At 36.8% G+C, this 64255-nt stretch overlaps 1 pseudogene; it reads right to left on the reverse strand.

The window, feature by feature from the left end:
- Positions 1 to 20305: 20305 nt before the first annotated feature.
- On the reverse strand, positions 20306 to 51211 carry LOC124895410 (annotated as a pseudogene).
- Positions 51212 to 64255: the final 13044 nt, after the last annotated feature.

Here is a 64255-nt window from a genome sequence, read left to right on the forward strand (position 1 = left end):
AATGGGCTTAGTATTTTTTGGGGGGATTTTCAATTTTGACACTTCTTTTTTGTTGGGATTTTCAATTTCTAGACTCTAACAGTGTTATGGAACAAAGATCTAACACTATTAATACACAAAAATCAAGTCTCAAAAATTAAAAAACCCTAAAAATGTGAACAGTAACTTTTTTCTTTTTTTATTCTTTTTTACTTTTTTTTTTTAATTTTCAAGATAGCAATCCCAAGATTGATTTTGTTGAAACAAAATAAAACCTTGCTTTGATACCAAATGATATAAAAGAGACCAAGAAGACACGAAAAATACACCAAAACAGTCAACAAGTTTGAAGAACCGAGGACTCCATTGGTGACCACTCTCGGATTCACTACCAACAATAAGAATACAAGATATAATGGTGTATTTGACACCAAAACAACCAACCTAAACTAATGTAATAATAATAAGAATATGAAAAACACAATAATATTTCAAAAATAGAACGATTACAAGGTTAAACAACAAGAACACTACCAACGGTTACAACAAAATAAAGATAGAAAGATAGACAAATGGAGGTATAATCTTAAGAACCCAGGAATATTTGACACTCTTGGACCCTTAACACTACACACTACAATCACCTATCTCTTACAACTGACACAAGAGAGGCGTCCACCACCCAAGCACCAATGTATCAAGAAATGCAACCCATAAGTGATTCCACATTTGTATATGGCCCTAGTTACGATTTTGGGACTCTCTCTCTCTCTCTAAGAGGAGTGTTCTCTCAATATCATTAAAAAACTAAAGAAATAAACGCTACAATGTTCAATTTATACTACATTACAGTAATAGACAAAATAACAAAAGGGCCCTTTAGTAATTAGTCTACAAAAATACTCAAAAAGTGTCATGATCATACTTGTATTAATTATACTGAACATCCTAATGAGATAATTGTTGCTTTCTATGGTTACCCAGAGCAGGAAAGACCCCAGTTAACGACACAAAGATTGTTGAATCAGAGTTCTTGAGGTTAGATTAGTGTCATCTATGTTTTTCATGTCTGGCTCTCAACCTGCCCTATCATGTGACAATGAAAAACAACCAAAATCGGGGATCAATCTTACCAGAATGCTCCAATTGAAGTAGATCTCTATCTTTCAGCAACTAAATAGGAAGTGATTTGTGTGACCCACAATTTGGGCTACAATATAGACTATGATTTTGATGCGTTGTTAATCCCGAAGTCATAAAATCCTATGCCAATATAGCATATTAATTATTGTAGCAAGTGAATCCACTCAAGCTTAAATTAGACCATAGAGGTCCTTCAACTCAAGGACGAGTTGAAACTATTTTGATCGACTAAGTTTAGTGGGCGTTGTAAAGTGTGTCAGATTTCATCGATCATAACTCTCTGTATATGTTGAATTAGGAAGGCTACTATGTGTCAAATGATAGGTATTCGAGTTAGCTTTCCAACGATACAAATTTGGCTAAAATCCGACACCTGAGCAAGAAGTTATGACCCTTCAAAGTGATAAGCGTCGCCTAACCAATCACCCATGGCCAATGGAAAGCATAGGCAATAGCTTAGGCGGCACAATGTAAACATAGGTGATAGACTAGGCGGTGCCTATGTAAACATAGGCGATAGCCTAGGTGGCGCCTATGTGAACATAGGCAATGGGATGGGCGGTGCCTATGTAAAGAAATCTAGTGACTTAAACACTTCGTGTTGGGGACAAAGTGGTCCTTTTCGACCCTTACTTAGCCCTAAAACACGAGATTTAGTTCCAAGGACCCCAAAATACATATTCATTCATCAAAAGTGCTCAAAGATTCTCCTTAGTGTTTCAAAATAAAAACCCAAATAGTTCAAGATTTGACCGTAGGTTTTCAAAGATAATTACATAGTCGGAATTACTAATCTGCAAGATTCAAGAAAAATCTATTATCCTTGGAAATAGAGGTACGTGGGGTTATCCAAAAATCTTATGGGTGTAGTTTTTATGAACATGCATGCTTTTAAATGGGGGTTTTCAATCAAATGCTAATAACTTGCTTTCAATGTGATTTCTAAGTCATTTTCTTTATGTCGTAGGAATTGTTTGCCTATATACTTCAATGGTTGAAACCATGCATATGTGATTTGAGATTTTCCATGGAAGTTTGATAAATATGAATGATAAATTGCTTTCAAATTCCCATGATAATGTCTTGATACCCCATATTATATTGTGATCAACAAAAGAGAACATGAATTTGAAATAAATATTATTCACCACTTGTAAATGATGAAGCACCTTGGTTTTTACATGATTATGCATATGTGGGTGTCATATTGATGACTTGCAAGTTGGGTATGATGATACCCTATAGAATACGATATGTGATTGAATAAGATAAAATTTAAATGCATTGATTTTACATGAGAAAAGTGGATTCCCGAAGAAGGCATTTGAGATATAAGGGCTCATCGCTGGAAAACGTGTTTGTCGGCACGGAATATTGGTACCAAGCTAAGTGATCTTATGTACTTTACTTTATGTCATTCCTAAATTGGGACTATTGGTAGGAGCCCGGGCTAAGTGATCTTGGGCACTACCATTGGATCGAGACACCATGCTATGCGATCTTGTATGTCTCTTTCTCACTTATACTCAAATCTCAAAGGCAACCGAGGTTAGACAGTTGGTGTAAATTATGTAGAGTATTCCATCTAGATCAGTTGTATTTCATTGATTGTTGAGAAAATTGCTTTACACCCATGTGTTTTCAAATGATTTGATACAAAATTGCTTTATAATGGCTCTCGACTATATATTTGTAAAAATATTATGTTTTGTTTTGATATATCTGTGTGCCAGTACTATTGTGCTGACCCTCTCCTCTCTCCAACCTCTCAGGTTCTGAGGTCCAGTCTAGGGGTCAAGAGAATCAGTAGATCATCCAGATAGAATTGCAGAGACAACTGGTGAGCCTTCTATGTTTTGGAAGGTCTTGTGTCCTGTAGTCCCCTTTTCTAATATTCAATTTTGGGGTCTACTAGGGGCCTTGTCCCATTTTATATACGGTTACTTGACTCAGTCATTTTTTAGAGATTTTCGCAGACAGTTGTTTAAAGTTTAATTGATGTTGAGGGAACCTTATCTCCCCATTATTGTTTCTTTTATATTTATGACCATGTTTCCAAATTATTGTGTTTTTCCGCATTACTTTGATCATATGAATTAGGTGCATGATTACCAGACAAATAAGGGTGTTTCGGGCCTCCTTGGTTTGAAATGGTCATCACGTCCAGGCCCTGGTTCAGGTCATGACAAACTTTGTATCAAATTACGATTCATGGTCCCAGGGTGTCTGCAAAATTGCATCAGGTAGAGTCTTATTTATGGGTGTGTAGCGTGCCACACTTATAACCAAGAGGCTGCTAGGCGTTTAGGAAATATTTCCCCTTTTTATGATTTAGTTCGTGCTTTAGAGTCTGAACTGTCCCCTAATCAATGATCACTTGTGTTTCAGAAACACAGTTATGCCTCCACGTCGTATCATCGATCAGAATGCTCAGGCAGATGAGGTCCATCCCACCCATGGGATGCGGACCCGTAACAGGGCTTACACTCCAGAATTTGTCTCTACTCTGGGAGTCCCTCCAGTCCCGACTAGTCCACCTCGAGCTCTGCAGAATAATGCCAACCGTCCCCCAACTGCTCAGGGAGATATTTCAAATGCAGAATTCAGACGGTCCATTCATATGCTGACACAGTTGGTAGCTAACCAGGATCAACGATCGAAAGGTGTTGGGTCTGCATCTGTTACATCTGAGGCTACTAGAGTCAAACATTTCATGAAGATGAACCCACCTAAATTCACTGGAACCAAGGTGGAGGAAGATCCACAAGTGTTTGCGGATGAGATGAAAAAAATCTTTAAGGTGATGCATGTGGATGAGGTTGAATGGGTGGAGCTAGCAACCTATCAGCTCAAGGACATTGTGAATCAGTGGTATGCCGACTAGGAAGATGAAAAAGGTAAAAGTGCTGAGCCCACAGTTTGGGGCTAATTTGTGGAAGCTTTCATTGATCGATTCTTTCCTCTGGAGTTGAGGGAGACCAAAGCGGAAGAGTTTATGAATATGAAGCAGGGTAGTTTAAGTGTCCAGGAGTACACTTTGAAGTTTAATAAACTAGCCCGCTATGCACCAGAGTTGACTAGGAATATGAGAGCCCGGATGAGAAAGTTTGCATCGGCCCTTGCTGATAACCTGGTACTTGAGTGTCAGGGGGCTATGTTTAATAAGGAGTTAGACTTTGCTCGACTGACTGCTCATATGCAGCAGGTGAAATAGAAGAAGAAAAAGATTGCTGAATCTAGAGAGAAAGACAGACAGGCTAAGAGAGCTAGATCTGTGAACCAGCACCAGAGTCAGCCACAGAGTGGTAACTGGGGTAATAAGTGGCCAAAGAAGAAAAAGTTGTGAAATAATGCACAGTCAGCAGCCAGCGCCCCAGTATCCAGACCACCGACAGACAAACAAACTCAGAGTTTTCAGACTCCTCATGGGTCCAAAGCTTTAGGTACACAGTCTTAGGGTAGTTTGGCCCAGCAGTATCGTACTTATTTATGGTGTAAGGTTTGCGGAAGGAATCATCTAGGGAAGTGCTGGTTTGAGGGGAGAAACTGTTATACTTATGGCAAAGTGGGTCACCTTCAGAGAGATTGTCCTTCTGCTGGAGTAAATGTAGGGGTGGGGGGGCTAAGTCCCAAGTCGCCTCCACAACTCTTTTCCTAAGGGTGCCCCTTCAGCCGTCGAAAGCGGTCGCAATCGGTTATATTCTTTGACTAATGCCAGGAGGCGGAAGCTTTACCATATGTTGTCACCGGTATGTTACGAATCTTTTCTCGTGATGTTTATGTATTGATTGATCTCGGGTCTACTTTATCTTATGTGACCCCTTATGTGGCTGTTGGTTTCGAGTTTGAGCCTGAAGTTATTGTAGAACCCTTCTCTGTTTCTACTCCTGTAGGTGTTTCTGTTGTTTCTAGAAAGATGTATAGAAATTGTGTCGTGTCTATTCATAGTAGGGAAACTGTGGCAGACCTTATAGAACTGGATACGATAGATTTCGATGCCGTCCTTGGGATGGACTGGCTCCATTCGTGTTATGCCACCCTTGATTGTAGAACCCGAAAGGTCACTTTTTCTTTCCCAAATGAGACACCAATTGTATGGGAAGGGAGTTTTGTGGAACCTAGAGGTCACTTTATCTCTTATCTTAGAGCCCGAAAGCTTATCTCCAAAGGTTGTATGTATCATCTAATCCGAGTAAAAGATTCAAAAGTTGGAAACCTTCCTCTGCAGTCAGTCCTTATAGTGAATGAATTCCCAGAAGTCTTTTTCGAAGATCTCCTAGGGATACCCCTGATAGGGAGATAGATTTTGGCATTGATGTGTTGCCAGACACTCGTCCTCTTTCTATTCTGCCATATAGAATGGCTCCCGCAGAACTAAAGGAGTTAAAAGAATAGCTTGCAGACCTCCTAGACAAAGGTTTTATTCGTCCTAGTGTTTCCCTATAGGGTGTACCTGTGCTGTTTGTGCGAAAGAAGGATGGGTCTCTTCGGATGTGCATAGACTACCGTCGATTGAATAAGGTCATGATTAAAAATACATATCCTCTTTCTAGGATTGATGACCTTTTTGACCAGCTTCAGGGTGCTAAGTGTTTTTCAAAAATAGACCTTCATTTGGGTTATCATCAGTTGAAAGTTAGGGAGTCAGACATACCCAAGACAGCCTTCCGAACCCGATATAGTCACTACAAATTTTTAGTCATGTCCTTTGGGTTGACTAACGCCCCTGCAGCCTTCATGGATCTTATGAATAGAGTGTTTCGTCAGTTTCTTGACTTGTTCATCATTGTATTTATTGATGATATTCTGATTTATTCTAAGAGAAAAGAGGATCACGCCAATCACCTTCGAATTATCCTTCAGACCCTTAGGGATCACCAGTTGTATGCTAAATTTTCTAAGTGTGAATTCTGGTTAGATGCTATTGCCTTCCTAGGGCATATTGTGTCCAGTGAGGGATAAGAGTGGATCCCCAGAAAGTTGAATCAGTGAAAAAATGGCTCAGATCCACGACTCCAACCGATATTTGGAGCTTCTTGGGTTTGGTGGGGTATACAGAAGGTTCGTAGAGAGTTTTTCTTCCATAGCTGCTCCGCTTACTAAACTAACTCAGAAAAATATGAAGTTTGTGTGGTTTGACTTGTGTGAAAATAGTTTTGAGAAATTGAAGGACAAGCTGACTACTGCTTCTGTTTTGACCCTTCCCGAGGGTGTAGATGATTTTGTGGTTTATTGTGATGCATCCCGTGTGGGACTTGGTTGTGTATTGATGCAGCGTGGTAAGGTGATAGCTTATTCATCTAGGTAGTTAAAGGTGCATGAATGCAATTACCCCACTCATGACTTAGAGCTAGCAGCCGTGGTGTTTGCACTTAGAATCTGGAGGCACTATCTCTATGGAGTGCATATTGATATTTATACTAACCATAAGAGTTTGCAGTATATTTTCTCACAGAAAGAATTGAACCTCAGGCAGAGGCGTTGGATGGAGCTTTTGAAAGACTACGATATGAGTCTGCATTACCATCCGGGCAAGGCAAATATTGTAGCTGATGCCCTTAGCAGGTTGTCTCTAGGCAGCCTTTCTCATGTAGAAGAAGGAAAGAAAGAGATGGAGAAAGATATTCACCGCCTTGCAAATCTGGGAGTGCGACTCTTAGATTCTGAAGATGGAGGAGTGATTGTTCATGAGTTAGCTAAGTCATCTCTTTGTACTGAAGTTAAGGAGAAGTAGGTTGAAGATCCCATCTTGGTGCAAATTAAGAAAGATGTGGGTCAACAAAAGGTTATGTCGTTTGAAATTGGTGGTGATGGTATTCTGAGATTTCAAGGTAGGTTGTGCGTTCTAAATGTCGATGGGCTATGGGAAAGAATCCTTAATGAGGCGCACACTTTGAGGTATATCATTCACCCAGGCTCTACTAAGATGTACCATGATTTGAAAACCTTGTATTAGTGGAATAACATAAAACATGATGTAGCAAATTTTGTGTCCAAGTGTTTGAACTATCAACAAGTGAAGGTAGAACACATGAGGCCAGGTGGTACTTCTCAAGAGATTGCCCTGCCTTTAGGGAAGTGGGAGATGATAAACATGGACTTCATTACAGGACTTCTGAGATCCCAAAACCAGTATGATTCTATATGGGTGATTGTAGACCGGTTGACCAAGTCAACCAACTTTTTGCCTGTGAGGACTAACTCTTCGGGAGAGGTTTATGCTAAGATTTAAATTGAGGATATAGTTCGATTGCATGGGGCACCAGTGTCCATTATATCCGATAGAGGTACGCAATTTTCATCTCAGTTTTAGAGATCCTTTCAGAAGGGTTTAGGTACACAAGTGAATTTGAGCACAACTTTCCACCCTCAGACGGATGGGCAAGCTGAGCATACCATTCAGACCCTCAAAGATATGTTCAGGGCATGCGTTATTGATTTCAAAGGTAGTTGGGTAGATCACCTTCCACTATTTGAATTCGCTTACAATAATAGCTACCATGCCAGCATCAAGATGGCTCCTTTTGAGGATTTGTATGGGAGGATATATAGGTCTCCGATAGGATGGTATGAAGTGGGTGAGACTCAGTTGTATGGGCCTGATTTTGTTCATCAGGCGATGGAGAAAGTGAAGATCATTAGAGAATGACTCAAGACTGCTCAGAGTCGTCAGAAGTCCTATGCCGATGTTCGGAGAAGAGAACTAGAGTTTGAAATTGGTGATTGGGTGTTTCTCAAGGTTTTTCCTATGAAAGGAGTTATGCGGTTTGGAAAAAGGGGTAAATTGAGCCCTCGTTCTGTAGGGCCATATCAGATTTTTAAAAAGATTGGTACAGTTGCATATGAGTTAGAATTGCCTGCAAGTTTAGGTTCCGTTCATCCAGTATTCCATGTATCCATGTTGAAGAAATGCATAGGAGATCATTCTATGATATTGCCAGTAGAGGTTATCAAAGTGACAAACTCCTTGTCTTACGAAAAAGAGCCCGTTGAAATTTTAGATTGCCAAGTTCGAAAGCTGAGGAGCAAAGAGATAGCCTCAGTAAAGGTACTGTGGAGGAATCAAAAAGTCGAAGAAGCAACTTGGGAGACAGAAGATGACATGAGAATTAGATATCCCAATTTGTTTGCTTTGATGGAGGAGGAGACAGAAGGTACTATTCTTATTTTATCTTTCCTAGTCCTTTATTATGCTTGAAATCGTGTCTGTCTGTGTCCCGCATCATCATTCGGGGATGAATGATCCTAAGGGGGGATAATGTAACACCCCGCAATTCAGGCTATAATATAGACCATGATTTCGATGCGTTGTTAATCCCGAAGCCATAAAATCCTATGCTAATATGGCATGTTAATTATTGTGTAGCATGTGAATCCACTCAAGGTTGAATTTAGACCATAGAGGTCCGTCAACTCAAGGACGAGTTGAAACTATTTCAATCGACTAAGTTTAGTGGGCGTTGTAAAGTGTGTCATCTTCCATCGACCATAACTCTCTATATATGTCGAATTAAGAAGCCTACTATGTGTCAAATGATAGGTATTCGAGTTAGCTTTCCAACAATACAAATTTGGCTAAAATCCGACACCCGAGCAAGAATTTATGGCCCTTCAAAGTGATAAATGTCGCCTAACCAATCGCCCATGGCCACTGGAAAACATAGGCAATAGCCTAGGCGGCGCAATGTAAACATAGGCGATAGCCTAGGCGGCGCCTATGTAAACATAGGAGATAGCCTAGGCGGCGCCTATGTGAATATAGGCAATGGGATGGGCGGAGCCTATGTAAAGAAATCTAGTGACTTAAACACTCCGTATTGGGGACAAAGTGGTCCTTTTCCACCCTTACTTAGCCCTAAAACACGAGATTCAGTTCCAAGGACCCCAAAATACATATTCATTCATCAAAAGTTCTCAAAGATTCTCCTTAGGGTTTCAAAATAAAAACCCAAATAGTTCAAGATTTGACCGTAGGTTTTCAAAGATAATTACATATTCGGAATCACCAATCCGCAAGCTTCAAGAAACATCTATTATCCTTGGAAATAGAGGTACGTGGGGTTATCCAAAAAATCTCATGGGTGTAGTTTTTATGAACATGCATGCTTTTAAATGGGAGTTTTCAATCAAATGCTAATAGCTTGCTTTCAATATGATTTCTAAGTCATTTTCTTTATGTCGTGGGAATTGTTTGCCTATATACTTCAATGGTCGAAACCATGCATAAGTGATTTGAGATTTTCCATGGAAATTTGATAAATATGAATGATAAATTGCTTTCAAATTCCCATGATAATGTCTTGATACCTCATATTATATTGTGATCAACAAAAGAGAGCATGAATTTGAAATAAATATTGTTCACCACTTGTAAATGATGAAGCACCTTGATTTTTACGTGATTATGCATATGTGGGTGCGATATTGATGACTTGCAAGTCAGGTATGACGATACCTTACAGAATACGGTATGTTATTGAATAAGATAAAATTTGAATGCATTAATTTTACAAGAGAAAGGTCGATGCCTGAAGAAGACATTTGAGATATAAGGGCTCATCGCTGGAAAACGTGTTTGCCGACACGGAATATTGGTACCAGGCTAAGTGATCTTGTGCACTTGACTTCATGTCATTCCTAAATTGGGACTATAGGTAGGAGCCCAGGCTAAGTGATCTTGGGCACTACCATTAGGTTGAGACACCATGCTATGTGATCTTGTGTGTCTCTCCCTCACTTATACTCAAATCTCGGCGGCAACCGAGGTTAGACAGTTGGTGTATATTATGTAGGGTATTCCACCTAGCTTAGTTGCATTTCATTGATTGTTGAGAAAACTATTGCATTAAACCCATGTGTTTTCAAATGATTTGATACAAAATTGCTTTATAATGACTCTCAACTATATGTTTGTAAAAATATTATGTTTTGTTTTGATATCTCTGCGTGCCAGTACTTTTGTGCTGACCCTCTCCTCTCTCCAACCTCTCAGGTTCTGAGGCCCAGTCTAGGGGTCAAGAGAATCAGTAGGTCATCGAGACAGAATTGTAGAGACAAGTGGTGAGCCTTCTATGTTTCGGAAGGTCTTATGTCCTGTAGTCTCTTTTTTCTAATATTCAGTTTTGGGGTCTACTGGGGGCCTTGTCCCAGTTTATATACGATTACTTGACTCAGTCATTTGTTAGAGATTTTTGCAGACTGTTGTTTAGAGGTTAATTGATGTTGAGGGAACCTTATTTCCCCATTATTGTTTCTTTCATATTTATGACCATGTTTCTGAATTATTGTGTTTTGCTACATTACTTTGATCATATGAATTAGGTGCATGATTACCAGACAGATAGGGGTGTTTTGGGCCTCCATGGTTTGAAATGCTCGTCACGGCCAGGCCCTGGTTCGGGTCGTGACATGATTTAAGAATAAGAAACAACTTTAGAATTAGATATTAGCTATAAAGGGAAAGGTTTTAACCCTGCCAACCATGTATTAATAAGAAGGAAGAGAAAGATAGGTTGCAAATATGTGTGCTTATAGTAGCTCAAACTGTACCTTGCTTAATTTTCTGATAGGTTTATTTGTTCAATTATAGATATATGACATTATGAAATAATAGAATGGGATACAAATTATTCATTAAAATAATGCAGTATGATATAATATAATATAATATAATATAATAAGATAGATAATTAATATAGCTTGTGTCCAGGAGATCAAAAGGGTAGGTGATAAGGTGCGGGAAGTGGATGAGTATAAGTTGTGGTACTTAGGAATAAAAATGGAGTAGGAATCCTTGTAGATGAAGAACTTAGAGCAAGTGGTAGAGGTTAAGAGAGTCAATGATACGATGATGTCGATTATGTAAATGCACCAGCGGGCTTGGATGAGGCGGAGAAGGAGAGCTTTAGGGAGGTTTTGGATGAGGTGGTGAGAGGTGTTCCAAATACCAAAAAGTTTTCATCAGAGGAGATTTGAATGGGCACATCCGGTCATCCTCGAGGAGTTATAACAATGTGTATGGTGGCTTTGATTCCTGGGAAAGGAACAAAAGAGGAGCTCACATTTGGATTTCGCTAGAGCCTTTGGGTTGATGGTTGTGAATTTGTTTTCCCAAAAAGAAGGAACACTTAGTTACCTTTCGTAGTTTGGTGGCCAAGACTCCGATAGACTTTGCAGTTACCTTCCTAATTTGGTGGCCAAGACTCTGATAGACATTGCCCTTAGAAAGGGTGATAGTGGTCTTTGTAAAGACTGTAAGGTTATACCAAGTGAGAATCTTTCAATCCAATATAAGATTTTGGTTATGGACATAGAGATCAAGCATTAAAGGAGAGTAAAATTTGCATTAATATACTTCAATCTCTTTGCAACCACGTCCAATTTGCTACTGTTGTTTCTCCATCAACATTTGTGCTTTCTCTTCTTCTTTGATTATATTTCAAAAAAAAAAATGTATGGGCTATATGTCAACAGAAACATGTAGCATGTTCAGTTTTTGCTTCAAAGTATAACACCAAAAAAAAATAGGAAGCACAAATCCTGATGCAGAAATAAGAACAGGAAACAAGAGTCCCTTGTATCTCAGACAATGGGAGAATCCAATTGTAGAAATTGTGCATCTCGATCTTCTCATCTCGAATCTATGAGATCCCAAATTTCAAGTAAGATATCATTCAATGAGTAAAGCACCCCTGTATTTTGCTGAAACACTGTTTTTTGGTATTTGAGTCCTTTGTATGCTCTCCATTAGTTCAGATAAATTTTTGTTGTACTGAGCCCCAATGATTGGCGATGCTGATAATGGCTTATCACTTGTAGTAACTCCATAAGCCTGCATAGTTGTACTTTTTTTTTTTCATATGAAACTAGTCTTTCTTTCTCAAAAGGTAATCTTTTTAGTTATACTAATATTATTCAAGGAGGATGAATGTATTATTCGAGTCATACTTACATATTAAAGTCTACAACTTGTCCAAATTGTATCACTTAAAATTGAAGGTTAACAGTAGGTGCATGATTTTCTTTTATAAGGACAGTAAATATTTGATCTTAACTGTGTTTATGAGGTTTTTGAAAGCAAATTATCTAAAAATTTTGAGTGTCCTTCCATATCTCTTTGAATTTTTCCTTGACGACACTTTTATGTTGTTATTGTACTTATCGAGTTTCATCATTGGTTAACCGATCTTACTCTGTAAACATGGGATACGTGAATTTACCTATCTTGAACACTTAAGATACTTATATTATGATTATACACGTTGTCCTGTAGGGCTCATATGAAATAAAAAATCTTTGAGGGAAGATTTATTATATCCGAAGATGGTGAAGGATCCATAACACTTCACCATCATCAAATATAATTAATGTTCGCTCAAATTAGGCGTGATCAACATAGTCGATAACTATATCCTATGTTGGTTCATCTGATCTTGTATTATTAATAAGAGAGGACAAAGCCTCTACATTAAGCCATGTGGCAGCATTCTAAAAAAAACATTTGGCATTTTAGGACAACAAGTAGTTAGGTTAGTTATTAGTTACCTATTTTTGAATTTTACTTTTTAAATTTCCTTAGAAAATTTAAATTTTGACAATTAATTGATATTTGCAGTTTTTTAAATCAATAACTAATTTTTAAATAACTATAAAACAAATATTATTTAATTAAGAACTTCTATTTATATTTTTATTTTTAAAATTTTTGACCTTGATATCTTTTTTACATTTTGGTCATTTTATGACAAAATTTAATATTTAGTAATCTATTTTATAAGTTTACATAAAGAGAGAGATTAAAATATAAAATCTGTTTCAAACTATATGAGAAAAATATTAAAATGCACTGCCAAGTAGTTGAGTATTTATCTGCACCTGACAGTTTTAAAATCATTATCCTTCAATATAGCAAATACATAATTATTTACATTTTGTAAATTTTATCTATAAAAATATAATGTGTTTTTTTCATAGGGACAGTTTAAAAATCATTGGCAACTCCTCATCTTCTTCCCCCATGGAAATCATAAACTTCCTACACTTTTTAATTAGTGAAATATCCCAAAAATAAAATTATGTTATAAATGTATTTACATTATAGTAAATGTCTATCAAGATCTACTTTGATATCTATTAGGATTTGAAGCATCCGTCTTTTACTCAGACTAGAAGTAAATTTCCCTTATAAATAGAGGGATTTTGTTCATTTTATTTATAATCTTATGATCTCTCATCCCTCAAGAAGTAATAAGAATTACTCTCTCCTCTCTCTCTACTCTTCTTCTTCTTTGTTCTTTCTTACTTTATAACTCGTTATCAGCACGAGACTCTGCCAAACAAGGTGAGATTATAAATCTGAAGGATTTCAAGGTTAGTAATTCTTGGTTTGGAACCATTTATATTTTAAATTTATTCCTCAAGAACAGTATTATCAAAAAGGATGATAATATGTTGGGTTCAAGTCCCATCGATTCATGCCTAAGACGCCTTTATATGAATCAAATATTGAGTTTGAATCTCAATACACCATATTGATGATATTGTGATGGCTAAGGCAAAATAATGGGTGTTTGATGAAAAGTTATGAAATTCGATCCATTGAATATGCTCCATTCCATGAAGTAAATGTGATAGCAATATATGATAAGTCTGAAATATGACAACTTACTTCATTCTTGAGCTGTATGTGATAGCAGTGCATAATATGTCTGAAAGAAGACAAGTGATTGATTGCACGAATATACACGTGGAGGGACAATATGATAATGATCATCAAAAGTGATGATATTTTCACACGCTTGTATGATTATAAGATATGCTAGAGAGAAAAAAATTCTCTACATCATATGTATGCCTCGATTTGCTATATTTCATTCCTGGAGAATGAGAAACTTATTAATGCAAACCGGCACTTGATTGTGATTGTATCACAACTCACCTCCGAAAGAGGTTGAATAATTTTGAAATCTATTTCTGAAGTAGTAAATCTGAAATTTATTTACGTAATAGTAAATCTAAAATTTACTAAAGAAAAAGTACATGTCATGGTAAACTTGAAGTTTACTAGAATAAAAGTTCATAAATTGATATGAACGATTGTGACATCTCGAAGATGTGCATGTATTGAAGAACTAGAAGATTCTTCAAGAATTGTTTATGTCGTTTGTTCTCATGATAAGTTGGTTGGACCAACTAATAGTGGTATTGGATCCCTTCAAATATGAAAATTATAAAAGATGAATAAGGGTCCGTTCACCTATCATGTGATATGTTGAAAAGATGCATCAATAAGATAATCACATGTACATTCATTGTCATGTACATTCATTGTCAACCTGCAGTTTGACATTCATAAAGTTAATAGCTCAGTAAAATTGAGTTAAGAACATAATTTTCAGATTGTTCAATCAAGAAAGTTATCTTGATGATGATGGTTTGACATTGATTGCCTTCTATAAATAGCTAAACCGTTGCTAATGAGAACAAAACTTCATGTGTTGATCTAAAATATGATATGTTGCATACAATAACACTTGTATGAATTAGACCAATAAATTATGATTATTTCTTCTCCCTCAATTGGTTCAAGGTCATGAACCAACTATTCCATCTAATAGTTTTGATGTGCGGTATACAATTAATGAATATACTATGATGCACAAAGATGAACTCCTCAAAGAAGATGGAGGATGTATGTTAGTTTTCCTAACATAAGGGGGAGATTATAAGCAGCTAAGAAATACATTAGGAATTATCATCAGATCCTTATTCAAAAGATAATTCAAGTCAAATGCCGAAAGCATCTCATATTTAGCTGCAAGTGCTCTTATTTTGTGTCCTTAAAGGATAAAGTTTATGCATGCGTGAAGCATGATAGACAAATCGCTTCCAAACGAAATAATCCTAGAAAAGGATAAGGAGCAAATAATCATGATAAGAATACAATGTGCTCTTGAATAGCCTACGACATAACACTTCATGAAACCTTATGAGAGGTTCATGTACCTAAAAATAATGAAGTGATGAGATATCAAAATGTTATATCACATTGTGAACCGATACGAAATGATATATCATCAATATCTTTGACACAATGTTGGAGCAATATTGTGAAAGATTACGAGGATTTGAATTCTACGTTTATTTAAGCATGCTGACGTAGAAACATTTATCAAGTGACAGAAAGGATGCATTTTGGTAAGCGTAAAAATTATTTGATTTGCAGTCTAGACATTTGAAGATGTTAGTCATGAAATATTGAATATTGTCATTTGACAAAACTTATGTGAAAACTTTTAAGGATTCAAACTGCTTGAAGCATATAAAAGTTTCTGGGAAACTTATTTATAATCCTTATACTGTATAAGCTTATTGCTTGAACATCATTGGAACTCTTGGAGAGTTTTCAAAGTAATAGATTATTTGCTGAAATTCGAAATATATCAAATTGGATTAGTTATGAAGTACCATATCTTAGTGCAATTGATGCATTCATGTACCTTGCAAATACTACAAGGCCTATAGCCTTTTCAATCAATTTGTTAGCAAGGTATTATTTCTACTCTTACTACGAGACATCGAAATAAGATAAGATACATAAGTTTATTTTATTCTAAAGATTGTAGTCCCAATATTACTGGTCATACTAATGTTGGGTACTCATCTAACCTGCATAAATCTCGGTCTCAAACATATAATATGTTCACATAAGGGGATACTGCCATATCTTGGAGATATACAAAGCAGTCTATCTAGCCATTTTATCGAACCATGATGAGATAATAGCTATTCATGAAGCAAGTCAAGAATGAGTATGGTTGAGATCCTGATACATCTCATTCGAGAAAAATTTTGCATGAAATGTGACAATGTGCCCACAATTTTATATGGAAATAATACAACATGCATAACACATCTTGATGGATTCATAAAAGGAGATAGAACGAAGCACACTTCATCAAAACTTTTCTACATACATAAGCTCCAAAAGAATGGTGATATTAACGTGCAATGGATTCGTTCAAATGACAATGTGGTTGTTTTATTCATTAAGTCTCCTTCAATTAGAACTTTCAAGAAGATGGTGTACAAGATCGGGATGCAAAGGTTCAAGGATGTTCTTATTAGGGGGAGTTAATATGTGCTGTACTCTTTTTCCCTTACAAGGTTTTGTCCCACTGGGTTTTCCTTGTAAGGTTTTTAATGAGGCAGCCGAAATGCGTATTATTAGAGATGTGTACTCTTTTTCCTTCACTAGATTTTTTTTCTATTGGGTTTTTTCTAGTAAGGTTTTAACGAGGCACATTATCTACCAATTAGAAATTCAAGGGGGAGTGTTATAAATGTATTTACATTATAGTGAATGTCTATCAAGATCTACTTTGATATCTATTAGGATTTGAAGCATCCGTGTTTTACTAAAACTAGGAGTAAATTTCCCCTATAAATAGAGGGTTTTTGTTTATTGTATTTACAATCTTATGACCTCTCATCCTCAAGAAGTAATAAGAATTACTCTCTCTTCTCTCTCTACTCTTCTTCTTCTTCTTTGTTCTTTCTTACTTTATAACAAATTCAAAATTTTCCTTTATTGCAGATTTGTTTCATAGTTTCAATGTTAAAACTTGAACCCAATCCATCTCTCTCTCCGTGTAGTCAATTATTTTTCTCCTTAATTGACTTTATTAGGGTTTCTAAAGTTTCTTAGCAAAAAATGAGATGAAAAATCATCCGACTAGGTATAGTGCACTTTATTTTCTGTTTGATGGGTTAGTAGTTTGTTTTAAAGTATGTGAGAGAACATCAAATTTGTTCTTTGGCTAATGGTTTTTTTTCAAAACGTTCTCTTTTTCTGTGAAATTGAATTGTTTTCTTCTTTCACTTCAAGTTATAGTAAGAAGACTGAATTCATAATCAATTGCATCAAGTTAATATTGCTGATAGATTTGATTTAATTTCTTTTATGTTACACATTTCTTTTCAGAACAGTTTGGTTTATTTTTATTAATATTAGGAGATCATAATTGATACTTTTACCATTCATGTTTCTTCCATTTAACATTTTAGTTGCAGATGTTAGAAGCATAGCCAAGAGACTTTTTTTGGATTAAAAATAGTGAACATACTTTAATCTTGAAGAGAATGAATGTAGACACCTAATTTTGTCCCTCCCCGAAATCACTTTTACTCATTTTACGTTATACTATCGTGTACCCTCAACTATATAATTATCCCTCCATAAAATGACAAAAATAACAACCCCTAACAATTTTTATCTTATTTTTTAAATTATTCTAACAAACTTTATCCTAATCACCTACCCTAACAGCCTACCTCACCACCACATACCCTCACCCCTACCCCCACCTACTCCCCTTTCACGTGATTTCCCATTTTTTATTTCACAATTATACTACATTCCAAAGAGAGTGGAGCCCAGGGGATATTCCCTTTTTTCCTCTTTATACTTCCAAATTGATAGGGGCCCCACATATCATGACTCACCTAGATGGAATTGAATTCCATTCCCACACACTCTCTTATAGATATATATAATAGACAATCTCCATAAAAATTGGGGGGAGGAAACCATTTTTTCTTTTCATCATCTTCTCTTCCACACACCATCGTCCACTGACCTCACCATATATGCACACAACAAACATATATACACAGCTCACGAAGGCAAGAGAGAGAGAGGAGACGGTTGAGAGAGATAGAGTAGAGGTGTGAGATCAGTCCATAGGTGGGTTTTCTGCTGGTTTTCAAGGCTTCACGCCAGTGTCACTGAATTTTCTAGCAAACCCCTCTGCCAGAATCAGTCAGTTTTCATCGAACTCCAGCACCACTCTGAGAAACCAGAACCAGCAGTCAATTCCTCGCCGAACTCGCGCCATTTGATTCAATTTCCATAAAGTTTTGCATACGGGTTCGGGGCTTTTGTCTCAATTTCTATTTCGGGTGTTCCAGGTGTACGTGGGTATTATTTTGATTTTATTCAACTCAAATTTCTGGATTTTCATGGTCGAGTCAGCTGGTAGTCAATATTGAGGTTCGAGTTGGGTTCTTTGTTCGAGGATTTTGATCTCACATTTCTTTATTAGCAACAAAAGTTGGATATCGGAAGGTCCATTTCTTTAACCCGTCTCCCTGTTCTTTATTTTGATTATTTGGATTGGTTGTGGTTATGTGTGTTGATAGTTTTTAATTTTTCTGGTGTTATGATGTTATAATTATGTGTTTGATGATTTGATTTTGTTGATATGCGGGATGAATCAGAGTAACGTTGAAGGTTTGATTGATAAAAAAATGAAATTAGTAGGAGGTGGAATCAAAATTGATAAAAGTAAGCGTTAGTTTATTGTGATTCATTGAATATTGTTGATATGATAGTATCATGATAGGTCGAATTGGACAGGTAAAGAGTAGGTTCGGGTAGGCAAAAAGAGGACTTGCAATCGTTGAATGACGAAAGTGTTTTTTTTGTTGAAATGTGTTAATCTATATTTTCGGATTGAAATGTATTCATTTGGCCGGGTAATGCCCCGAAGATTGATGTATTTATTCATCGGGGAATGCCCTGTCGTATCATCTTGGCGAAGACGAATTGTGAGGAAGGCCCGAGGCGTCGGGTAAAGCACGGGAGCGTAGTTAGTATTAGTGTAGGTTAGATAGGATTTATTTTTGCATTTTCCTATTTTGGACTGTATAAATTGGACTGGAAACTGTACTTTTGATTCATTTTTATTTTGTTTGACTGTTTTACGTGTTTTTTTGTGTGGTTTGTACATTCGTAGTATCAAATTAGCCGATACACTTCACCAAGCGACCGTGGTCGAACCATAGGACCGAGGGGTGCCTAATACCTTTCCCTCGATCAACAAAATTCCTTAGCCGGAATCTCTGTTCACAAATTAGTTTTAAAAAAAAGTCAAACCATTTTGAAAACGATTTTCCAAAGGTGACTTGGCACATCGGATTATCTCAAGTGGAAACTCTGAACAAAAAATGTAAATAATCCTTTTTCAAAACAAACCTTTTTATTTTGTCACTTAATAATAAAAACTCTTTCGAACTTTAAAATATAATCTTTTCTGGTTTAAAAAAAGGGGTCTGACAGCTTTGGCGACTCTGCTGGGGAACTGTTCAGAATTTGATCTTATTTTGGAGTAGTATCGACTTTGTTTGGCCCTATAGGTGTATAAACATTTTGTTGTGTTGTTTTGTGTTATTGTTTTATCATTGTGGAATATTTTTGTGCTCTTTATGTACAATATTTATCCTATGTGTTACTGCTTTTATATCTGGCATCATGTGTCTACCCCAAGGCCTTCTTTTTGCAATAAGTCCTTAGTATACATGTTGTACACGACCTCTAGTTGAGTCACCCTTATTGTAAGGGGGACCCGTCGGTGTTTTGGAGTAGGTGGAAAGCAAATCAGCCACTATCGACCATACGCTCCCCCTGAATAGCCTTGTTAGTGAACCCCAACGTAGGTCAGCCGTTAGGTCATGCTTATGTGCATTTATTTTCTCAAAGTACCGTAAATTCAAAAAAAAGTAAATTTTGTTTACCTTTTCTACTTATTTGTCAAAAAAAAAAGCACAAAAGATTTTCATTTTATTTTTTAATAAGCATTCATAATTCGAAAAAAAACCAAAAAAAATGGATTTTTATATAGTAGTAGATTTTATAAAAGAATATTCCAAAAAAGGGTTGGTAGAAATTTGTACACCCTAAAAAGATTTTTCTTCATAGTTGTTGGTGTTAGTCTTAGTTGAAGTGTCTAATTAAAAACTAAGAAAAAAAAGATATTATTTGTTTGTCTTTGGTTGTGTCTCTTGAGTTAGGGTCAATCTATTAATTAATCGTTAATTGTCCAATCTGAACGAACTACGCACCTCTGATTCTCCTTTTTCGTGATGTGAGATAAGTAGACAACCTATTGTCGGTTCGGGCCCCGACCCGACCCGACCTCTGGCCCCGACCTCCAGTCCCCGGTGCCGACCCCCTCTCTCCACTACCCTCTCTCTCTCTCTTCACTAACGGTTCTCTCTCTCTCTCCCTACCCTTTCTCTCTCTCTCTCGTCCCGACCCCGTCGCCGTCGCTGACCATCGGCGCCGACCCGACCCGACCTCCGGTCCTCGGCGCCGACCCCCGTCGCCGCTCCCGGCTGCCCTCCATCATCGACCTTCGGTTCCAATCCTCTCCCTCCCCTCCCCCCTCCGTTCATACCCCCCTCTCCATCCATACCCCCCTCCGGCGCCGGTGGGATACAACAGCACCCCCACCTCGGTCTCCAGCCAGCTGCCGCTTGATCTCCAGTCGCCGATTCGGTCTCCAACAGCCGAAGCTCGGTCTCCAGCCGTAGCTCTGCCTGCACCCGCCGCTCGGCCTCCAGCAGTCGCAGCACCCAAACGATGACCAGTTCCCTCGGTCTCCAGCAGCCGCAACTCTATCTCAGCACCGGAATCCCCCGAAACCCGATCAACGCTGGGCTTTGGTTTTCGGCTTGGTTTACAAGCGTAACCCGGTGACTTCTAACCTTTGTTATTTCATTCTTCGTATTATGCTAGTAGTAGCCCCTGTACTTTGACTTGCGTTGGATTTGTTGATATTGTCTGTTGTCTGTTGTTGCTGTTGCTGTGGTCGTTTCTTGCACTGCTTTGGACTGGGTTATCGGCTTGGGAATCTGTTTTGGGGGCTGTGGGTGTTGAGTCCAGTGGTGTTTGCTCTCTAGTTGAGTTTAGTTTTGTTCCTGGATTATTCCTTTGAATTTGTGTGAGCCTTGTATTTCTTGCTGCTGCTTTGCTACTACCATCGTTTATACCTTTATATTTTCTTATACTTTCGTGTGGTTGTGGCTGTGGGCGGTAATGGTTGGATAGGGTCATGTACGAGGGGGTTGGGGCGTGGGGCCGTGGTGGGGGCGCGGGATGAGGAAAGGGCGGGAGTGGGAGGGAGGCCAAGGTTTGGCCGTGGGGGGGTAGTGGAGGGCGTGTGGATAGTGATGGTAGGCTGAGGGTTGGGTCTTGGAATATAGGAACCCTTCAGGGTAAGTCCATAGAGCTTGTGAAGATTCTTAGGAAGAGGAGGATCAATATTACGTGTGTTCAAGAGATCAAGTGGGTAGGGTCTAAGGCTAGGGAGGTGGATGGTTACAAGCTGTGGTACTCTGGGAGCGAGAGACATAGGAATGGAGTTGGCATCTTAGTAGATGAAGAGCTTAGAGGTCGGGTAGTAGAGGTGAAGAGGATCAACGATAGGTTGATGACTATTAAGTTGGTCATTCGGGGGTTTACCCTGAACGTGTGTAACGGTTTTGGGAGGCTTTGGAAGAGGTGGTGAGAGGCGTGCCTAGCTCGGAGAAGATTGTTGTAGCAGGAGATTTCAACGGGCACATCGGGGCGTTACCGGGAGGCTTTGCTGATGTGCATGGTGGTTTTGGTTTTGGGGAAAGAAATGAAGAGGGGGCTACTCTATTGGAGTTTGCGAGGTCCTTTGGGCTGGTGGTGGTGAACTCGGGCTTCCCAAAGAAGGACGATCACCTGATCACCTTTCGAAGCGCGATAGCCAGGACCCAGATTGACTTTTTGTTGCTTAGAAAAGGGGATAGGGCGTTGTGTAAGGACTGTAAGGTCATCCCGAGTGAGAATCTTTCGACCCAGCATAGGCTCTTGGTTATGGATTTGGGTATAAAGAAGAATAGAAAGAGAAGGAGTAAGGAGTGTAGACCTAGAATTAAGTGGGGAGGCTTGACGCCAGTGAATGCGTGGGAGATAGGGGAGAAGTTAGCGGGAATGGGGGTGTGGGAGTGTAGGGGGGACGTGGATAGTATGTGGGATAGGGCGGCTAGGTGCATCAAGGAGAATGTAAGTAAGGTGTTGGGTGTTTCTAGGGGCCGGGCCGGGCATCATCGGGGGGATTGGTGGTGGAATGAAGAGGTGGAGAAGAAAGTGGGGACCAAGAAAGGGGCGTATGCTAAATTGGTTGAGAGTAAGGACGAAAAAGAGAAGCGGGTAAACAGGAAAGAGTACAAGCTAGCTAGGAAGGAGGCTAAGTCAGCAGTCACGGCAGCTAAGACGGCCGCTTTTGAGAGCTTGTATGCAGGGTTATAGGGGAAAGGAGGGGAGAAAAAGTTGTTTAGACTCTCTAAGGCTAGGGAGAGGAAGGGTCGTGACCTCGATCAGGTGAGGTGCATTAAGGGGAAGGACGGTAGAGTGTTGGTGGAGGACGGCCACATTAAGAATAGATGGCAGTCGTACTTTCATAGGCTCTTGAATGACAAAGGGGATAGAGCTATTGTGTTAGCTCAGAGGAGTGTCGGGATTTTAGCTATTATAGACGTTTTAAGGTAGAAGAGGTTAGAGAGGCTGTTCGCAGAATGCGAAGGGGTAGGGCGACGGGGCCGGACGAGATACCGGTGGAGTTTTAGAAGTTAGTTGGAGAGGCTGGTGTAAGGTGGTTGACTGGATTGTTTAATGAAATCTTCAAGACGGTAAAGATGCCCGAGGCTTGGAGGTGGAGTACCATGATCCCTCTCTATAAGAATAAGGGTGACATCCAGAGTTGCAATAACTATAGGGGGATTAAGTTATTGAGTCACTCTATGAAGATTTGGGAGAGAGTGGTCGAGGTGAGGCTGAGACGGATAGTGTCTATTTTGGAAAACCAGTTTGGATTTATGCTTGGCCACTCGACGACGGAGGTAATTCATCTGGTGCGGAGGTTGGTGGAACAGTATAGGGAAAGGAAGAAGGACCTGCACATGGTGTTTATCGACCTGGAGAAGGCTTACGACAAAGTCCCCAGGGAGGTGCTTTGGAGATGCTTGGAGGTGAGTGGGTACCGCTGGCATATATCAGAGCAATTAAGGATATGTATGATGGAGCGAAAACCCAGGTGAGGACGGCGGGAGGAGACTCAGAGCATTTCACGGTCTTGACAGGATTGCATCAGGGATCTACTCTTAGTCCCTTTTTGTTTGCGTTGGTGATGGATGTGTTGACGCGACGTATTCAAGGGGAGGTGCCTTGGTGTATGCATTTTGCTAATGATGTAGTTCTGATAGATGAGACTTGAGGGGGTGTGAATGAAAAATTAGAGGTGTGGAGGCAAACTCTTGAGTCTAAAGGGTTCAGGGTGAGCAGAAGCAAGACAGAGTATGTGGAATGCAAGTTTAATGACGTAAGGTGGGAGAATGAGGTAGTAGTGAAGCTGGAATCACAGGAGGTATGTAAGAGGGATAGTTTCAAGTATCTCGGGTCCGTGATCCAGAGTAACGGTGAGATTGATGAGGATGTCTCGCACCATATTGGGGCGGGATGGATGAAGTGAAAGCTCGCGTCGGGGGTGTTGTGTGATAAGAAGGTGCCGCCCAAGATGAAAGGCAAATTCTACAGGGTGGTAGTCCGTCCGGCCATGTTGTATGGAGCGGAGTGTTGGCCCGTTAAGAACTCCCACATCCAAAAAATAAAGGTGGCAGAAATGCGGATGTTGCGCTGGATGTGTGGGCTGACTAGAGGGGATAGAGTGCGGAATAAGACTATCCGGGAGAAGGTTGGTGTGACTTTAGTGGAGTACAAGATGCGGGAAGCCCGATTGAGATGGTTCGGACACGTGAAGAGGAGGGGCATGGATGCCCCGATTCGTAGGTGTGAGAGGCTAGCGTTGGATGGTTTTAGGCGGGGTAAGGGTAGGCCGAAGAAGTACTGGGGTGAGGTGATTAGGCTGGATATGAAGCAGTTACAGCTCACCGAGGACATGACCCTAGATAGGAAGGTCTGGAGGACGCGAATTAGGGCAAAAGACTAGGGCCGGTTTGGGTTGCTAGTGTAGGGAATTACTTGGTGGAGGTTTTATTCTTGTTATGATTCCGTGTTCCATGTTTTATTACGAATCTGTGTGCTTTCCTCCGTTTTCTAATACTTATGGGTGCCGTATTTATGTTATGTAATCTAGTTCTGTGCTTTACTATGAGTTTGTGTGGTATCTCGTGACTTGAGCCGGGGGTCTATCGGAAATAACCTTTCTACTTCTTTAGAGGTAGAGGTATGGACTGCGTACATCTTTCCCCCCCCCCCCCCCAGACCCCACTAGGTGGGAATACACTGGGTTTGTTGTTGTTGTTGTTGTCATATGCATCAATAAAAGAAAACTACAAAAGATTTTCCTTTAATAGGTTCAATTTTCATTTTCGTATGAAATGCAAAATTGAAAACCCAAAAATATTTTCTTTGGTAATCATAGGTGTCGTTTTATATAGGGAGTTTAAACCTGAAAAATGCAAAACGATTTTCGTTAATTCTTTTGACAATCTGTTATTTTTGAAGATTCAAGAAAAAGAAAAAGAAAGGAAAAGAGTTTAATTGGCCATTTTGGCAAGACTTCACGAACTACGCACACCTGATTCTCCTCTCTCGGGGGTGAGATACGTAGGCTCCCTTCTTGGGTTCGATGACATTTTTTTTAAAAAAAAGAAGAAGAATTTTTTGAAAAAATGTTGAATTCTAACACATTGGTTATCTCTTGTGAAGTTAGTTTAAGGTGGTTGGTTTGTGGTATTTTGGCTGGTCCTCCATATTGCACCAAGTCACACATAAGGTTATGGCCAACGAGGATACCAAGTTTGTTGTCACTAATCAGATAGGGAGTTTGGGAAATGAGAATTTAGGAGCTAATGAAGAGATTCGAAAATTAAGGCAGCAAATGATAGAAATGCATCGAGCTTGGGCTAATGGGTTGCCGCCTCCTCCAGTTCCGACTGATAATCTGGAATATCTTTCTAGCTTGCCTCCCGTGTCACATGCACAATTTCCCATTTTTGTTGACATGCCACAACATGCATCAGGATCAACTCTAGGGTAACAATATCCAACTAGTTCCAATGTTCATTTCCTCACTCCCCAATCCAAGACTACCACATACTCCGCTCCCCCTGCTGTTCATGCTTTTGCAGCACCACCCCCACTTGAAGCTCCTACTTTTGATTTTCATCCACAAGTTGTGCCTCCCTACTCTACAAGAGAGCCTGTATTGGATATTACTGGTGATCAACGTTACACTTTCGAGCCTACATTGAAGTTGACTGGTCTTTACGGTGACACTCACCTACCTGAATTTTCTCTTAACACTGAGAATCCTAATACTGATAAGCCTGTTATGACAAAAGAACAAGAGGAAGTGACCATAAAATTGAGAAGTTTGGAACTACCTATGAAGAACTTCCAAGGACTTGGGGGTTACAAAAGTGTCTCATATAAGGACTTATGCATGTTTCCAAGTGTCAACCTTCCTCCTGGCTTTAAAATGCCAAAGTTTGAGAAGTATAATGGATATGAGGATCTAGTGGCATATTTGAGGTGCTATTATAACCAATTAAGGGGCACCGGAGAGAAGGAAGAACTACTCGTGGCTTATTTCGGGGAGAGTCTTTCAGGCCTAGCTTCGGAATGGTTTGTTGACCAAGACATTGACAAATGGATTAGTTGGTATGACCTAGCTAACGAATTTGTGCAACAATTTCAATACAATGTGGAGTTGATCCCTGACAAAAAATCCATAACTAGTATAAAAAAAAGAATACTGAGAGTTTCAGGGAGTCTGCGATCAGATAGCGCGAACAAGCTGCTAGAGTAAAACCACCAATGAAAGAAAGAAAATAGTGGAGGTGTTTATTGAAGCGCAGGATGAAACATATTATCAACCTTGTTACCTGCATTGGGTAAGCCGTTCATTGAGGTCCTTAAAATGGGAGAGATGATAGAAGAGGGAATTAAGACTGTTCGCATTGTGAGTTTTGCAACATTTAAAGCGACTACTCAAGTAATTCAAAAGGGTTCAGGAAGTGTTGGGGAGAAAAAGAATGAGAAAGATGCATCTACAATTATAGTTGGACAGCAAGAAAGGTCAAGAAGACCACGTCATCGTCGATCTTAGGTTCAAGCTCAAGTTTATTCCCAGGCTCCACATAATCACTCCCAAAATCCATTATACTCTGTTCCTCCACATCCATATCCAGTGTATAATGCACAACCATTTGTTCAACCCTTAACTTACCCACAATGGTATACCCCAATGCCCCAGAGTTATCCTCTAACACTACAAACATACCAAAACCCTTCTAAGCCAGATTTTCTATCCAAACTAAACAATGAAATGAGGCAGAAGTTGAGAGATAGCTTTACACCAATTGGAGAGTCATATTCTAGTTTATTTCAGATATTGGTATAGGAAAGAATGATCACTCCTCTCTTTGGGCACATCCTTAATCGGCGTTCAAGAAATTTTGATCCTAACACACGATGTACGTATCATTCTGAGGTTTAGGGTCGTAGTATTGAAGATTGTCAAGATTTGAAAAGAGAAATTGAAAAGATGATTCATGATGGATCAATTATGTGCAAAACATTGACAGTGAAGGATGCTCTAGTCATGCTGATATGCAAACTAGTGGCTATGTTGTCAGGCTGAGCAATTGAGAATTCACCCATCTCCCTACTAGGAAGAGGTCTGGTATTTTGTTTTGTTTTCTGAATTATTTCAGGGTTGTAGTTCGGGATCTATCTTGTTTTGTCCCTTTGCCGTTTATGTTCAAACCCTTCTATCTTTCATTTTTATTAACTGAAGTGTCCCCTTTTCCTTTATGTTTTAAATTTGTGTTGTTTGTTTGTTTTCTTTACATAGTACATTTTATGTTGATTCTAGTGATATGACATGCTAGCGAATTTTTTAGCCAGATCTTAAAATCCACTTAATCAGGAAGCATTGGATCAGAGAGTTAAAATTAGGAAAATAAAGTATCTGAGAAAATAGATAGAGTGCTGGGTCATTTGGTGACAAGTTGAAGCCTTTCCTGAAAACTAAGGAACTTATTTTGAGAATCACAAGAATAACTTGGTCATCAATTGAAAGACATGTCTCAATTAGATCAAATAGTGACCGCGTGAACAAAAAGAAAATCAGCTCCACAAAATCATGAGTCATTCAGTATGAGGAATGCGCAACAAAAGTGGAGCTGTATGCCATATAAATGCAGAAGAAATAGTGATGCATAGACTCAGTCAAAGTTAATGCTGTAAAAGATGTCAAAAAGATCTTCATCTTTCACTTTCATATTGCATGATATGTACTTGCATTCTCTCGAGGGTGAGATACGTAGGCTGCCCTACCTAGGGCTCGGTCCAACCAAATAAACAGTTTAGAATTACCAAGGCCAAAGAAACTAGGGCATGAGTTAATCCTCATTGTTTGAGTCGATTCCAAAAGTTGTAAGTCTTACCCCACTTCAGGTGTCGTTTGGGCCCTATGTTATCCTTTCTTTCTAATCCTATCCAAAAGTCATGTTACAACCAAAGAAAGACCTTCAGATCAATCTTTGAGGATGTTAAGGCTAAGTATGCAAGGGATATAATGATGCATTTGGGAACTACTTGTCTTCCTCAGCATAAGAAATCAAGAGAGAAATAAAAATGAGAGAGTCTTATTAGTGAAAAATCCTCACGGGCGCCATAAGGCGATGGTAAGTTGAGAGAGATAAATATAAGAGAGTCTTATCGGAGAAAACCCTCACGGGTGTTTTGACGAAATTTGACTTTTTGAAGAGAGTCGCCACTTAATTTTTGAAAAGGAATTAAGAAACCTTTATAAAACATTTTAAACGATTCAAAATAGGGAAATTGTTTTAAGTTAGAGATTCTAGATAAGCGGTTCTCATTAACGTTTTAGGAAGGTGTTAGGCACCTAAAACGTTCGCTAACTTGCGGTTATCCGGACTGTTTGAAAATCGTCTTTTGATTAACTTCGAAAAGATTAATTTGTTGAAATAGTGATTTGATTTTTTCAAAAAAAAAAAAAGACTTGTGTAAAATAGATTTAGGCGAATTAGTAGGCATTTTAACTAAGTCTAAACAAAATTAATAAACAAATAAACACATAAAAGGGGAAGGGAGGAGAAAGTAAAGGATTTAGGCCATTAGGCCCAAATCAACGAGACCTGTCCTAGTCTAGTTGGGCTTCCAACCCATTTCACCTATCCTAAACTATTTTTCGAGCCTTTGGCTCGAGTCTTGCTCCACCTGTATTAAACACAACTTTGGCTTCGAGGACACAATAAATGAATAAATAAATGACTAAATGAATAAATAAAAAGAAGATAATAATAAAAATTGAGACTTTGCATGTCTTTTAGTGACCTCATCAATGGGTTTTGACCCATTTTCCTTCTTTGTCTATCTTCTAGCACCCGCACGCCATGTAATGGACTTTGGGTTTAAACTTTGAACTTAGCTCGAAGGGGTGAGCCTCATTTATCCATTATGAAATGCAGGAGGAGAGGAGTCCATTTGAACTCGAGATATATTTTTTTGCATGCAAAGAACAGATAAAGAAATTAATATATGTTTAAGGCATAAAAATGACGTATTTCAAAGTAAAAGAAACTATCAAGAACCAATTTTTGAATGACAAGAATAAGCATACTTGCACAAGAATGAGAGTCAGTAAATAAAAAATGCAAAACAAAAGTTTCACAATCATACTATGCATGAGTCAAAAATATCCAAATAATTTTATTTAGCCTCAAAAATTCGAACTTTCTTATCATTTTGGAAAGACAACATGCAAACAAAGAAGAATAAACATCTTAGATGAAAAATAAAGCAAGCACTTCATATCTTATATGAGAGTTTTGAAATCCATTAAAATAATTAGTAAGCAAATGACAAATTCTTGACTTAACTAATTACTATTTTTATTAAGGCACAACAAATAATAATAACTATTTTTCCAACATAAAATAAATAACTTTACATGCCAAAAAAAATATCTACAAACAATAAGTTTAAACAAGACATGGGTATTGTTTTTCAAGTAAAGATCTAAACTTTATCCAAAATAATCAAAGAATAAAGTAAGAAAAGAGAAACAATCAATATTATTTATTCTTTTCAACATAAAGGAAATAACTTTACATGCAAAAAACAAATATATCTACCAACAATAAGTTTAAACAAGACATGGGTATCGTTTTTCAAGTAAAGATCTAAACTTTATTCAAATAATCAAAGAATAAGGTGAAAAGGCAAAACATTCAACATTAACTATTCTTCTAAACATAAAGAAAATAAATTTACATACTAAAAACAAATGTATCCAACAACAATGAGTTTAAAAAAAAAACATAAATACATCTTTTAAGCAAAGATTAAAACTTTATCCAAAATAATCAAAGAATAAAGTCAAAAAAGACACATACAACTATTGCTAGCTCATTTTTATATCATAAACATGAAAATAATTAGAATATCGACACCACAATGTCCTAGGGCCTTCAAGGTCATCTACAACATACAATCCCAACAAATAAAATTATATCTACGAACTACGAAGAAGAAAAAAGATGAAGAGAAAAACGATAATAAAAAACTAAAATAATAAAAAAAGAAAAAAGAAGGTGTGTTTACCTTTTGGGGGGCAGCAAAATGAGACTACGAGCTTCGTTGGAATCAACCACCACCAAAAAACGTCGCCGGCAACTCAAAATTTTGATTAGCCGATCAACTTTATGAAACAAAAAAATTTTACTAAATAAAAATAACTAGTTTTGCTCAAAAGGATTTTTTCACCTTTCTAGCCTTTTTTTTTCTTTCTTCTCCCCTCCTCTCTCTACCAAAGTAGTGGTAGTATTTATAGGAGAGAATGAAGTATTTTTTTTTCCTTTTCCATCAATGTGGCAGAAAAGTATTTATAGGAAAGGATAGAGATTTATTTCTTGTCATCTACTAATGTGGGAGAAAAAGCATTTAGGGGGTTTTTTGAAATGTAAAAGTTAAAGCTAACGTGGAAGATAATGTGAAGGGAAATAGTACAATGTAGTACAATCTTTGAATTTTAAAATTGGAGAAGGACAAAGTTGGGGGGAATAGTACAATTTGAATTTATATTTTGGTGGGAATTGGGTAAAAGTAATGAGAGTTCTTGAGAATTTTGGGGTTATTTAAAATATAACCCAATTGAAATTTAAATTTTAGCCATATTTATTTATTTTGACCAAATTAAAAATTAATTGACGAATTGCATTGCAATTATGATCAATTTTCAATTATGGTCAAATCTAATAGATTGGCTAAATTAAATTAAAATTCGATACGAATTAATACCTTTTTTTTTGTCCCGAGCTTCTTGATTTAATAAAATGAATGCATATTTATCCAAATAAATTATTGTTGAGAATAAATTATATTTAAATTAAGATTTTAATCATTTGAATTTATTTTCAAGATAAGCCTTAATTAAATCCGATATTTTGTAAAATAAATATTTTAGTAACAAATTATATAATCTCGTATAACTGAATACGATAGTATATAATTGCTACTTAAAATGACAAAATCACTTATGAAAAATATTTTAAGTTTTTTTTATTTGGATGAAATAATTATTTTGGTTTATTAAAAACTGAAGAAACTCAGAATTAAATTTAGTCGTTGAGGGCAAAAATTAGGTGTCAACAACGGGCACCATAAGGTGATGACGAGCTGAGAGAAAATTGAGAGAGGCTTGTTGACAAAAATCCTTCAAGGTGTCACTAGCCGAATAAGGTCTTAAATACAATTGACCTAAGGAAGCAACTCAGTTTCAAGGCCATTAACTCAACAACAATGGGTAGAAAGTTTGGATGAAAAGATCAAGCTGCTTAATCCAAAATGCATGACATAATCATTAGAGTTGACTGTCATTATTTCTAGATAAAATTTTCATTTCTTTGTTTCAAATGGGGACACTCATTGTATTTTCTTTCTCCTCTTTATTTTATTTTGTTTTCTTGAGTCAATTGTCCAAATAAAAGTCATTGTCATTTTTTTCTTGTCTTTGAGTCAAACCCTGTCAAAACAAGTGAGAAAAAGATTTCAAAAATGGCTACCAGTTTCTCCAATTGCACAAAGTAAGACAAAAAAACCAGCACATGCAAAAGATATGATTGTGAGCCGGAATAAGGTATGCAAAATTGTGTCAACAGACAAGTTTGGGAACTCATGAAAATATCAAGGTTCAAAGGGTTTATCTAATGAGCATGGTGAAGCAGAGATACTGTGTTTGTTTCATAATCACTCTTAATAAACTGAGTTGGGTCAACGATGCTGCAATTCAATGACATATGCTAATGGTTGGAAGCAAGGTTAAATGTAATGAAGGCAAGAGCGTTTTCCACGAAAGCCAAAGCCATAAACCAGCCACCATGTTTTAAACTCACAACTTTTCTTTGATGAAACAGGAAACATACTACCTTCAAAGCAAGAACTTCAGAGCATAAACATCAAGGGCTGCAATGCCTCACTTTTACAAATGCAGGAAGCAATGTTGCTGCACATGTTTGATAATTAAATCATGCTAAAAAATACATTATCTTATATCCCTCGGAGAAACACTTTCTTGTTCAGGGATTTCAGTTTTCATTTGTTGGGTGATACACTTCTTAAATTGAACCTTCATTCCTAGAAGACGTACCTTATAGTTGAGTCATTTCCATTGATTCCTATAAGATGAACCTTGTAGTTGAGTCATCTCTCTTGATTCCTACAAGATGTACCTTTTAGTCGAATCATTTCCCTTGACCCCTAGAAGACGTACCTTTTAGTCGAGTCATTCCCTTTGATTCCTATAAGACGTACCTTTTAATCGAGTCACTCCCCTTGATTCCTATAAGATGTACCTTTTAGTCGAGTCATCCCTTGATTTCTATAAGACGTACCTTTTAGTCGAGTCATCCCTTTGATTCCTATAAGACACACCTTTTAGTCGAGTTATTCTCTTTGATTCCTAGAAGACGTACCTTTTAGTCAAGTCAATTACTTTGATTCCTATAAGACGTACCTTATAGTTGAGTCATTCCCCTTTATTCCTATAAGACGTACCTTTTAGTCAAGTCATCCCTTTGATTCCAATAAGACGCACCTTTTAGTCGAGTCATTCTCTTTGATTCCTCGAAGACGTATCTTTTAGTCAAGTCAATTACTTTGATTCCTATAAGACGTACCTTATAGTCGAGTCATTCTTCTTGATTCCTATAATGATGTGATTTTCACAAAAGTCCGTTGATGATAAAATGGGGAAAAATTTAATTCTTGTTTTGGGAACTCACCAAATGTTTAGGGCCCTCCTGGAAAATGAGAATTTACTTTATGTTTAGGACCCTCCTGAAAAATGGGAATTTACTTTTAATTCAAGGCCCTCTTGGAAAATGGGAATTTACTTTCAATTCAGGACTCTCCAGGAAAATGGGAATTTACTTTATGTTCAGGACCCTCCTGGAAAATGAGAATTTACTTTATGTTTAGGACCCTCTTGGAAAATGAAAATTTACTTTCTACTCAGGACCCTCCTGAAAAATGGAATTTTACTTTCTGTTCAGCACCTTCCTAGAAAATGGGACATTACTTTCAAAAAATGATGAAATCTTTCTTTATTCTAATATTTGTTTGGGATAACTTTCGTTCTAGTTTTGATTTTGATTTCAGGAACCCGCCTGAAGAACAGGGTGAGAAAATTGTAAGTCAGGAGCCCACCTGGAGAACAGGGTGAAGAAATGAAAAGTCAAGCAACAAAGTGAAGAAGTTGAAAGTCAAGCAACAAGGTGAAAAGTTGAAAGTTAACAGATTAAAAAATAGTGAGTCAGGAGCCCCCCTGAAGAATAGGGTAAAGAAATTGAAAGTTAAGCAATAAGGTGAAACAATTGAAAGCCAAATAACAAGTTGATGAAATTGCAAGTCAGGAGCCCGCTTGAAGAATAGGGTGAGGAAATTACAAGCCAGAAGCCCGCCTAAAGAACAGGGTGATGAAATGGCAAGTCAAAAGCCCACCCAAAGCACAGGGAAAATAAACAAAAAGTTAAGCAATAAGGTGAAGCAATTGAAAACCAAGCAATAAGTGATGAAATTGCAAGTCAGGAGCCTGCCTGAAGAATAGGGTGATGAAACTTAAGTTAGGAGTCCAACAAAAGCTGTATAGATAGGATTTTTGTAATTTCATTTATGCTTTAACTTATAATTTTCATTGTGATGTAATGACAGAGTCGTGGACCGAAACCTCGATGGAACCTCACTCGACTCTCCAACTCAGTATAGCCCTTCTTCTTTCTTTGGAAGTACCTATGACGGATTTCTTTCATAACTTGAATAGGTAGGATGTCCTAGGTCAAGACCTGGTTTCCCTCCTTCCTCTTGCTCTTGCTTTTGAATAAAGGTCGGGACAAAATCTTATCTCGTTGTCTACTTCTTTGTCTGAAAACACTTCGTGTTTACATTCAAAGGGGGCATAATGTAGACACCTAATTTTTTCCCTCTCCGATATCACTTTTACTCATTTTACCTTATCCTATCGTGTACCCTCAACCATATAATTATCCCTTCATAAAATGACAAAAATAATAACCCCTAACAATTTTTATCTTATTTTTTAAATTATCCTAACAAACTTTATCCTAATCACCTACCCTAACAACCTACCTCACCACCCCATACCTTCACCACTACCCCCACCTACTCCTCTTTCACGTGATTCCCCATTTTTCCTTCCACAATTATACTACATTCCAAAGAGAGTGGAGCCCAGGGGATATTCCCTTTTTTTCTCTTTATCCTTCCAAATTGATAGGGGGCCCACATATCATGACTCACCTAGATGGAATTGAATTCCACTCCCACATACTCTCTTATAGATATATATAATAGACAATCTCCATAAAACGGGGGGAGAAAACCATCTTTTCTTTTCATCATCTTCTCTTCCACACACCATCGTCCACTAACCTCACCATATAAGCACACAACAAACATATATACACAGCTCACGAAGGCAAGAGAGAGAGAGGATAAGGTTGAGAGAGATAGAGTAGAGGCATGAGATCAGTCCATAGGTGGGTTTTCTGCTGGTTTTCAAGGCTTCACGTCAGTGTCACCGAGTTTTCTGGCGAAACTCTCTGCCGAAATCAGTCAGTTTTCGTCAAACTCCGGCACCACTTCGAGAAACCAGAACTAGCAGTCAATTCCTCTCCGAACTCACGCCATTTGATTCGATTTCCATAAAGTTTTGCATACGGGTTTGGGGCTTTTGTCGCAATTTCTATTTCGGGTGTTCCAGGTGTACGTGGGTATTGTTTCGATTTTATTCAACTCAAATTTCTGGATTTTCATGGTCAAGTCAACTGGTAGTCAAGAATGAGGTTTGAGTTGGGTTCCTTGTTCGAGGATTTCGGTCTCGAATTTCTTTATTATCAACAAAAGTCAGTTATCGGAAGGTCCATTTCTGTAACCCGTCTCCCTGTTCTTTATTTTGATTATTTGGATTGGATGTGATTATGTGTGTTGATAGTTTTGAATTTTTTTGGTGTTATGATGTTATAATTATGTGTTTGACAATTTGATTTTGTTGATATGTGGGATGAATCGGAGTAACGTTGAAGGTTTGATTGATAAAAAAAATGAAATTAGTAGGAAGTGGAATCGAAATTGATAAAAGTAAGCGTCAGTTTATAGTGATTCATTGAATATCATTGATATAATAGTATCGTGATAGGTCGAATTGGATAGGTAAAGAGTAGGTTCGGGTAGGCAAAATTAGGACTTGCAATCGTTGAGTGTCAAAAGTGTATTTTTTTGTTGAAATGTGTTGATCTATGTTTTCGGATTGAAATGTATTCATTTGGACGGGGAATGCCCCGAAGATTGATGTATTTATTCACCGGAGAATGCCCCGACGTATCATGTTGGCGAAGACGAATTGTGAGGAAGGCCCGAGGTGTTGGGTAAAACACGGGAGCGTAGTTAGTATTAGTGTAGGTTAGATAGGATTTATTTTTGCATTTTTCTATTTTGGACTGTATAAATTGGACTGGACACTGTACTTTTGATTCGTTTTTATTTTGTTTGACTGTTTTACGTGTTTTTTTGTGTAGTTTCTACATTCGTAGTGTCAAAATTAGTCGATACGCTTCACCAAGTGACCGTGGTCGAACCACGAGACCGAGGGGTGCCTAATACCTTCCTCTCGATCAACAAAATTCCTTAGCCGGAATCTCTGTTCACAAACTAGTTTTAAAAAAGAGTCAAACCGTTTTGAAAAGGATTTTCCAAAGGTGACTTGGCACACCGGATTATGTCAAGTGGCGACTCTGAACAAAAAATGTAAATAATCCTTTTTCGAAACAAACCGTTTTCTTTTGTCACTTAACAATAAAAACCCTTTCGAACTTTAAAATATAATCTTTTCTGGTTTAAAAAAAGGGGTGTGAAAATGAATCTTTTAACTGTACGTTACTTTAATATTGAAGAGAATGAATCTTTTAATGGAACGCGTCTTTGTTTTTGGTATTAAATTATTAATGGCAAGTAGATTACTTTTTTCGATGTAATTTTAAATTCTTAAATAAATTTCGCACCATGACAAAGCACACAATTTTCTCTTGCTCCTCTCTTCATCCAATAGTCCCGCAAATACTATCACGATTGTTACCAATGAGGATCAGTTTCATCCAAAGGTCTTCAGAAATTGAAATAGGTTTGGTTAAGGATGACAGTTCATATGCGTCCAACATAAATCTGGTGCGTATCATTTTGAATATTTCATAAATTTACAAGTTACAACAATAAATTACCTTGAACATGTAATGAAGTGATAATGTTATAAGTTATTGACTTTGGAGATGTTTGTTCTTGCTGTTATAACCTAAACATGTTTGCTTGCAGGAAGCGATGGTTAACGTGGGTGGACAGAGCAATATATAGAATATTAACTGTACTGACACTTGGAGTTTTTATAAATTGCCCGGATGACGATTGAAAAACAAAACATGTAAGATTATGTGGCTTAACAGTGGATGAACAAGCAAGAGACTGGTCATTTTTAATTGTAACTAAAATGATGGAAGCTATGAGACACCAGTCAAATTGAATGAATATGATCTCAAACCTTTAAATCAAGCGCACGGTTTGTTTTCACTTTAGAATTTTTCATTCTTGCAGTGGAGGTGAATAAATTAATTATCAGGTGTGACGAATTCATAGTCATCCTTACAAAAAAAAAAAAAAAAAACCGCATAAGACATCAACTTTTTTGACTTTCAGCTATCTCTAACAGGTAAAAATGTATCTGTCTTATTATGCTTCATCTAGATTTGATTACCAATTACTGTGAAGCACTTTCTATTTGAGCTCACCTTCTACAAAGCATGCCAACGTCAATATCTAGCTGGAAAATGTAGAAGTCTCTTTCCTTTCTTTTACCCTTGTCATAACATGTAATGAGATATAATTTTTACTGAAAGGTGCATGTTTTTATTTAGAGTATGGTATTAAATCTTGAAAATGACCAACTTTTCAGTTTCTTGGGACCAATCATGGTACTTGAAGAGGTGTTGAAATTAGAAAGGAGCGAATGCAAGATTTTATACTTATTATGTCCTAAGAAATACACATATTATAAAAGTTACTTCTTATTACTGAGCAAGTATTATGTCTTGATTTATTTTACAAGGGTTATATATTTACTTAAGAGGACTTTATTAAAATTACATTTAGTGGAAAACGTGGAGATATTATCAGAATTACAGCATTTTCATGTTTGGGATTCTTATCGCCTCATAGTTTATTGCAGATGTTCTCTGTGGTAGTGTTGGACTTGATCTTGATGGTAAAAAATAAAGTTTTGTAAAATAAACAATTTACACTCACTATCACTCCATCACGTAAGATCCATTGATTATTGTAGTTGAAAGGACTAAAAAAAAGTGTTAATTTGTAGGTATTTTATCGAATTGATGTACTGTGACAGATTGAATGGTTAAGATTTGCATGTGCAAAACAAGTTATAAAGAATTCTTCAGGTATGCGAAAAAGGCAGCCCGGTGCACTAAAGTTCTTGCTATGTGCGGACTTTAGTAAAGGATCGGACCATAAGAGTCTATGTGCTAAAAGTAAATTGAATTTACCTAACTCCTACTCTTCACCCTACTTACTGGCTACTGCATAAATACTAATGAATCTGTCTGTTTTTGTGACATTCATATAGTAGGTGAAGGATTGAAAGCATAGAAGGAGGAGCCAAACCATAGACAGACAGATCAAAATCAAGTAATGGAGGAGCTTAAGGTGAAAGAGTAAGCAAATGAATTCAGGTCAACTAGGTGATTTCCAACACCATTTTTGTGCTATTAAACATAAGATAGTACAATATAGAGTTAGTCGCATAAGAAAAATAATCATGACATAAATGATAACAAAATCTAATGGAATTTGATTTGATTCTAAAGAACAAACACGTTAGTTTACATTCTACTCTTGCTCTTACTAAGTATGGTTTTACATAGTCTTAATTATAATCCTTCGATAAAAACTGCTTACATAGATGCATAATAACAAAGATACAATTGGAGGGTCCATAAATGTTGGTGTTTGTTAATGTTGGTCATTTTGCTACCAAATAGTGTCGAGTGAAGTCAATGTTTGAAGAAAGTACATAATCTCTGCACAGTTTCTATTTATTCATATAATTGAATAATAGTCAATGTCAACTTTGCTATGCTGCTATTATACTTGAATTTGATGAATATTCGTGGTTTTTGAATTAATTTGTGGGTGTTCGATACTCTAGGAGGTTCTTTCGCTTAGCAAAAGGTTCTAATATCATTAGCTTAAAAGCTCCATTGGATTATTTTATGACACATCAGCTTCCGTATCTTTTCTGTTTTCTTCAAATTTTTTGTATGAATATAATTGTTTTGATTAGATAACTTCACGATGTGAACTTTTTGTTTATTCAGTATAACAAATGCAGCAGTGCTAATTTACATGTGAGCAGGTGCTTCCTTTGCAGATATAATAGGAAGGATGCAAACCACATATGGTCCATTATTTTAAGGATGATTATATTGAGTAATTTTATTTTCAATAATCTTGAAGCCGACTTTGTGATGTCTGGATCTTCTAACCAACAGTCATCATGCTAGAAGCTGAAAGGAAACAACATTAGAGAAGGACAGAATCTAGCATTAGCCCCTCATGGTCTTAAGAAAACAATCCGGATAAAAAAAAATCCTCAAAAGGAGAGGAAATTAATGTCTTTCTTCTTAATTACTTTACTCTTCCTTTTCAGTTATGATACAAAGAACAAGACATCTAATTCTAATCCATACACATTTAAAATTTTCGAAATACTGGAGTAAATTCTTAATTGATTGTGCATGAGCATTCAATATTGAACGTACAAATAATTACAAATAGCTGCAGCCATTTAAAAAAACTTAAGATCTGGTGCATTGCTGAGAGATATTGATTAACTTTTAAGTCGAGTTGCAGGCATAATTCCCAATGTCCTATGATTTTCCTGCAAATAATAATACACCAATGCAGATTAGGATTTTATTTTCTTGCGGGAGATCAAATCCATGCAACCGTCAAAAGGTTTGTGAATCCATGTATTTAATTGAAGTGAAGGTCATCCTTTTATTAATGTCGTAGAGAGTAAGGCTGTGAAAACATGTTCTTTATGTCTCCCATATGCTTTCCTGTTGAAGAGTTCATAAGAAAAACATGTCATTTTATTAATTTCTAGGTTGAAAAGTTAGAAATCGGTAATTGAAGAGTTCGTTTCATTTTTATGAACGATTATGTGAATGTTATATGACAACAATTTTCAAATTTATTCATAACAATTTTACTCAAGTGATGGCATTTAAGAATTACCAGTTTTCAGTATCAAGTTCTTATAAGGAGTTACTAAATTCTTTTCACTCAAAATAAATCTTGGGACTGGCCATGGGATTTGAACGTGTTTACAAGTATCATGTATGTTTTCTTGCTTTGAACTTCAACAAGGAAAAAAAAGAATCAATTTATACAGAGTCAATTTCTTGCTTTGAGTCCTGTGTGATTTATATATAGAAGAGTTTTCTATTAAATTTTTTTTTCCAGGAGCTCAAAATAATGCATGTGTCAAAAATGAGGTAACAATAGGTAAACGACTTGCCAAGTTGTCCATCATTTGCGACTTTCATTTTTATACATCTTATCAAATAATATTGACATGACAACGTTTGTAATGGCAGGTTTAGTTATCATTAAGATGTTTCTAGACGTGGTGGCAATTGATGCATTGAAGCAAATGTAATGTATCGTGATTTTGTATTAAAGCACTTTTAAGGTCATCTTAGAGTTCTTCTCGATGGAATGTTTGCAGTAGGGAAATGCATAAAAGAAAGAAGAGAGTACATATGGGTGGGAGATATGGTTGCGTTCATTTCTTCAAAGTCAAAAGACAATACTAGCTTCTGTTATTTTTGCTCTTTAAATGTTTGTAAATTAATTCTCTCAAAAAATTTATGTGTATATAGCCTATAGGAGTAAAAGAAAATAGCACGTATTAAGATTTAATTACAAGTTTGTCATTTGCCAATGTAATTTAAATATTATTGTGGCTTTGCTATGTAATGCGGCAGACTCATATTGATGGGTATTAATTGGGTAAATTTCATTCATGGTCACTTAATTTTGTAACTATTACATAAGAGTCATTTTTCTTTTATTCATTTCATCCATGGTCACTTAACTTTGTATCTATTATGCAAAAATCACTTTTCTTTTGTTCATTTCATCCATGGTCATTTAACTTTACTCCGACCATCACAAAAGTTACTATGACCGAATTTTATAATAATTCCATCGGAAAAATGATGTGGCAACCTTAATTAGTTTTTAATTTTAATTTAAGTGAATATATAATATATTACTCATATCTTGACCTTTTTTATATGTGCACAACCTAATTTTTCTTATGGATTATTTAATGAAAGAATACCAATTTCTTAATAGATTAGATTACCTAATGAAGACTATTTACTTAAAAAATTTTGGTTGATATTTTTAGGAAATATTTCATAATATTGCATTCATCTGTCAAAAAAGTGCATCGAAAAAGAGTGATAAACAAGATAAATTCTTCAAAATACATAAAATAGAAATACATGTATGATATTATTTTAAGAAAAAAATTATTTTAATTCTTTGAAGATAAATCAACATACTAAAGATAGTTTTAAAATAAAATCTTTTTAATTGTGTCATTGAATAAACATTGTCAAAATTTCTACAAATAATGCTATATTAACGTACAGTTTTGTTAATAAAAGTTATAAAATATAAGTACTTTAATAGATAAAGAAATTATAGGATATCTAATTTTTATATTTATCAATTAAATTAATTAAACAATATGTAATTTATCAGAAATTGAATATTATAATAAAAACTTTTAAGAGAATTAATCGATTAGTCAAACAATTAAAAATATAAAAACAAACTCAATAAATAGAGTAGTTTATCATATTATTATGATATGTCGAATGCAAAGACTCAAGTGACAAGAAAAAGAATGTATGAAAAAAAATAATTTATCAACTACATGTCACAATTTTAGAGGGAGAAAAATAATTTTATCAACTAAATGCCATAATATATTAGTGGAAAAAATAATTTACCAACACATGTCTCAACTTTAGAGGATTTTAAGAATATATAAGTATAATTTTATTTCATAAAAATATCAACCAAATTTTTTTTATGAAAATAGTCTTCATTAGGTAATCTAATCTTTAAGAAATTGGTATTATTTCATTAAATAATCCATAAGAAAAATTGGGTTGCGCATATATAAAAAGGGTCAAGACATGAGTAATAGATTATATATTTACTTAAATTAAAAATTAAAACTAATTAAAGTTTTCACATTATTTTTTTGATGAAATTATTGTAAAATCCAGTCATAGTGACTTTTGTGATGGTCGGAGTAAAGTTAAATGACCATGGATGAAATGAATGAAAGAAAAGTAACTTTCGCGTAATAGATATAAAGTTAATTGACCATAGATGAAATGAATTAAAAAAAAGTAACTTTTGAATAATAGATACAAAGTTAAGTGAACATGAATGAAATTTAGCCAGTATTAATTATAATGAAAGCTAATAAATGATATTTGTAGTTGTAAGCTAATAAATATATGTAATTCAAATGAATAGTTGTAGAATTTTGAACTTCCATAAGTTTGAATCTATAATTTTTGTTGTTAAATAGTAAACAATTAATAAATAGAAATAAAGAACATAAATTTATTGATCGGTATATAATTTATCATAATTGTTTTCCTATCATTTGCCGCGCATCATGCGGGTAGTAAACTAGTTCTATTTAATATGAGACTCTTCTTTTTAGTCTGTGTTTTTGAAGAGTATTTGGAAACTCTTTTAACGTTGAAAGTGACATTGCCTCATAGACATAGAAATAAGAATAAGTCGATCATTGTCATGTAGATTGAAACAAAGGAAGTAGTATAAAAAGAACTGAAAGGGATATCACGAACCTCAATTTCCTCTTGTACTCCAGCTTGTCCGCTGCCCGCATCTTCAATTGTTTCATCTTTTCTCTGACCTCTCTGCCATAACATGAGAGATATTTGTATTTAAGAAAGAGACTGGAACACTGGCTGCTTATAGAGGAAAATATACTTGAACAAAACTCAAGGATGCAATAGCTAAGATTGGGCGATGCAAATACCAAGTATTATTTTGGTAGCATGAAAAGTAGACAAGCTCAGAGTAAAATCAGGAAACTCATATCACTGAGGAGGATAATACAAATGTTATGGCTTCTGGTCATTCCCTAAATAGGACCTAACAACTAAATTTTTAATAAGCCTGTCACTAAGGAAGAAATAGCTGATGCTCTCAATGATGTTAATGTGAAAAAACCATCAGGTTATGATGGAATGAATTCTTGTTTCTTCAGTTAGTCCTTGGAAGTTATTGGTAAAGAGGTTACTGAGGCAGTTTCGAATTTTTTTGACACTGGGAGATTATTTAAATTATTGAACAGTACCTCTGTGACCCTAAAAAGTATCCAGCTATTATTAAAGAGTACTGACACATCTCATGATGCACTGCTCTATACAACATAATCTCTAGAATCATCACTAACAGAATGCAACCTATAATGGATACTATTGTGGATTAAAGTCCGTCAGCCTTTGTACCATGTAAACTAATTACTGATAACATACTTCAAAGTGATGAAATGGTGAAAGGGTGTGGGGAGACAAGGAATTTCCCCAAGATGCATGATGAAGAAAGATATCCAGAAAGCTTGTGATTCTCTGTAACGGCTATTCATCTATGTTTGTGAATTGGATCATGAACTGTATCACAACAGCATCATATTCCATCAACATTAATGGATCCCCCACTGTCCCATTTGTTGCAAAAAAATGGTGAAAGGCTGTTGAAAGGATTGTCTACCAGAAGTAATCCATCACCCAATAAGAAACTTCGCAACATAAGAGTGCATCCAAAAGTTTTCTGAAGCCTCAAGAAATGTTAGCAGATGCTCAATTTTTTTTTTTTGTGGCGAGCAGATTGCCACTCAACAACAGATTTTACAAGTTCTATACACATTTTAGGTATCTAGGGATCCCCCTAAGTACTAAGGGATTCTCACCTGTATCAATGCAAAATAATGGTGGAGAAATTACTAGGAATGATCACAATCGGGACAACTAGATATCTATCCTACCGAGGCAGACTCGAGTTGATTAAAGGTGTACTCTTCTCTATCCATACTTTCAGGCCACAAGTCTTTGTTTTTCCAAAGAAAGTGATACACATTATGGAAGCTCTTTGTAGAAGATTCCTTTGGAATGGAAGTGCAGATGTCTCAAGGAAGTCACTAATAACATGGGATAAGCTCTGCAGACCTCAAACAGCTGGTATTGTTTTTTTTTTTTTTGGCAATTAAAATATCATTTTATTACCAAAAGTGTTTACATTCAGTACAAATTCAAACTACATTGGCATAGCAACCAATCAGTTATCTATTCTATCAACCATTACATCAAAGCAAAACTGGAAAAAACAAAAAAACTAAGGATAGTTGTGGAGATCTGCTAGTTTGCTATTGAGCTAAGACTTCATAGAACCTTTCTGAAAAATCTCCTGCACTATTTTTCTCGTTATCATGTGTGGCTCGGTGGATTTGGCTTGGAAAATCCTGTGGTTCCTTTCTATCCAGATGTGATAAACTACAGCTGCAAAGCTCATTCGAAACATAGTGGCTGCCGGTCCCATCCCTCGGGCATTTCTATTGGCCCAATCCAGCTCCTCTTTCCAACAGCTGGTAGTGTTAATATCAGTGATTTGTCAATATGGAATAATGCTGCTATTTCAAAACTCTGCAAAAAGGACAAGCATTGTGTACAATATATTTAAAGCTAAGAAATATATTTTCTGGGGAGCTGGCATGACTGACCATGCAGGACATTGAAGACATGTAACAATTCACTATCGATAAATTGTGCAGGGAACTGCTTGGTGATTTTCAGATAGTACCTTGGAAGAGAGTGATTTGTAATAACCTTGGAAGCTGCTAAGTGGATATGCATTCTCTGGCTAGCCGTGGACAGGTTGTATACTAAACGATAGGCTCACAAAATGGGGCATGCCCATACGTCAAGATTGCTCTGTGTGTCAATACAGTGTTAGCCATTTATTTTTTATTGTCATTATTCATCTCATGTATGAAACGAACTCCTGGATTGGTAGAAGACTCATAGACTGGCTCTCTTAAGTGGGAGATGAGATTGAATGGATTACTAAGAATGCTAGTGGCAGGTCCGCTATCAGTTGTGATTTTCTTTCTATGTAATTATCACTGTCGGTTATAAAATTAATCAGTTACCAAAAGAAGCAGTCAATGATGAAGCACAGGTCTACATACCATGACTTATCTGACACATGGGTGATTTTAATACTTAATGAAACAGCAATTTCGCTATGCAGGAACTTCTACTAAGAAAAATATATACATATTTAATGTTTTCTTTCCTACTATTGTTTATTCTATAAAATGTTATTTTAATCCCTCTTTAAATTAAACCTCCACGTTTATGTAGAAATATGAAAAAGTGTATTTGTAAAGTTAGAGCATGATCATTACCTTACGACAAGAAAATGGCTAATGCGGAAATGTTAAACCGAGTCACACATAAAGTTGCGTAATGTGCACGTAACTCCTGTTTTTTCCAAAATGAAAGTTAATTTGCAAGTGAAATGGTGAACATCAGCTCCTGATGAAGAGTAGCTTATTACAGAAAAGATGGCAGTAAGTATCTGTGGCATTCAATTTTAGTTGCATAAACTAAATTCGCAACTTCAGTCTCTTGCCTCTGCTTAGACAACTGTAGATGAAGTTGCCGAATAAACTCTTCAGCAAATGCAGTGGCCTGCAAAATCCCAACAAAATTCTATTTCGTGGACCAAAATTAGCACTTTACCTAATGCAGAATGCAGTTAAACTAAGCATTCGCCATCAATGGTTTAGGTACAAGAGTTTGAACATGGATATTTGTACAAATTAAGTTGACAACAAATGAGGAAATATAAAAGACTCCAATTGACAAACTAAAGAAACAATGTTCCATCTTTCGAAAAACAATTTTTAGAGCAAATTATATTGTAAAAAAGAACCACCATAAATGAACAAGTCAAAAGATTTTTTTTGAGTAAAGCATAGAACTTAGAAAGCTAACATCTATTTCCAATGCAAGACCTGAAGATGGGGTTTTAGAAAACTGTTACGATAGCAGAGGGTAAAATAGCTCTTTCTAACTGACCATAAGAAAATTCGAGCTGGTGTGAATCATTCATTTTTCTGCGACTGTATTAGTGCTGCCTGCACTGGTGAAAAATTTTTCAGAATGGCAGATCAACTTTCTAACATCAACACACATATGACATAACTCATTGTTGATATGTACATCACCCATTGACGAGATCCTGCCAACATGGGAAAGAAGAAAGAACAAAAAGGAAAAACAAATGAATGGATGAAAAGAAAAATTTATTGGTTTTGGAAGAAGACTTTGTAGCTAATACAAAGAGAGAGTTACATAAAAAATGAGAGAACACAAATATGAGAATATTACCTATATTTTAAGCTAAATTCCTGAGTCCCATAAAAGAGCTACAATGTTTCTGAAGATATGGGCCATTCTCCCACGAATATTAGAATGTTTTAGGAGCGGAGCTACTGGCTTTATCATGATCTTCTGTTGGTTCATCCTTATACAACAAACGAAGTCCACACTCCTCCAATTCTTCTGAAAATGATAATATAATGTGCCCATAGTCATTTGGTGTTCTTCCATTTGCCTTAGCTAGATCCCACAATCCAAAAAAGGGTATCACGAAAAAAATTAATAGTAGAGATTGAAGATTTTTTTGAATGATTGGATAAGGCAAGTTTCTGGTTCATCGACGACATCCCATCATCACATAAAGGAATTAACTGAGCTGTGTTGTCAATTAATTTGCCAGAGTAACATACAGCAAATCCCAAGAAGTTGTCAGACACATACCAATTCTCAAGCAAATTGACTGATACCATTGTACCAGTTCCCCGACTGCGGAACCAACTTGGGATGCTATAACACCAACTGGTAAAGACTCTATGTGACAAGGAATCTGAAGCAGAGATGTCATGTTGCAATGATGATATATTCTGAAACAACAAATTACAGATCCAATCACTCCTACAATCTACATCTATTTTATCTAATTGCTCTGGAAATTCGGGCAGCTGTCTCAGCCAATAGCAATCTTTTAAGTCCAAAGATCGAAGAGAACTAAGTTGGGCTATGCTTCGAGGCAAATGCTCAAACTTATTTGCGCTAAAATCCAACTCCTTCAAAGAGTATAAGCATCCAATGTCATCTGGAAGTCCTCCATCTATTATAATGCATTCACTGAAATCCAGAATTTCCAATGAGCGTAAACCTTCATTCACCTGAGGGAACACAAAGTGCAATTCTGAACTTTGAGATGCAAAACTCAAGAATTTAAGCTTGTTCAAGCGAACAATGGAAGATGGAGGTTGAGAAATTAGAGTAGCTCTAGCCTTAAGTTTCTCCAAGTTCTCTAAATCACCTATCTCTTCTGGCAAGCTTTCAAGTTTGAAGCAGTACGACACATTTAGCTTTACCAAACCTCTAAACATGCCAATGCTGTTTGGAAGAGCTACAAGGTTTTTCATGCCACACAAAATTAGCTTCGTAAGAGGAGCTTGGTGCAGAATAATAGATGATGGTAATTCCCGTATCCCCAACCATGTCTTGTGAATCTCTAACTCCGGCTTCATTCTTCCGAGGATTTCTGGAAATTTCTCTAAGCTAGAGCAATCACTTACATTCAGAAATTCAAGAGATTCCAGTTTAACAGATGGCGACCTCTTAAGTCTTTCACAACTACACAAATTTAACTCAATGAGTTTTCCGCAATACTCCAGGGAATCGTCCACCTCTTCAAGATTTATACAAGTTGACAGATTCAAAATCTCCAAGTTTGGCATCCCCGGGAAACCTGGTGACTCTTTGAGCCTCTTGCAATATGATAGGGTCAAGGATCGAAGAGCACCAAGTTGACATACGCTTCGAGGCAAATTGTAACGCCCCGCATTTTCTAGCTAGAAATTGAACCGTCGTCCCTATGTGTGTAAGCTCTAATTCCATGGTTTATATTTAGATTCATGTGTCATGACCTTTCACCTTGTATATGAAGTGATCATGAGGTGAAAAATGTTCATAGAAATGATCTAGAGTGTTATGAACCAATTGCCCCATATTGAAAAAAAAAGAAAGGCTAAAGGGATTATAAGCTAGATGGGTTTTCCATCTATTAGACTAGTTTTTTGGGTTGGGCTCTACCGTTTGGTTTATAACATTCCGTGACTCAGAGTGGTGGCCTGTATGTCAGTAGTGGTGGCTTGGACCCAAGAGGGGTGCCAGCCGTGACCAACTGGGCATAGCCGTGACCAACAAAGATTGATCCACGCATGGAGCCATGACTCGGAGTGGTGGCCTGAACCTAAGAGGGGTGCCATCCGTGACCAACTAGGATCAGCCGTGACCAACAAAGTCGTTAGTTCTCAAGTAGAGGCAATTGTTATGAACCAATTGTCCCACATTGAAAAAAAAAGAGAAATGCTAAGGGGATTATAATCCAGATGGGTTCTCCCACCTATTAGACTAGTCTTTTGGGTTGGTCTCTCCCGTTTGATTTATAACATTGATACTTTCATTGAGAGTCCCATGCGTTGGGTCGTGACTCGGAGTGGTGGCCTGGACCCAAGAGGGGTGCCAGCCATGACCAACTGGGCATAGCCATGACCAATGAGGATCGATCCATGTGTGGGGAGCCACACGCTGGGCCATGACTCGTAGTGGTGGCCTGTGTGCCAGTAGTAGTGGTCTGTACCTAAGAGGGGTGCCAGCCCTGACCAACTGAACATAGCCGTGACCAATGAGGATCGATCCACGCGTGGAGCCACGACTCAGAGTGGTGGCCTGTGTGCTAGGAGTAGTGGCCTGGACCCAAGAGGGGTGCTAACCATGACCAACTGGGCTCATCCGTGACCAACGAGGTCGTTGGTTCTCAAGCGGAGGTGATTGTTATGAACCAGTTATCCCACATTGGAAAAATAGAGAAATACTAAGAGAATATAAGCCAAATGAGTTCTCCCACCTATTAGACTGGTATTTTGGGTTAGGATCTCCCGTTTGATTTATAACATTGGTGCTCTTGTTGAGAGTCCCACACATTGGGTTGTGACTCGAAGTGGTGGCCTGCGCGCCAAGAGTGATGGCCTCGACCTAAGAGGGGTGCCAGCTGTGACCAACTGCGCATAGCTATGACCAACGAAGATCAATCCACGTATGCAGATACACGTGTTGGGCTGTGACTCAGAGTGGTGGCATGTGTGCAAGTAGTGGTGGCTTGGACCCAAGAGGGGTGCCAGCCGTGACCAACTGGGCATAGCCATGACTAAGGAGGATCGATCCACGCGTGGAGCCATGACTCGGAGTGGTGACTTGTGCTCCAGGAGTGGTGGCTTGGACCTAAGAGGGGTGCCAGCTATGACTAACTGGGCTCAACCATGACTAACGAGGTCGTTGGTTCTCAAGTGGAGGCGATTGTTATGAACCAATTGTCCCACATTGAAAAAAAAATGCTAAGCAGATTATAAGCCAGATGGTTTCTCCTACCTATTATACTAGTCTTTTCGGTTGGACTCTCCCATTTGGTTTATAACATAGAACAATGTTAAGCTAAGAACCTCTCCTTCATCCAAAATTGGATATTTTATTCTATAAGGGTCTACTTTGAACGTGTATAACTTTTAATACACATAGAATTTTATAGCTCAAGACCCACCAAATTGTATATAATTGAATTAGCTTTTTAACGATACCAATTTTTCTAAAATTCGATAACCGAGTAAAAAGTTATAGCATTTTCCGTGTGAGGTAGTAAGCCGACTCAATCTTGACACGTTATTTCAGTTTCTAATGGATTTAGGGGAATTTTGGTCATATCCCCTCACCCAAAATTCATCTATAACATACAATTTCAGCCCCAAGAAGCATAAATTGCCCCTTTTATTCAATCTTTCTCTCAAAAGTACCAAGAACAAGATTCAAGTTTACTTCTCTTCCACAGATCAAGAATTCACCCTCCTAAGGGAAGATCTTCAAGGAAAGAGTCAAGATCCAGGTTTTGTCTTTCAAACTAAATAACATAAGGTATGTGGGGTTTTCTTAAAACTACATGGGCATAAGAAAATTATTTCAATACCATTTAAACATTGTGAGATCATGAATTTGTGAAGGGTTTTGGAATTATGTATACAATCTTGCATTATGAATTCTTTAATGATATTATTATTTTGGTCTTGAGGCCTTCCCCCAAATTTATTTGTACTTATATATATGTATGTATGAAATTGGGTTTGAATATTTAATTGAGAGAACGAACATATAGAATCCCTCTCTTGCAATGATTTCCTATTTTTTTCATATGATATGGATTATTTTGAATGCAATTTTAAGAAGCATGATACAACTGTCTTGATTTTTGTTTATGACTTGGTTATGGATTTGAATTGAAAAGAGAGGGTTTTACATGTTGATAAATGTTGAAAATATATAATGAAAAAATTGTATGTTTGTCAAAAATACATGACCACCACATGTTTATTGAAATGTTGAAAATAGAGATTCTTTATATAATTTGACAAATGTTTTGAAGTATGAATCTCCTTGAAATGTTTGAAGTATGGTGGTCCAAACTTTATGTTTTGAAAGAAGATACTGTAACATGATAGCTTATTGCTCAGAAATAAGACTTGCAAGTCATGGTATGACGATACCAAATCAGATAGGTCATGGTAAAAGTCAAAATAGAATACAGATTTCATTTCAGATTTCAGATTTTGAATTTAGAAAGATGCATGTTTAGAACAGGATAAAAATGGGCACTAAGAGAATTAGTTGGTTACCCAAAGTAGGCATGGTTCACTCAATTCATTGCCCGAAATCATGTTTTGCCAATATGGGTATATTATTATATACTGGCCTAGTACCCTGTGGCGTATCAGAATCAAAATCAGAAACGCTAACTCTTGCGGCAAACTCGGGTTGGGGGCTTGGCCCCCGATTCAAGGGAGGATCCCATATAGCCCGTGGGATACTTTTAGAAATATAGGGTGTACCACCTAGTTCAGAAGTAATATAAAGAATGGAATTGCATTGACAAGATTGTTTTAAGATCTTTTGAGATTTGCCCATGTATTTTAAATTACTTCATGTACATTGTTTTATGACTTGCTCTCACCTATGTTTTATATATATAAATTCATTATTTTTGATTGCTCTGCATACCAGTACTTTTGTATTGTCCCCCTATACTTCAGGGTCTGAAGCTCAGTCCAGGGGTCCCGCTAAACCATAGAAGTATCAGACAACAGTGCGCAGTTGGTGAGCCTTCTTTCTTTTAGAAGGCCTGTTCTAGAGCATTGTTATTACATTTTGTTTTGGGTTCGACTGGGGGCCTTGTCCCAGTTTTTTTTAGACTTATGATGGATCTTGTAATGTTAGAGATTTCACAGAGGGTGTCACATGTCTAGAATATTCAGAACTTCTTTTTAAATTATTCAGGCATATGAGTCTGACCATCGTATTGTCTTGTATTGTTTTTCGTAAATTTTATTTTACTATATGAATATTGTGCATGATTACCAGATTTAGAAGAGCGCCCAGGCTTTCATGGTTCGGGATGCTTGTTACGGCTAGGGCACCGGCTCGGGTCGTGACATAAATGCTCAAAATTATTTTCGCTCAGATTCAATTCTTTCAAAGAGGATAAGCACCCAATGCCTTCTGGAAGTCGTCCATCTATTATATTGCAGTTACTGAGATCCAGAGTTTTCAATGAGTGTAACCCTTTATTCACTCGAGGAAACACAAAGTGCAATCATGACTTTTGATATGCAAAAGACAAGAAATTGAGCTTGTTCGAGAGAAAGATGGAAGACGGAGGTCGTGAGATTAGAGTTTCTGAGGCCTGAAGCTCCTCCAAGTTTTTTAAATCACCTATCTCTTCTGGCAAGATTTCAAGTTTTGAGCAGGACACTTTTATCTTCACCAAATGGCTTGGAAGTTGGTCCAAGTCCAAACCTTTCAACGTGTCAATACTGGTTGGAAGAGCTATAAGGTTCGTCATATACCTAAACTGTTGCTTTATGGGCTGAATGATAGATAATGATAGTTCCCTTATCCCAGAGGGTTTCACCTTAATCTCTAAATCCGTCTTTATTCTTCCAATTATTTCTGGAAATTTCTCTAAACTAGAGCAATTTTGTAGATTCAGAGATTCAAGATATTCCACATTGACATATGGAAACCTCTTAAAGTATACATAGGAATACAATTTTAACTTAATGAGTTTTCTGCAATATCCCATGGAATGGTGAACCTCTTCAAGACTTGTACATTCCATCAGATTCAAATATTCTAGATTTGGCATCCCCGTGAAATCTGGTGTTCGTATCAGATAATGAGCGAAGCTGAGATTTAGCTTCCGCAGAGATGGCAAATGCTGCTATTCAGAACACATAAAAAATGAGAATTTGTTTACCCCTTTACACGAAAACTTAGTAATCAACATTAAGATTATGTTTTATGATAGTCAACACATTAATATTTTGAATGAAATTAGGTAATGCTTTTACTTTAATTTTATTTGGAAAGTACATGTTGAGAAGCTAAATAAAAATGTAATTATAAATAAAAAATGTCAAAAATGTCTCTAACGTATTAGAAATGCCTTAAAATGTCCTCTTTCCATCTTGAAAGGATTGGTTTGATCTTTTGTGGGGTCTAATCCATGTGGAGGAAATCTCATATACCAAATTACTTGGCAAGGAAGTAAACTTAGAGAGTAAGCAAACATTCGTGAAGGGATTATTTTGTATTTATTTTTCGTTTCTTATTTTGTACATAGTGGACAAGTTTTATTACTTGGTGCCCAGGTTTTGTCATCTATAAAAGGTTGGATATTATTTATTGTAAGATCGTCCCCCCAAAAAAATATTGTTAATCCACTATAAGAGTAGAGAGTCGAGATAGCAATTCTCTTAGGTGTAATTGAGATTCTCTCTTTTCTTTATTAATAATATAAAAGTAGAGAAGTTGTTCTCTAGTGGATGTAGGATTATTCGAATTCAAACCATGTTAAAGCTTGTGTTCTTTTTTTTTGTTCTTTATTTTACTTTTCCGCTAACAATTGGTATCAGAGATAAGATTTTTCTGAGTTTGCTCTGTGGTTGCAGCATAGTCTCAACTTTCACATCAGAAAAGAATTACTTTGGTGTTTTGTATTTCAAAATACTATCTGTAGTAGAAGAGGTACTATCCATAGTAGAAGAGAAAAACAAGTAACGATGAGTTCTATGAAGTTTGAAATTGATAGATTTAGTAGGCATAACAACTTTAATATCTAATGATTCAGATGATGGCTTTACTGCGGAGGGAAGGTTCAATCCATGCAATTGATGAAAAGTACCCCGATGGTACATTAGATTCAGACAAAGAAAAGATTGAAGGTGATGCATTGAGTGTAATCCAACTATCCCTTGCACCCAACGTGCTCTGTGAAGTAAGTATAGGTACCGATGAGATGGCCAAGCAATAATGGGACAAGCTGCAAGAGTTTTACCAAGATTGATCAGTGACAACAAGGATGTTGTTACAATTACGATAGCTTCACACATTTAAGACATAGTCAGGTACTTTGTTGCAAGACCATCTAGATGCGTTCAACAAACTTGTCAAGGACTTATAGACTGTCGAATTTTAAAAAGAATGAGGAGATCATAACATGTGCTTTTTATTTACTTCAAAATATCATGATATAGAGAATTCAATGATGTATAGAAAGGAGCCTATCATTCTTGAGAAAGTGTGATAAGAATTTAACTCTAGTGATGTGCGGAGACGTTTTGAAGAAGACAAAGATGATGAAGCCAGCATGCTCTTTGTGCAAGGCCGTACTAGCCAACGGAAAAGGAGAAAATCAAAGCATAGAACAAAGTCTCATATGAATAAAAAGACTGCAGTGTGTTGGAGCTTCCACAAGAAGAGGCACTTTGGATGAGATTACACATCATCAACGTCCAAAGAAAAAACAAGTGCATTCATTATTAAACAGGTACATGATTTTGATAATGAATATGTACTTACAATGTCATGCAATAATGGATCCTATGCCAACAAATGGATGCTAGACTTTGGTTGTACTCTGCATATAACATTTCAAAGAGATTTGTTCAATAGTTACGAGAAAAGTAGAGGAACCATAGTAATGGACAAAAATGCAATTTGTAAAGTAGTTGGTATTGGTTTAGTTCGGGTTCGCTGCCATGATAAAATTGTGAGGACTATTATAAAAGTCTATCATGTTCCTGATCTAAAGAAAACATTGATCTCCCTAGATACTTTGGATAAATAAGGCTACAAGAATATGAGTAAAGGAGGAACTATGAAGGTGACTAATGGTTCTTTAGTCATGCTGAAGGCCAAGTTGTATGATGAACTTTATATACTTATAGGAAGAACCATTATTGGCTCTATTAAAGCATCTATCGTGTAGCTATCAAATGATGACAAGGCAAGATTATGGCAAATGAGACTGGGTTATATATGAATATAAAAATAGTAGATGCGGGGTAACCAAAATCTTTTGAATGGTGAGAAGATCAGCACAATTGAATTTTGTGAGCCCTGCATCATAGGGAAGTAGAAGAAGGTCAGCTTTAGTACTGGTAAGCACAAGATGGGAGGGGTGCTAGACTACATCTATTTAGATTTATAGGGTCCTTTTAAAGTTTCATCAAAGGGTAAAAAGAGGTACCTTCTCACATTCATTTATGATTTTTCATGAAAGGCATTTCTTAAAGACAAAAAATAATGCTTTTGAAGAATTTAAGGAGCGGAAGATATTTTTTGAGAATCAAAGAGAGCAAAAAATAAAGTATTTTTGCACAAACAATGGCTTGGAGTTTTGTAGTGAGAGTTCAATGATTTTTACAATGTGTAACACCCCATATTTTAGGCTAGAGTTTCATCCATCGCTCCTACGTATATAGAACCAAACCCAAGGGTTTATACTTATAAATAAGGTTTAATAATGATTTCTTAGGGTGATAACATCTTCGAAGATTGAGTCTTAAGTATCACCTAGCTCAAAGCTGAGTTGAGCACTTTCCTATTTATTGAATTTAGGTATATGATTTTTCTTGGGTCAACTACCAATTACCATTACTCCTAGAATATAATGAGTTATGTGTCCCATTATATATTATACTAAAGTTCTTTGAGTACTCTTTCCAACGCAACTAACCGTTTGTCAATCCGAGTTATGAGTCAAAAGTTATGAGTGTTTTAGTGAGACACTGTCTCAGGTTCGCTTTGGAATTGTTCCGAAAACCCTGAGGTTTTCTTTGGCCTTGAACCACAAACCCTGTGGTTTGCTTTGGCCTTGTGCCACCAAGACTTTCCCAAGCGTCAAAAAGTATTTCATTTTGAGTTATTTTAAGGGCAAAGGGATCTTTTCACATCTCCAAACCATTCCTAATACTTTTTGCAAGAATAAAGGATCCTAAAAACATTATATCACCTTTGTAAATCCTTAAATATCATTCCACAAGAAAGAGAGGAGAAACTACCCAGGGTTTGACAATTTTAATCTCCAAGGACCAATTTCTCTGCGTTCTCTTTGATTTTTCTCTGTCAAAAGGTATGGGGGACTATCCTAACTCTCATGGGTGTAAGTTTAATATTCTTAATAACTTTTAAACATGTATATTTATGTATATGCAATGGGTTTGGGAAATCATTTGAAGAGTATGCATCATGAGCCTGTATTTGATGAAATTATAAAATTAATAGGGGGTGTTTCCATGAACTTGAATTGTGGTAAGGTGTACATATGTTATGAGTTTTGAAAAGTGATTTTAAGAGCATGATTTATGAAATCTCCCTAGCATGATGAAATTTATTATCTTAACGTGTTATAAATTGTGAAATGGGTTTGAGAGCATGAATTATAAGTCTCTTTTTTATCATGAGATTTACGTATAACTAATGTTGTGGGATGCTTTATGAATGATTATATTTCTAGAGTTATAAATGCCTCTTATCAATTATACTTTGTTGTTTCTTATGTTTCCAAAGAGGCGATTCTTAATATAAAGGCTCTTGTTTCTTAATGAAGAATTGTATGTGTTTTTATGTAAGAATTGCCCCCCATATGTTAAAGTCTTAAAAAGAGAGTTATTTGTATAAGTTTCATATGATATTTAATATAATAAATCTATCATATTAAGTTTAAATCTTTTGGGTGGTAATGAACATGCTTTTGAATAAGAAGAACTATGGATACGATATGGTATGATTGAATGACTTGGAAATCTGGGTATGACAATATCCTGTTATGATATGCCCTTAATAGAATTAGAAATGGACTTTTATAAGCATGAAGCATTATGTTCAAGGACTAAAAATAGGCCTAAAGAGAGTTAGATGGTTATCCGAAGAAAGCACGAGTTCAAAGAACTCTTAGCTGAAATAGTATTTTGCCAATGCAGGTGTTATAAAATGGTATGTTAGTAAGGAGGCATACTTTCTGATAATATAGTGTGTCAGTAAGGAGAAACATTCTTTTATGACATGGTATATAGGAATGCTCCATCTTATTACGTACTCCAATCCTTGCAGAAAACTTGGATTGGGGGTTTGGCCGCTGAGTTAAGGAAGGATCTCATATAGCCCATGGGATTATAGACATATAGGGTGTATTGTCTATATCAGAAGTAAAACAAAGAGTGTTGTCTACGTTTTCACATGAGTGGTTTGAAACTTTTAAATTTTGCCTATATTTTTTTCTTATATATATATATATATATATATTATGCTAAATTATTTTTACAATGCTCTCAATTATGTTACATGAAATATATGTTATTTTTGGGTCGTTCTATATACCAATACTCTTTAAGTATTGACCCCCCCATATTATGGGTTCTGAGGTATAGTTCCATGGTCCATCACGTGGTAGAACATTTGGGATATGACAGAGTTGGTGAGCCATCCATCTTTCAAAAGATACGTATTTATATATTGATTTCTTTTTATCTATGGTCTAGCTAGGGGCCTTCAACTGACTTAGATAATTAGCAATCAGTAGAGGCTTCGTAGACGAGCTGTTGAGTATTGTCTTATCACAACTTCATTGACACACTTTGGTTTATAAGTTTCTATTGACTATTACTATATCTTCCGTACTTTAATTTATGTATGAATTATGCTTATGATAGTATGCTAAGGGGTCTCTCGGGCCTTCGTGGTTCAGGATACCCATCGCGGCCAGTGCCTCAGTTTGAGTCATGACTAGTTTGGTATTAGGACATGGTTCTTGGTCCCAAGGTATCTATGAAACCTTTTCTAGTAGAGTCTTGCTTATGGGTGCGTTTTGCCTCACACTTATAATCAGGTGGCTACCGAGCATTTTGGAGATGTTTCCCATTCTTTCATACTTTAGATCACGCCATTGTATTCTCCATATAGAAGTTATCTAAATTTCTTCCTTACTCTAGTTTTATTAGCTATTCCTCATTGTCGAGGCGATACAAGTTCAAGAGTTTAGATCCCTAATTATATGGTCCTTTCTAACTGAGTTATCCATAAAGTTATGAAATAGCACAAGGACTTGAGAGGAGTCCGTTAGTGCTTAAGGTGTGTGTTGATTCAAGTGTATACCACTATCTATGTTCATCATGCATTTGAGCCTGAGGTATGAAGTGTATTCAATCACTTTCAGAATCCTTATTGCAGATGTCATGCTTAAGGGTATAGATATGTAACAGAATATTGGAACAGAATTTCCACTCGAGTAGTTGTATATATTAAGGTGCTATAACCTATTAGTAGTAAGATGGTCCCAAATTTAGTGATATGAAGTCATAATTTAGGAGTCAGGCTGAGGGTAACTTTTGTATAATGAAGTTAGTTTTAGTTGTATAACTCTTAACTGAGGGGTGGTTTGCCCTTTTATCGTGATTAACTAATGTTATAGCAATATTTGTAGATTGTATGATGGTGTGCGGAGGAAGTGATTGGCTATGATTGTTATTTATTTAAAATAGGAGAGGAGTTCAGAGTGGAAGTTATGGTGGTTGTAGTCTTGTTGAAATCATTTATAGTTGGTAAATGAAAAGGGGTAGATTAGTCAATAAGTTATGGGTAGAGACTCATCGGTGTTTATGGAATTTGAAGGTAGTGGGAATGTATCTATGGGTAAATAAATATGATGTGATAAAGTAGAATATGCTAATAAGATCGTAATGGATTATATTATAAGATTAAGATCAACTATCCTTATTATGTGACCTTACCCCTTTTATTTTCTTTTCTCTAGTAGTTATAAACTAGTACTGCATGTGAGAAGGTATGTGGTAGATTCTAAGGTGTGGAAGTATTGTTGTGGTAAGAATGAACTTATGGGTCGTAGTTAGGTAAAATGAGGAATTTGAGTTGATTTACCCATTTAATGGACTAGTAGAATATGTGGCGTGCTTCACTGATGGTACATGATTTGTGCTATTTAATAGACTTGAACTTTAGAAGTAGATTATGGTGGTAAGACTAGTAGCTTAAGGTTAATGATTCATGTTTTGTGGTAGTAAGTTAGTAGGATTTATTTGATGTGTGCAATAGCATAGGTTGGCAACTTGTGAAAAAATGAGTGGATAATTATGATATATATACACATGAGGACTAGCGTTAAAACTATGAATTGTGGATGAGTCATTAAGTGGATAAGAGTGTCAGGTATACAAGAATAAGTTGAACCCCAGATAACATGTTGTTACATAAGGTGTTATAGATATAAGTGTCATATGTACCTAGTCCTTGTTCTTGAATTTTGTAGTATGAGGAAGTCTAGGAAGTTTTTATATGATATTCTTTAGAGCAGAATTGAGGAAATATATATAGGCAATGTGACCCTTTGGTAGTTCTACAAATTTTGTTAAGTTGTGAGTTATGCAATTAGAGGTTTAATGCGAGTATGTTAAGTAATGGAGAATGGATTTTTATGTGATAAGGAGTGTGGGTGTTTATGCTCATGAGAGTGTGAGTTGTAGGGTGATAGCTATAGAGGCTAGTGAAAGCTAAGAGTAGTGCCCTTAGGAGGATGTCATAACAATAAGCTATTACTTTTCATATAATCATATATTAGTGTGAGCCTAGAATTAATGTGTATAGTGATACTCCCACCCTTTTGGGTTAAGAGTTGTGGATATAGATTTGATGAGAGGTTATGTCCTTAAGTCTAGGATTGTGACTTTGATCTAAGAGGGAGATGATGAGTTAAGGTATTTCCTGAATCTTCTCACGGTGGAAAGTTTTAGGAAAGAGTCATGATAAATCTATTCATGTTCAAGCAAACTCCTCCTACTTCAGTTTAAGAGGTCATTCTATCAATTTCTTATGTATTCAAGTCATGCGTATGACTAAGGTTCGAGTTTTCTATGCAACCTGTGTCTATGTTCCGACCTCAAAACTAGAAGCAATGATGTCTCAATAATCTAATTTTCAAGTATCCAAGCTCTATGTTATGATGCTCATGATTCATACATCCATGTCTCACATCGTGCTTGATTCTATGAAAAATATGCCTTTTATATACTACCGATTCATTTTATATGGGGTCTAGCCAAAGTGATAAGGTTTATGCAAACTCATGTCCATTTTCAGTTCTTAAATGAGGAGCAATAACTTCAAGTAGCAATTCTTGTCTGAATCATTGACTACATGAATTCCGACTTTATGCTAACTTATGATATATACGTCTATGTTTCTCAAAGTGCCCAGTCTTGGGAACTTATGTTATGCTTGTTTATCACTACCATCGATAAACCCAACTTCATAGCCACATATCAACCCTAGTCGTTAGCTACCATATTACTAAGAAAGTCTCTTTAACTAATGTATTTAGAATTCTAAGCATCAAGTACTATAGTCACCTAATAGACAACTAGTTACCACATAGCTTATACCATAATTAGGAAGAATAGTCATAAGATTGCATTCATCTAGATCACATCAATAACCGATATAATAATCATGAATATATCGAATCTATGTATGCCATCAGCAGTATTTAATCAGTGAAATCATAAGCGTCATACCACACCTTCCTCCGTCCCATACCGAAGAGATGTGTATACGTACAAACACAGATGTATATGTATTCATGAACTGTAGCCGCATCCTCAACATGGATAAACACTTCTCTAATGTCTAATTGGTATCATCTATCGACCCCCAGTCCAATAATATGTCCGAAATAATCACAATATCATCATCATGGCCTTTGGTCCATATACATATCTGAAACTCATCTCTATAATCATATTTATAAGTCATAGCATATATTTAATTATCTCATATCTAGGAGGCATCTCGCATATATGAGGTATAATATCAATAAGCATATAATCATCTCTCATATAAGAGGCATAATATCAATAAGCATGACGCAACTATAAGTCATTTCATATATAAAGGTCATTCACCATGATAGTGAGGAATATCACCTCTCTAGACCAACTATCATATCTAAACAGAGGTAGCATCTCTATAGGCCCAACATCGCATCTAAGAGGAAAATCATCACTAAGGACCCAACGTCATGTCTAAGAGGAACAATATCTCTATGGGCCAAAAATATCAAGTCTAAGAGGAAATGGCATCTTTATGGGCCAAGTATCAAGTCTAAGAGGAAATAACATCTCTATGGTCCAAGTATCAAGTCTAAGAGGATATAACATCTCTATGGTCCCATTTTATTGTAACGCCCCGAAGTTTTTCCTAGCTAAATTCTTATCCCTAAAGTATCAAGTATTGGCTTCTAGAATGATTTATACTTATTTCCCTATGGAATTTCTTATATTTCAACTTTTCATTACATAGATAATCGAATAAGTTTTCTGTCGACATAAGATTTGTCCAAAACGAACCCTCGGTGAAGGAGTTGCGCTTAATTTAAGTCCTAGTCGTAACACACCGTCATTTCTATCCTTGGCGCATAACGGAGAGGGTGTCAATGATGATGGTCAATTTCAAGTGAGACTCCGCGATGGTGGCGCATCACGAAGTGGGCAAAATTCCCATTCGTCACTTTCTAGTGAGCCACCGCGATAGTGGCACGTCGCGGTGACCCATAAGATCAAGTTCCCAATTTAGATTTTTTCTATTTCATTCAGAAGTTAACAAGGGTAGTTTAGACTTTTTCCCGGTCTCTTAAATTGTCCAAACAGGAGATTAAGACATCTACAAGCATAATATACGACATTCTCAAGATTTCCCTCAAAACAAAAACCCTAGTTCATATACTTCTCCTCCAAGAAACTCAAGATTCAACCATGGATTTTCAAAATTGATCGGAGTTTTGGAATTCCCAAATGGTAGGCTTCAAGGATCAGCTATTATTCTTCATAATCGAGGTACGCAAGGCTTTTCAAAAATCTCATGGGTATAGAAATCATGATTTTAAGAAAGGGGTTTTTGAATTTATGAATACATTCATGTTTTAGAAGCTTCAATAGTATTGTTTTGGTCTTTAGGCCTTCCTCCAAATAAATTTGAATTGTATATATGTACGTATACATTGAAAATTGTGAATTGTGAATCGAGAGCATGAAATATACAATCTCCCTCTCCCATTACTTTATTATTTGATTTATAAGTTATGAATCCTTACATTTTATGGTTTACAGAATGATTCAAGATACTATTTGTCTTATGTGAAATTCATGATGATTAAGAATGGGAGAGAGGAATACTTTAATGATTTTAAATGTTGAGATTGATAAACAAAGAAACTTCAGGAATGTTTTTGAGAAGTTGGCCACTACTTATTGATATTATTGAATGAATGGAAAGCCTTTGCATGATTTTTGACTTATGATTTGAGATATGACTCTTCTTACACTATATGCATGATCAAGTGGCTTGAACATTGTTTTAGAATGAAATAATCATATATGGCTCAGAATAATGACTTGCAAGTCTTGGTATGACGATACGAACTCAGACAATGCCATAACAGACACAGACTAATACAAAAATCAGACTTTTATGTTTTAGAATTGCAGAATGATACATGTTCAGAAAAGGCTAAAATTGGGCATAAAGAGATGTTAGGTGATTCTCTAAAGAGAGGACGAGTTCAGGTAACTCATTTCCCAAAATCGTGATTTACCAATCCAGGTATATTATATTAAGCTGGCCTAGTGCCGTGTGGCGTATCAGAATCAGAGACTCCAACCCTTGCGGCATACTTGGGTTGGGGGCTTCCCCTCCGAATCAATGGTTGACAAGGGGAGGTCCCATTATGTCCTAAAATTTTTGGTACATAAAAGGGTGTAATCCATTAAGCCCAAGGGATTTGTTAGGCATAAAAGAGAAGACAATCCTTTTGACATTCTCAATGGCAGGGATGACTTACAGGAGATCATGGTTGATGGAATTGATGGACCCCAAGGAGGAGGGGTTAGACTGGATAACAATGTGCCCTAAGTTGTGTTCAGTGGTATAGAGGTCAACATAGTATCTAAAGATAATGTTGTCTATCTCCTTAGTATGATAGTGTGAAGTACCACTTTCATCAATGAGAAAGTTAATCCTATTCTTTCTCATCCTTTTGAGGGTGGAAGTATGGAAGAATCTTTTGTTAGAGTCCCCTTCCAGGAGCCAAGAGATCCTAGACTTGAGCTTCTAGAACTCAGTCTCTAGGTTGAGGATATTGTTGAACTCTTTTAGAAGAGTATTTTCAATTCCATGAATAAAAGTGCTTGTGGGGTAGTTAGGACTAACCTTGCAAACAAGTGATTCTTCTTATTGAAGATGTTACCAAATATGAGTTTGTTCCAGTCCCTGGCCTTCTTATGAAAGTCTAAGGTGGCCATGGTAATGCAAGTACAGTTAAGAAAGGAATCTTTGATCAGGTTGGGGAACTCTTGGTGGCTGAGCCACATAGATTCCACCCTGAGGGGCTTAATCTAATTGGTAGGAAGGAGCCAATAGTCAGGAAGAGGGGGAATGGTCATAGTGAGTTCTAGGGAGATGAGTGACAGAGGGCTCAGGATAAAGGTGAATCCAAATGTCATTATCAAGTCATCTATCTAGTCTTTCAAGTATTAGACCTTGTCTATTTCTATATCTCATGTTAGACCAGGTGTATTTGCTTCCCTTGAATCCTAGATCAATAAGGTTCCAGTAATTAATACAATTCATAAAGAGGTTGGTTCTATTCTTATTGATCCTGGAGCCTCTGAATTTTTTAGGGGCCTTAAGGATCTCATTAAAATCCTCCCTACCAATCAGCTCTTCCCCTCAGGGGAGATGTCATTGTCAGAGAAAGAAGCAAGCTAGTTCCAAAGGTCTGCCCTAGAGTGGAAGTCAGTACTAGCATAAATAATACTAATAAACTAAGAAGAAGGAGGGGAACTAACTTTGACCTTAGCATTAATAGCTTGGGTGGAGATGGAGATAGAGGTGATGGAGATGAAATCCTCCCTCTACATAATGACCATTCCCCCTGAATTGCATTAGCCTTAGACTAAATATGGTTATGGAACACAAATTCCTCACACAGGTCTAGGTAATCAATCATCTTGGATTCCAGTAGAGTAAGAATGCATAGTTTATGGATATTAACCAAGGATTTGCAGTGCTTCTTAAATTTAGCATTCTTTCGCCCCCTAACATTCCACACAATGAAGTTCTTCATCTTTGAGTGAAGGGGGTGTGGGGATTCTGCGGTAGTTACCTTTCCCTTCCCCTTTGGGTTGGTGGTGGATGTTAGAGTGGAGACTTTTTTTTTCCAAATTAGGGGAGCTAGCAAGACCTTGGGAGTCTCTTCTTATATAGGGTTTGTTGGATTTAGTCTTATACCTAGACTTGCTAACCCTAAGAAAATCAGGATGATCACTATCTCCTAGACTGGCTCTGTGAACTCTAACTCTAGAGGCTTTACCAGGTTGAGAATCTCTGTTCTTAGAACCTTGAGCTGAGATAGGAATTCCTCTATATCCCAGTTGCTTGCTCTTAGAGCTTCTAGAGAATTCAACCTTTCCACCCTCTCCAGAGTGAGGTGGGAGGAGGTTATGATCAATGGTAGAGGTAGAGCCTGGCTTGTTAAAGTTTGGTGATCCCTAGTGGGAGGTGCAAAAGTTGGCCCCAGAAAAAGTAGAGCTTGATTGTATGGTAGAAAGAAGGGAAGGTTCAGATAGAGCTGATTGATGATGTTGGCAAGTGACTCCATAGTCAACTCCTCCTCGAATGGTGAGTTGATTACTTGGAATAGGGTGGCCATCCAAACATTGGGCCCGTATGTCTGTATGCCCTGGTAAAGGCTCACCATGGCCAACTGAGCAAGATATTGGGGATCCTTAATGAGAATAGTGATTTGTCTCCCCTCTAATTCAATGTGTAGGGGGACAGTTTTGTAGGATAAATATATCTCCAACTAAGAAGTTGGTTGATGATCTAGGGATAATAGGGTTCTGGTAAAGATGATTTGGTTGGAGTTGGGGGAGTCCATGGTTGCCTTCTAGTGAAAGCTCAGTCATATTTTCCTCCGGATATATAGAGTGAGTAGAGTTGAGAGAGGGCAACTGAGAGGTTTTCCCATGGGATACACCACTAGTATTAAATGACATGTCCACGCCCTGGACATTTCCAATCACATCACTTCAGAAAGAGGAAGAGTTTCCTGGAGTCATTGGTGTAGGCTCATCATTGCCTAAATCCAGGTGGCTCTAGGGGGTTCCACAATGGGAGGCTTCTTTCCTTTTAATTCCCAATTTCCAAGAAGGGGAAATATTTTTAGAAAAAAAGGGATTTGGAGGAGTGGGGTCGGGTAACTTAGGGCCCAATTGGTTCTTAGCATGAGACCTAAGAGAAATGGTGGTATTGGGCCTCTTGGTTAATGGAGCTATTGTTTGGCCCCGTACAACAGACGATAATTGGTCCTGTTTATTTTTTGGACTAGTATTTAATCTTCTTGGGGCATTGTCGTTCATGGTCATGGACTTGGAGGATTCACCTTGGGTCGGTCCAGTGGGTGAGAGTCCAGACGAATGAGAGAAAAAGGTCTTTTCTGGAGTCGCCTCTGGCATACTAGGGTTAAGGAACTTACCTGACACCAAATCGAAGGTCTTAACCTTAACGATAGGTGTTTTTTAGAGGTTGGTTAATGGTTTCTTAGCATCGATTTCTTCTTTTTTGGTGAAGAAAATGATTTTCCAGTCTGGTGTGTCATTCTCCATCATCTTCTTCACCTCCAAAGTTGATTCCGTGGTCTATGACCCTGCTGCTTCAACATTGTTTTAGAATTAATTTATTCTTAGCCAGTAGAAGAAAATGGATGCCGTGTGACCTAGACGGCCACAATTCTTACAAAAAAAGCCCTCTTACTCATAGAAGAGAGGTTCCGTTTGGTGGTTAATAGATATAAAGGCTGCTACTGGTGTGTCCGAGAGAATCTGGAACAGATCCTAGCATATCTTCCCCTTAGGGAAGTAGAGGTGCAAGCCTCTGCTTTCAACAATTGCCCTATTTTCCTGTCGATCCTTTGAAGGATGGA

Source organism: Capsicum annuum, unplaced genomic scaffold (assembly GCF_002878395.1).
Source record: "Capsicum annuum cultivar UCD-10X-F1 unplaced genomic scaffold, UCD10Xv1.1 ctg81929, whole genome shotgun sequence".
Classification (NCBI taxonomy): Eukaryota; Viridiplantae; Streptophyta; class Magnoliopsida; order Solanales; family Solanaceae; genus Capsicum; species Capsicum annuum.